At 41.6% G+C, this 71,855-nt stretch overlaps 2 protein-coding genes and 1 long non-coding RNA gene across 4 annotated transcripts; 1 reads left to right on the top strand and 2 right to left on the bottom strand.

The window, feature by feature from the left end:
* Positions 1-4,688: 4,688 nt before the first annotated feature.
* On the top strand, positions 4,689-5,988 carry LOC120245179. The gene is made up of 3 exons (XR_005531723.1): positions 4,689-4,869; positions 5,218-5,323; positions 5,610-5,988. It is a non-coding gene; the product is annotated as an uncharacterized LOC120245179 (long non-coding RNA).
* Positions 5,989-33,078: 27,090 nt separating this feature from the next.
* OTOR (otoraplin) lies at positions 33,079-35,812 on the bottom strand. The gene is made up of 4 exons (XM_039252108.1): positions 35,698-35,812; positions 35,200-35,339; positions 34,001-34,111; positions 33,079-33,102 (listed from the first exon to the last, which is right to left on the bottom strand). The coding sequence occupies exons 1-4, from the start codon at positions 35,810-35,812 to the stop codon at positions 33,079-33,081; spliced, it is 390 nt and encodes a 129-aa protein (XP_039108039.1).
* A 6,925-nt stretch (positions 35,813-42,737) lies between these two features.
* On the bottom strand, positions 42,738-54,252 carry LOC120245183 (U2 small nuclear ribonucleoprotein B''). 2 transcript variants are annotated; one of them, XM_039252111.1, is made up of 7 exons: positions 54,180-54,252; positions 52,547-52,636; positions 51,986-52,158; positions 47,377-47,517; positions 45,075-45,125; positions 43,568-43,656; positions 42,738-43,114 (listed from the first exon to the last, which is right to left on the bottom strand). In XM_039252111.1, exons 2-7 carry the CDS (start codon positions 52,608-52,610, stop codon positions 42,955-42,957), a joined length of 678 nt encoding a protein of 225 aa, XP_039108042.1. In that variant the 5' UTR covers positions 52,611-52,636; positions 54,180-54,252; the 3' UTR covers positions 42,738-42,954. The 2 variants fall into 2 exon arrangements, with proteins under 2 accessions (XP_039108042.1, XP_039108043.1); XM_039252112.1 differs by lacking the exon at positions 54,180-54,252 and adding an exon at positions 53,518-53,611.
* Between the last annotated feature and the right edge of the window lie 17,603 nt (positions 54,253-71,855).

Raw genomic sequence — 71,855 nt, 5'->3', positions numbered from 1 at the left:
GTGACCTGAGCCAAAGTCTGATGCTCAGCTTTGAGCCACCCAGGCACCCCTATTTTTAACGTTTTGAGGAGCCTCCATAATGGCTCTGCCATTGTACATTTCTGCCAACAGTGCATAGGGTGTTCAATTTCTCCCCATCCTTGTCAAAACTTGTTATTTTCTGGTTTTGTTTTGTTTTCAATAAGGATGATCTTAATGGGTGTGAGGTGATATCTCTGTGGTTTTATTTCACATTTCCTGACTTTTAGTGATATTGAGCACCTTTTTATATACCTGTTTGACACCTGTATGTCTTCTCTGGAGAAATGTCTATTCAATTCCTTTGTCCATTTTTAAATAGGGTAATTGTTTCCTTGTTGTTGAGCCGTAGGAGTTTCTCATACATTCTGGAGATCAACTCCTTACCAGATATATATTCCTATATATTTTCTCCTATTCTGCAGGTTGCCTTCTCACTATGCTGATGATTTCCTTTGCTGCACAGAAGCTTTTTGTTTGATGTAATTTCACTTGCTTATATTTTCTTTTTGTCTACATTTTTGGTGTCATATCCAAGAAATCATTGCTGAGACCAATGACATAAAGTCTAGGAGTTTTATTGTTTCAGACCTATGTTTAAGCCTTTCATCTATTTTGAGTTGGATTTTGTGTAGGGTGTAAGATAAGTGGCATATTCCATTCTTTTGCATGTGGCTATCCAGTTTTCCCAGCACCATTTGTTAAAGAAACCATCCTTTCCCCATTGTGCCATCTTGGAACCTTTGACAAAGATTGTTTAACCATATATGTGTGGTTTCATTTCTGAGCTCTCTGTTCTGTTCCATTGTTCTAGATTTCTGTCCTTATTCCAGCACCATATTGTTTTGATTACTGCTGCTTTGTAATATGCTTTAAAGTCAGAAAGTGTGGGGCCTCCAGCTTTCTCAAGATTGTTTTGACTACCTGGGATCCTCTGTGGTTCCCTGTGGATTTTAGGATGGATTTTTCTATTTCTGTGAAAAATCCCATTGGATTTTTGATAAGGAGTACACTGAATCTCTAAGTTGTTTTCAATAGCATGGACAGTGTAATGATATTAATTCTTCCAATCTATAAACACAGGATATCTTTCCATTTGTTTGTGTCTTCAACTTCTTTCATCAAAGACTTTTAGTTTTCAGCGTACAGAGCTTTCACCTTCTTGGTTAAACTTATTTCTAACTATTTTATTGTTTTTGATGCTATAATGAGTTGGATTTTTTTACTTTTTCAGATAGTTTGTTAGTGTATGGAAATGCAACTGATTTATGAATGTTAATTTTGTATCTTGCAACTTTACTGAATTTGTTACTTAGTTCTAGTCTGTTTTTGGTGAGGTCTTTAGGATTTTCTTCATATGCAATCATATCATCTGCCAACAAAGACAATTTTACTTCTTCCTTTCCAGTTTGGATGCCTTTTGCTTTTATTTTCTTGCGAGATGCCCTGCTAGGACTTCCAGTACTGTGTTGAATGGGGGTGATAAGAGTGGGCATGGGCTCACTGGTCTTGTTTCCTAGAAGAAAGGCCTTCAACCTTTCACCAATGAGTGAGATAGCTGTGGCCTTGTTTTATATGGCTTTCATTATGTTGCGTTCCTTTTATACCCAATTTGTTGAAAGTGTTACGACAGGATGCTGTACTTTATCAAATGCTTTTTCTATATCTTATTGAGATGATCATATGATTTTTATCTTTTATTCTATAATATGGTCTCTCACATTTATTGATTTGGTCTGTTGAACCATCCTTGCATATCAGGGATAAATCCTGCTCCATCACAGTATATGATCATTTTAATCTGCTGTTCATTTTGGTTGGTTAATATTTTGTTGAGAATTTTTCTATCTATTAATCTGTAGTTTTCTTTTTTTTCTGAAACAAGAAAAATCGGTTTTATTTTTTTCCATAGAACTTATTTTATTTATTTATTTATTTATTTTTTACAGATAGTTTATTGTCAAGTTGGTTTCCATATAACACCCAGTGCTCATCCCCACAAGTGCCCTCCTCCATGCCCATCTCCCCCCTCGCCCCCACACCCATGAGTCCTCAGTTTGTTCTCAGCATTCAAGAGTCTCTCATGGTTTGCCTCTCTCCCTCTCCCCCACCATTTCTCCCCTTCTTCTCCCCCATGGTCCTCCATTAAGTTCCTCCCAATCCTCCTATACGTGCAAACATATGATATTTGTCCTTTTCTGCCTGACTTATTTTGCTAAGCATAACACCCTCAAGGTCCATCCATGCTGCTACACATGGCCAGATTTCATTCTTTCTCATTGCCATGTAGTATTCCATGGTATAGATAAACCACATCTTCTTGATCCATTCGTCCATTGATGGACACTTAGGCTCTTTCCATGTTTTGGCTATTGTTGAGAGTGCTGCTATGAACATTGGGGTTCATGTGTTCCTATGCATCAGCATTTCTGTATCCCTTGGGTAAATTCCTAGCAGTGCTATTGCTGGGTCATAGGGGAGTTCTATTGTTAATTTTTTGAGGAACCTCCACAGTGTTTTCCAGAGGGGCTATACCAGTTTTCTTTTCCTGTAGTGTCCTATTGGGCTTTGGTATCAGCATAATGCTGGCCTCCTAAATGGGTTTGGAGAATTCTCTCCTCTTCAATTTTTGGATGAGTTTAAGAAGAACTAATACTAAGTCTTCTTTAAATGTTTGGTAGATTTCACCAGTGAAATTATCTGTCCCTGAAATTTTCTTTCTTAAGACTTTTTTGTTATTACTTCTTTTAGGTTGGTTAATATTTGCTTTATACACTTAGGTTCTCCTATGTTGGGTGCATAGGTATTTAGAAATGTGATATCCTCGGGGCGCCCGGGTGGCTTAGTCGGTTAAGCGTCCGACTTTCGCTCAGGTCATGATCTCGCGGTTCGTGGGTTCGAGCCCCGCGTCGGGCTCTGTGCTGACTGCCAGCTCGGAGCCTGGAGCCTATTTCAGAGTCTGTGTCTCCCTCTCTCTCTGACCCTCCCCTGCTCACGCTGTCTCTCTCTCTCTCTCTCCTAGAAATAAATAAAACATTTAAAAAAAAAAAAAAAGAAATGTGATATCCTCTTATTCACCCTTTTATCATTATATAATGACTTTATCTTTTGTTACATTCTGTCTTAATGTCTATCGCATCTGATATAAGTACGGCTACCTCATCTTTCTACCATTTTTAATGATATCACCAAGCTAACTCATTATTATTGATTAGGTTTAGATTATTGACTCATCATAAAGAGAGTCAGCCAATCAGAGAGGAATTACTTATCATATATATTTTTATAAAATAATTTGATTCATTTTTATCATATTGATTATTTTACATTTTGGTCTTTTAAAACCTTTATTTCTGAGAAAGAGAGTACAAGCAGGGGAGGGGCAGAGAGAAAGGGAGACAGAGGATCCAAAGCAGGCTTTGTGCTGACAGCAGAGAGCCTGATGCAAGGCTCAAAGTCACAAACCATAAGATCATAATGGAGCTGAAGTCGGGTGTTCAACCAACTGAGCCACTCAGGCGCTCCTCAAGTTTGTTTTTAAATTCAGTCGACTTACTGCCATTGTAAATAACTCTTATTCATGGCAAAAATAATGGTGTTTCCTATTGAACAGTGCTATTAAGATTGTATGTTTAAGTAAAAAATGACTGCAAATAAAAGAAAATTTAGGTAAATAATAATGCAGGTTGTTCAAGATTTACATTCTGTTTTTTACCCTAATTTCCATTCATTTTGCTTACTTTATTCTAAAAGTGTATAACTGCAAACATTTATATTATTACAATTATGCTTTGATTCCATCACAGAACCATGTAGCATACCATCTCTATTTCTCCTATTTTACAACTGTTTCAGGCAGAGGGGAATTCTACCTGATTTAGTGAACTATTCTATTACATTCTACTATTTTTTAAAATCATGCTAAATTTCGGCTTCCTGCATACTTGGACCATGACTTTCTTTTACAGTTTTTTGTATATGATTTTTCTTTTTCTTTTAAATGTTTGTTTTTATTTACTTATTTAAATTTTTTCAATGTTTATTGATTTTTGAGAGAGAGAGAGGCAGAGTGAGAGCAAGGGAGGGGTAGAGTGAGAGATGGAGACACAGAATCTGAAGCAGGCCCCAGGCTCTGAGCTGTCAGCACAGAACCCTACACAGGGCTCAAACTCATGAACCAGGAGATCATGACCTGACCTGAAATCAAACACTTAACTGACTGAGCCACCCAGGTGCCTCTAAATGTTTATTTTTATTTTTGAGAGAGAGAGAGCATGAGCAGGGGAGGGGCAAAGAGAGAGGGGGACGGAGGATCCAAAGCAGGATGCATGCTGACAGGCTGACAGGCTGACAACAGCCAGCCCAATGCGGGGCTCGAACTCACTAACAGTGGGATCATGATTTGAGCCAAAGTCAGATGCTCAACCGACTTAGCCACCCAGGTGCCCCCATATATGATTTTTCTAAAGTTTCTCCATGCTCTTCTGTTTTTAAATAGTTTACACATACATTTGTTATTTATTGAGTATATACCAAGTGTCAGGCAAGGAACCAGTAGTCAACGATCCCCAACCTCATGGAGCTTACATTTTCTAGGAGAAGAAGGCAATAAATAATGGACATAATCAATTGATGAACTAAACAATTGTTTCACATGCTAATAAAGCAGAGAAGGAGAGACTGGAAGAGTCAAAGTGAAAGATGATTTGCAATTTTAAATATGATTATCTGGATACACCTCACCTGAATGACATCTGCATAAAAACTTAAATGAGATGTGGGAGTTAAATGTATGGACATGTGGGGTAAATGCATTTATGGAAGAGGAACCACTGATGCAAAAGCCCTAAGGTGAGCATGTGTCCATTGTCCTTTGAGGAATGTTGAGGAAGCCAGCCAGCATGGTTGGAGCTGAGTGAATGAAGGAGAGGTGGGAGATAGGCAGCAATGGGCCAGAATAAGCAAAACTTGTAAGCCATCATAAGAATTGTCTTCTGCTGTGAATGAAATGGGGAGCGACTGGTAGCTTCTGAGCAGAGAAGGGACATGATGTCTCCAAAGCACTGAGACCAGACCGTAAGGGAGGAGGAGAGTAGAAATGTACATGTCAGGAGGCCATCCGAGTGATCCGGTGATGGGTGATGGTGACTCAGACCAGGGTGGAAGTAGTAGAGGTGATGGGAACTGTTGCAACTCTAGGTGCGTTTTGAGGAACAGCCCGTGAGATTTCTGGAAGATTGGATGTGGGGTGAGGAGGAGGACTCAAGGACAAGGCCAAGATGTTCAGTCGGAGAGATGGGCTGAGGTGCGGAAGGCTGGGAGTGGAGGGGGTTTCCGGCTGGGTGTGGCAGACATCACCCTTCAGTTTGGGACATATTGTATTTGAGAGACCTTATACTTCCTAAGGGAAGAATGATTACACATCCTGGGGAAAGACATTCCTACAACACTGTAGTATAAATATCAGAATCTCACTCATTATTGCTGGAGAAAGTTTTATTAGATCCTTCCACTTTCCTGTTCTAATTTGGACAATCTCATGCTGGAGCATATAACTATCACCCTGAGATATATTTCCTTTCGATTTTTAGGATGAGCCTCTGAGCAACACAGACCACATCCTCCTCTCTCTCGGTATTTACTGTCTCTTTGAAGTAAATACTCAGGTAACTTCCTCAGAAAAGATACACAACATTCTGAGACTATACATGTCTGAAACTGAGTTTAATCTGACCGACAGTCAGTAATTACTTGAGTATGAACAGAAGTCTACACCTCAGAGAACTTTAATGTTTCTGTATCCTGCTTTCCTGGAATCCATTGTTGTAGATGAGAAGTCCTATGTTTCCTACAGATTCTGTTCGTCTCCATAACTTTCATTTCTGACACCCAGAATGATGCCCAAATTAAAATTTTAAGATAAATTACACTGACAATTAAGGCAAAACTTTAAAAGCTACCCCATAAGAAAATGAGTTTATGGATTTCCTTGTGTTGTGTAATCAAAGAATTAAAAGCCAAACCAGCTGATACTAACTTGTCTACCAAGTTTTCACTATATGGGGACTTGGTTAGAAGAGAAGTTTTCTCCACCACCGTCCGAGCACTGCCTTTCATCTTCCCACTGCTCACCATCTCTCACCAGCTCCGTCTTCCTGCTCCAATCAGCCTAGGAAAGAGCAGCTGATCTGAAGTACATCCAAACATACAACTGAGGGGGAAAAAATCAATGAGGCAACAGAGTGGGGGAAATGGAGAGCATTCTCTACATAGGCTGAGAACCCCCTGCTAGCCATTTTTTCCCTCCAACTGTTCTAGATCAGTGCTGCCCAGCAGAACTTTATACAATGCTGGAAATAATTCTATGTGCTGTTCAATGAAATAGCACTAATATCATGTGGCTGTTAAGCACTCACAATGTAGTCAGTGCAACTAAAGAGCTGAACTTTCTAAATTGTATTTAACTGTTTTAGGTTTATTTATTTTTGAGAGAGAGAGAGAGAGAGAATGAGTGGGGAGGGGCAGAGAGAGAAGGAGAGAGAGAATCTCAAGCAGGCTCTGACCCACTAGTATGGAGCCCGACTTGGGCTCAAACCCAAAAACCATGAAATCATGACCTGAGCCGAAATGAAGAGTTGGGCGATTAACCAACTGAGCCCACCCAGGTGCCCCTAAATTGTATTTAATTATAATTAATTTCCACTTAATTAGCTGCATGTGGCTAGCAACTACTATATTGAACAGGACAGTCCCCAGGTAGGGATGAGATGATAGCCACCACAGAAAGCTGTTAGCCACCTGTTACAGAGGCTCTTGTTAAATTACCCTCAGGCTTAAGGGTGTTTCTGTTGTCTTAAATTCAGAGACAAGAAAGAAACTCCTTGTTAACATCCTGATAGCCAGCAGGTGAACTGCCCATTCTGCAACCTCAGGCAATTCTCAGCCTGCATGTTGACCTTCTGGCCTCTCCTCCACTCATGAACCTCCCCATTAAGTTACCTTCAGCACGCTAAATGCTGCACTATCTTTCATCTTTTACAAGGTTTTTTCTGTTGGCCTCATATTTTCCTCTAGCTAAAGTCCCATTTCTCTGCTCCTGAAGAGTGGCCTACTTCTTTCCATTTCATTAAGTTCCAGATGTCCTAGAACCCATTCTAATTGGGCTTTTACCCCCAGAATTCCACTAAATTCCATTAAAGCACCAAGCTCACGGATTCATTTTCAATCTTCATCATCCTCAGAGCAGCATTTGACACAGCTGATCACATATTTCTTCTCAAAATACATTTTCTTTGGTCTCTGCTTCACTATCCACTCATTGAATAAATATGTATTGATGTTACTTGATAAGTAATCCCTAGGAATGTCTATTAGCATTCCTTTCTTTTCTCCGATGCATTAATGACAAAATGGGATAAAATAATAATTATAAGAATGCTTTATTAAGTTTGTAGCATTTTATAGATGTGATAGTTGTAACAATAACAACACAAAGGAAAGCAAAAGATATAGAGCTATTTAGGAGATATACTTCTATATCTCACCAGACATAAGTTAGTATAAATCTAAAGTAGATTCTGATATGTTAAAATGTATATGGTAAGTGGTAGAACAATTAAGAAGAAAATGACCACATTATATAATAATGAAACATTATTCTATGAAATTTCTAATGAAATTTCTTAGAGAAATTAGAATGCTACACTAGAAAATATTTACTTAACGCAAAAGACAGCAGCAAAGGAGACATAGAAGAACAGAAATGACATGAGTAATACAGAAAACAAAAAGTAAAAGGGTAGGTGCCACTGGCTGGCTCAGTCAGAGGAGTGTGTGACTCTTGGTCTTTGGGGTCATGAGTTTGAGCCCCACGTTGGGTGTAGAGATTACTTCAATAAATAAACATTTTTTTAAAAAAGTAAAATGGAAGACATAAATCCAAGTATATCAATAATAATATTAATTGTGAATGGATTAAACAATCCAATTTTTAAAAAACCCAGGGACTAGCGAAATAGATTGAAAGACATAATCTAACCCTGTGTTGTTTACAGAAAACAAATTGTATTTCTTTAAACAAAGCATAATTAGCATATAGTATTATAGTAGTTTAGGTGTCAGGAAACATGCTTTCAACAAATAGGTTAAAAGTAAAAGGATGGAAAAATATATAAGAAGCCATAAGAGAGCTGGGATGGCTTTACTAATATAAGGTAAAATAGACATTAAAAGAAAAATACGTTACTATGTACATATAGGGACATTTTATAATTATAAAAGGGTCAATCCATAAAGAAGCTATAATAATTACAAACACACATGCACCTAACAACAGAGCTTCAAAATTTGTGAAGCCAAGGCTGACAAATTGAGGGGAGAAATAGGAAATTCAACAATAATAATTGGAAGCTTCATGCCCCATCTTCAATAATGGACAGAACAACCAGAGAGAAGATAAACAAAGGAAACAGAAGACTTAACCAGCACTATTAACCTATACCTAGCTTACAACCCTCTACCCAAAGACATAAGAATAATAACTTCTTCTCAAGGAATGAAACATTTTCCAGGAGAGGCCATGAGTTAAGCCATAAAACAAGCTCCAACAAATTTAAAAGAGTTGAAATCAGGGGTGCCTGAGTGGCTCAGGTGGTTGAGTGTCTAATTTGTGATTTCAATTCAGGTCATGATCTCAGGGTTGTGGGATCAAGCCTCACTTGGGGCTCTGCACTGAGCATAGAGCATGCTCAGGGAGCTCTCTCTCTCTCTCTCTCCCACTGTCCATCTCCCCTGCTTGTCCTCTCTCTCTCTTTCTAAAATAAAAAAAGTTGAAATTATGAAGATTATGTCCTTTGATCACAACAGAGTCATACTAAAAATTAATAAAATAAAGAAACCTGAGAAATTGACAACTACAGAGAAATTAAACAATACATTCCTAAAAAAATCAACAAGTCACAAAAAGAAATCACACGAGAAATTAGAAAATGCTTTCAGATGAATGAAAATGAAGGCATAATACAGCATATGGGACATAGTTAAGTAGTTTACTTTTTATTTCTTTTAATGTTTTTTTTTTTTTTTTTTTTTGAGAGAGAGATCTGGGGAGGGGCAGAGAGAGAGGGAGACACAGAATCCAAAACAGGCTCCAGGCTCTGAGCTGTCAGCGCAGAGCTTGATGCAGGGCTTGAACCCATGACTGTGAGATCGTGACCTGAGCTGAAGTTGGACGGTTAACGACCTGAGCCACCCAGGTGCCCCTAGTTTTTATTTTTAAGTTTTAAAAAAAGTTTTATTTATTTGGAGCACCTCAGTGGCTCAGTCAGTTAGTGGCCAACTCTTGATTTTGGCTCAGGTCATGATACTACTAAGTGTGGAGCCTGCTTAAGATTGTCTCTCTCTCTCTCTCTCTCCCTCTCTGCCCCTCTCCCCCCTACTCGAATATGTGCTGTCTGTCCCTCCCTCTCTTAAAAAAAATTTCATGGGGCTCAAACTCAACAACGCTGAGATCAAGAGTCAAATATTCTTCCAACTGAGCCAGCCAGGCACCCCTCAGTTAAGCAGTTTTTACATGAAAATTTATAGCTATAAAAGCCTATACCAAGAAAGAAGAAATATTGACATTTAATGTTCTACCTTAAAAAATAGAAAGGTAAGAGCAAACTAAACCCAAAGAAAGCAGAAGGAAGGAAATAATCAAGATTAAAGTAAAGGTAAATGAATCAACAATAAAAAAACAAAAACAAAAACACTAGAGTGAATCAATGAAACCAAAACTTGATTCTTTGAAAAAGGTCAAGAGAATTAACAAACCTTTGGCTATACTGACAGAGAGAGAGAGTGGAGATTCAAGCTACTAAAATGATTAAAGAAAGAGGGGTTATTAGAAAGAGGTATAAGAGAATACTATGAACAATTCTATCCTGAGAAATTAAATAACCTAAATGAAATGGATGAATTCCTAGAAACTAACACTACCAAAGAGAAGGCATATGAAATCCAAATAGACCTATAACTGGTATAGAGATTGAATCATTTAACAAAACAAAACTACCAACAAAGAAAAGCTTAGGACCAGATGGTTACATTGGTTAATGCTACTAAATATTTAAAGAAGAATAAACATCAATTCTTCCCACAGTCTTCTAAAATATAAGAGGAAGAAACACTTCCTAATTCAGTCTACAAGATTGGTATTAGTCTGATATCAAAGAAAGAGAAAGACACCATCAGAAAACCTTACACCAATATCCTTTATAAATATAGATGCAAAAATCCTCAACAAAATGCTAGCAAAATGAATGCAGCAGCATACGAAGATAATTATACACCACGACCGACTGAATTTACTGCAGGCATGCAAAAGTGATTCAACATAACAAAAGTCTATCAGTGGCATACTGTCATTTCACAGAATAAGGAAAACACCACATGATCACCCCAACTGTTGCAGAAAAAACATCTAACAGATACAATACCCTCTCATTATAAAAGTAGTCAACAAATTGGGAATAGAAAAAAACTTATTCAACTATAAAGAGCACCAGCGAGGGGTGCCTAGGTGGCTCAGTCAGTTCAGTGGCCAACTTCAGCTCAGGTCATGATCTCATGTTTGTGAGTTTGAGCTCTGTATCGGGCTCTGTACTGACGGCTCAGAGCCTGGAGCCTGCTTCAGATTCTGTGTCTCCCTCTCTCTCTGCCCCTCCCCCACTCATGCTCTGTCTGTCTCTCTTTCTCAAAAATGAATAAACATTAAAAAAATTTTAATAAAAATAAAAAAATAAAAAGAGCATCAGTGAAAAACTCCCAGCTAACATCATGCTAACAACATGGTGAGAAAAACAATGCTTTCCCTTAAGATAAGGAAAATGACAAAAATGTCTACTTTCCCCACTTGTATTCAATATGGACTGGAAGTTCTAGCCAGGGCAAGTGGGGGGGGGGGAGGGGGCGTGGCAGAACCAGTAAAAGGCATATCCATATTATGAAGAAAAAAATAAATAAAAGTATCTCTTTTCACATCATCTTACATATAGAAACCCCTTTTTTAAAAAAAATATGAAAAAAAATTGTGCAAATTAATAAATGAACTTGGGAAAGTTGCAGGATACAAGATCAGTTGTTTTTATGCTTGCAATGAACAAACCAAAATAAAATTATGAAATTAATTCCATTTATAATAGCATCAAAAAAGAACAAAATACATAGGAATAAAGTTAACTAAGGACTTATAATACCTTCACACTGAAAATACAAATTATCATTTAAAGAAATTAAAGAAGACCTACTAAACAGGAAAAAAACCCTCATGTTAATGTGTTAGAAGATTTAATATTCTTAAGGCAGCAGCTCTACCAAAACTGATCTACTGATTGGATTCCTATCAAAATTCCAACTTCATTTTGAACAGAAATAGACAAGCTGATCCTAAACTTTATGCAAAATGTTAGGGTAACCTAAATAGCTGAAATAGTCTTGAAAAAGAAGAACAAAACTGGAAGACCTATACTTTCTGATTTCAAAACTTACTAAAAAGATATGGTAATCAAAAGAGTGTTACTGTCATAAAGGCAGACATAGAGGTTAATGGAATATAATGGAAAGTCCAGAAATAAATTCATACATCTATAGCCAACTGATTTACAACAAGAGTGTCAAGGTCATTCAATGGGGAAGGAATCTTATTTTCAACAAATAGTCCTGGGACAACTGAATATCTCCATGCAAAAGAATGAATTTAGACCCCCCCCCCCACACACACACACCATATACACAAGTTTACTAAAATGGATCAGAGATCCAAATATAAGAGATAAAACTCTTAAAAAGAAACTGGGTGGGGAGGCCTGTAGCTGGTATATTAAATTTAAAAATAGGCAGATTATAACCTGCCAAATGGGGAGACACAGGCTATCAACACAGAGTTGATCAGTAGCTTCCTCAGTGTCTGAGTTTCCTCTTTGGGGAAGTGAAAACCCTGGCATCTTTTTGGTTGAAGGCAGTTTCAATTCACTCACACAAAGAAAGTCAAATCATAGTATTAATTCCTTACACGCCCAGAAACAGGGACAGGGATGTGCAATGAGCAGGGGGAAAGACAGTCCTCTGTCCTAGGTCACAAGGGAGCAGGGGATAGAGAACAGGGTACAAGCATCTATAACTTACAGGGTGGTTGGGGCAGAAGTCACTAACTTTTTGCAGGCTCAACTCTAAGTGGTTATTTTAAAAGGTGCCCCAGGGAAAGAAAGTAGGAACTTGGGGGTGCAAATCCTAAACTCAGGTCCTGATCCAAATGCCCAGACTCTGGATGTGAGCAAGGCTGTCATACTATAAAATACTTAGGCATCAACCCCAAAAAAAGCTGGTGGGTTTTTTTTTTTTTTTAATTAGAGACTCTGGTGCATTAAAGGACACTACTAAGAAATGTTAGTATATGTGCTGCTGAAGTGAGCACAACTCTAAGAAATTTTAAAGACAGGCTACCTAATGGGAGAAAATAATTGCAGATTATATATCTGAGAAGAGTCCAGAAACAAAAATATAGAAGAAGAAATGCTCCAAAAACACAAACAACTCAGCTGAAAAATGAGCATGGAACCTGAAGAGTTATTTCTCCAGAGAAGGTATACAAATGGCATATAAAATCATGGAAAGATGCTCAAAATTGTTAGTTTTAAGGGAAATGCAAACCCAATCACAATGAGGTATCATATACATTAGGATGGTTGTAATAATATATAAATACCATTAAAATAATATATAAATTATTCTTATTATAATTATTGGAAAGGATGTGGAGAAACTGGAATTCTAATACACTGCTGGTCAAAGAGTAAAATGGTACAGCCACTGTGAAAAACATTTTGGCTGTTGCACAAAAAGCTAAACATAGTATTACTGTAAGACCTAGCAATCCCACTCCTCTGTATATACCCAGGAGAAATGAAATCATATGTCCACACAAACACTTGTCCATGAATGTACATATAAGCATTATTCATAGTAGCTCCAAAGTGGAAACAACCTAAATGTCCATTAACTGATCAATAGGTAAATAAAATGTATGATCTCCATACTATAGAATACTACACAGCAGAAAGAGAAGAAATGAAATGCCAATATATGCGATGACCTGGACGAACCTTGAAAATCTTATGCTAAGTGGAGAATCTAGACAACAAAATGCCACATACTGTGTAATTCCACTTAGAGAAAATGTCCAGCATAGGCAATCCTGTAGAGACAGAAAGTAGGTCGTGTTTGCCAAAAGCTGGTGGGCAAGGTGGAATGGGCAGCTACCGCTTACTAGGTACCGGGTTTCTTTTGGGGGGACATGCTCCAGACTTAGATTGCAATCATGATCACGCAACACTGAGGATGTGCTAAACACCTCCGAACTGTCCACTTTAAAAACGGTTACAAGGGTGAATTTAGGTTGTAGGAAGTTTTATTTCAATTAAGATAGAAGAGAAGAAAAACAAACATGGCAGAGAGGAGAAAAGAATGAAGAAGCCCAGTGCAGGTCCGTGTCCACAGCTGTAGCAGGACTGGACAGACCACAGAGCAGTGGGCACATCACAAGCACCCACAGCAGGCATCCTTATCTTGAGTGGTCTGTGTGCTGCTACTAAAGGAAGAAGGAGAAAATGGATTTGAGGAATCAGTTGGTGGCCTCTGTCAAATATCCCTGGACTTTTATCTTTAATGTTTTCTCAATAAAGCCACCAGCAGGGAAAGTAAAACCAGTACCATTTAAAGGTCGGGGCCAGAACTACAGTCGGTATTTCTGCCGATCATTCCCACAAGGTCAGGCGTCATGCCAGACGGAGGGTTTGTGAAGATACACAGCCCTGCCCTCATGTATTCACTTGGATCAGCTAATGCATTGGCAGACTGTGTCCCTTTGGACATTCCTTGTCATGAGTGATACCTGAGCAACTCTTGTTAGGAGTACGCTCCAAGGCAGGGAAGAAGAGCTCTTGCTACATAGCAAACCACTCCTAAACTGTGTGTTTTAAAATAACATTTTTCAGGATGCCTGGGTGGCTCAGTCAGTTAAGCATCCAACTTCGGCTCAGGTCAAGATCTCATGGTTCATGAATTAAAGCCCCACATTGGACTCTGTGCTGAGAGCTCAGAGCCTGGAGTCTGCTTCAGATTCCGTGTCTCCCTCTCTCTCTCTGCCCTTCCCCCACTAACATTCTCTCTCTCTCTCTCTCTCTCAAAAATAAATAATAAACATTAATTAAAATTTTTTTTAAATAACATTTTTCTTGGGGCATCTGGGTGGCTCAGTTGGCTAAGCATCTGACTCTTGACTTCGGCTCAGGTCATGATCTCAGGTTCATGACTTCAAGCCCTGCATCAGACACTGTGCTGATGGGCTCCATCTTCCTCTCTCTCTGCCCCTCCTTAGCTTGTTCTCTCTCTCAAAATAAGTAAAAATAAACTTAAAAAAAACCTGCATTAGAATAGCGTTTTGTTGTTGTTGTTGTTGTTGTTGTTGTTGTTGTTGTTTGCTTGTGAACCTGCAGGTGGGGAAATTCTTGATGGGGACAGCATCTCCACGCTACATGGCTCTACCAAAGCAACTCAAAGGCTCAGGGTGGCATCTTCTGAAGCCTCGCTCACCCACACATCTGCTGCTGCTGATGTTGACAATGGGTGATCAGTGCTGACGATCTGCTAGGTTTGTGATCACAACATCTATAGTGGCCTTTCCATGTGGCTGGTTGCAGGATCCCCAGGTCAGGGATCCTGGGAGGGCCAGCAAAAGTTGCATTGCCCTTTATGATGTTTCCTTCCACCTGTCCAGGGCCCACCAGGCACCAAGGGAGGAAGAGAGACCCCCACCTCTTGATGGGAGAGAGTCTATGTCCGTTGTAAGAAGAACATGTTGACGGGACCATCCTGGAAAAATACAATTAGCTGTGACAGGCACAAGATTCAAAGTGTTCCTACCAACAACCCATAGTGTATTCATGTGTGTGCGTGTGTGTGTGTGTGTGTGTGTGTTGTGTTTCTTCTTTAACCAACTCATGTCCATGGCCTCCCTGCTGCCTAGAGTCTGACCTTGGCAAAAGCCCCTTATCTCTCCATGTCCCAGGCTATGGGACACCTTGGGAAGTGCCAGGCTTTATTTAGTACTTTGTAATGAAATCCACAGAGCCCTGAGGGTTATAAATCATGTTCCGAGTGCTGCGGCTTTGTGCTTAATGGCAAAGCTAAGACGAAATGCCTCCCTCTTGGGTTTCCAGCAAGTTATTAACTTGGGTTAGAAATATTACCACTCAGCAGTTTCCAAAGTTTTCTCTCTAATAACCCTTTCATCTTGTTAGTACACATTATAGGTCTCCTCTCTCCCTCCCTCCCTCCCTCCATCCTTCCCTCTCTCTCTCTCTCTCTCTCCAAAATGAAGAAATTCAAATTATTCTTCTTGTACTACCTTGAAGTCCTTCCTTTTTCTAAGATTCTGCTTTTTATGATTCTCTCCTCTAATCAAGCCAGGCTTCTCAGTCTCCTTCCTTTAGACCGCATGCCCAAGTTGTCACTCAGATAACAGAGTATGGGCCCCACACAGGGCATGATCCTGGCAAGAACAAGCTTAGGAATTCATTGAGCTGCAAGTAACCCAACTCTCAGCAGCTTAGATGGTGATTCATCCATCTCACATAAAGAGTCCATAGATGGCTTCCACTTCAAATAGTGATACACTAGCTTATTTTTTTATTATTTATTTATTTATTTATTTATTTATTTATTTTTTAATGTTTTATTTATTTCTAGGAGAGAGAGAGACAGCGTGAGCAGGGGAGGGTCAGAGAGAGAGGGAGACAAGGACTCTGAAACAGGCTCCAGGCTCTGAGCTGGCAGTCAGCACAGAGCCCGTCGCGGGGCTCGAACCCACGAACCGCGAGATCATGACCTAAGCGAAAGTCGGACGCTTAACCGACTAAGCCACCCAGGCGCCCCTTTTTTTTAAATTTTTTAAATGTTTATTTATTTATTTTTAATTTTTTTTTAATGTTTTTATTTATTTCTAGGAGAGAGAGAGACAGCGTGAGCAGGGGAGGGTCAGAGAGAGAGGGAGACACAGACTCTGAAACAGGCTCCAGGCTCTGAGCTGGCAGTCAGCACAGAGCCCGACGCGGGGCTCGAACCCACGAACCGCGAGATCATGACCTAAGCGAAAGTCGGACGCTTAACCGACTAAGCCACCCAGGCGCCCCATAATGTTTATTTATTTTTGATAGAGAGAGAGGGAGGGAGGGGCAGAAAGAAAGGGAGACACAGAATCCAAAGCAGGCTCCAGGCTCTGAGCTGTCAGCACAGAACCTGATGTGGGGCTCAAATCCATGAGCTGTGAGGTCATGGCCAGAGTTGGACGTTTAACCAACTCAGCCACCCAGGCACCCTGATAGACTAGCTGACTGAACAGCATGACCCTTTCCGAAAGCAACCAGAAGGGCTGGACAAAATGCATGAAATAAGCTTGAGCCATGAGAGCTTCCAAGGTAGTGAGGACTGGAAGGGGCAGATTTCAGGCAGAAGAGAAGGGCAGAGAGCCCGGTCCCACTGGATTGGTACATCTGAGATTGCGTGGGAAGCAGCCCATCAGAATAGAGCAGGCTCCTAAGGACAGAGGCTGTTCTGGGCATTAAACTTGTAGCTGTTGGAGGTCCTGGTGATCCCAGAGGAGGGGCTTGTGAAATAGGGTTGTCCGTGAAGGGACACTAGGAGGATTTCAGGGAAATGACTATTTACCAACCAATGAAGCAGTCTTTCCAAAAATTAACCAATAAATCTTGGAGAAGTTAACTAACCACCTACCATAAATCTGAACAGGCAAAACCATCATCCGAGCCAGGTATATCAGAGTATCATTTGTGTACCATGTAATGAGTCCAGTAAGTTTCCGAGAGGGTTTGATTAAGTCGGGGGATGAAACATGATACTGAGGTCACTGCAGCAAAGCACAGCCAAGGCTTGGGAAGGCACCATACGGCATCCCTACCTCTTTATTCATTCGGTTATGAAACAAGTATGCACTGCCTGCAGGCTGTTCCAAGTACTGGCAGTCTACATGTGGGGCTTTAGGAAAACAGGGGAGCCACCCAAACCTGAGTATTGTCACCAGAAACCTGCCAGCCTCTGTAACTGCTTCCTCTGGCAGAAGAGCCCACACTGGTTGTACCTGTACAATGTCAAGTGTCTGGTCAAGGTTCAAGAATAGCTACCCCTGTCCCCAGTGTGCCTGTCCCCTTGGGAAATGGGACCCTCGGCCTGGCAATCTGGCACATGGGAGTGCCTGGGGAGCAGGTGCCTTGAAGGAGCAGGGCACTTGGTTGGGTCGCGCTGGGAAGGGGGAGCTCAGCACCTCCAAGCACTTGGTCATTTTCCTCCTGTTTAAATTTGAAGCCACACTGTGGCCCAGGTTAGCTTCACTCTTTGTTTTGGGGAACAATCGTGCTTCTAAAACAGACTGTGAACTTTTGAAACTTTGAAAGCAGAAACAAATCTCCACTTAGAGTCAGTCTCCCTTTAAAAAAAAAAAAAGCATATTTCAAACTGTTTTTATCTCTACCATTATATTTCGGTTTGACCTTTAAGTAAAGACCTTTCTTAACCTGGCAGCCATTTTACTCAGCTTCCGACTTGAGAAAATGTTCCCTGCCTGTTGAGGACGGAAGCGTTAAGCAAATGTTTGCCTAACCTTTGCTTCGAGCATAATCTTACCTTTTAATAAAATACACCCAAAAGGCTGCACTACAAGGTTTTCATAGCTCTGAGTCGTGTTCATAGCAGGAAGTGGAAGAATTTAAGAACTGTTTTGTTTGAATAGTTAAGTCCTAGCATGATGAATCTGAAAGGGATGTGGCTCGGAATGGTGTAAGGAGCCCTGAAGGTGAGCTAGAGACAGATCCTATCCTGTCTTACCGCAGGGATGTGAGTTTGCCGGGAGGTCTGAGCACAGGCAGTTTGGACTGTTTGCCACACTCAAATGGGAATAGCCACAGATAGACCTGAGCTGCTGGGGAGAGAAATCTTTTTGTTTTGGCTTTTCTCTCTTTTTTTCTCAGGGATAGGTGGGGTGGGAACCTGAAGGAAATCTCAGACTTTGTACCACTCTGTCTTCTATCATCTCTTCCCCAATGAATAAAGAATTGCAAATCTTTAAAAAAATGTTTTTAATGTGTATTTATTTTTGAGAGAGAGACTGAGCATGAGGAGTGGAGGGACGGAGAGGAGGAGACACAGAATCTGAAGCAGGCTCCAGGCTCCAAGCTGTTAGCACAGAGCCTGATGTGGGGCTTGAACCCATGAACCGTGAGATCATGCCATAAGCCAAAATCAGAGACTCAAGCAACTGAGCCAGCCAGGTGCCCCAAATCTTTTTTTAAGTTTATTTATTTTGAGAGAAAGAGGAGAGAGTCAGGGAGGAGCGGAGGCAGAGGGAGGGAAGGAACACCAAGCAAGCGCTGCACGGTCAGCATGGAGCCCGACCCAGGGCTTGAACCTACAAACTGTGAGATCATAACCTGAGCCAAGATTAAGAGTCAGGTGCTTAAATGACTGAGCCACCCAGGCTTCCCAAGAATTGTAAATTTTTTGGGTCAGAATCCGACACCTTCGGTGAGCCAAGTTCTACTAGTGGATGGGGACCACTGGGCTTAGAAGACATACGGCCCTGCCTGGTCGCCTCCAGCACCTTTGCATGCCAGCCCTTCGTCCCACGTCCTGTCCTGCTTCCGCTTCCCTGAACGGGGCCTGCCCGCCAAGGACAGCACCAGTCACGTGTCTGCCTTGGTTTAGAAACGGGCCCTGAAACAAGGAAACTAGCAGAAGTAATTTCTTGGGGAGATGATGCCAGAGATCATCATGTGGGGTGGGAAAGGGAGGCGGGGGAAGAAAAGACGGGCACAGGGGGTGTTTTATCAAGAAAGTCCTCCCCGTGGGCACCTGGAGCTCAGTTTCACTTGGCACCTCTGGGAGATGGTGCAGTCCATGCCCTTCCAAGGATGGGGGTGCTGATACTTTATACACCAACCCCCATCAGTCATGAGTTAAGGGCTCCTCCCTGGAAGTGTTAATCCCCTGGTACCTCCAGGCCACCCTGAAAGGGGAGAGCAAATTCCAGGGACTATAAAGGCCACCAGGCTGAGATGGAGGTGTCTCGGGCCAGGGGTAAAGATCATCTCCTCTTCTTCCTCTCTATTGTTGCAATCTCTCCACCTATGCTGAAGGGGGATCAGCAATCTGTCACATGGCTAGTGACATCCTGTGCCACAGACTCAGGTGACCGAGACTCAAAGAAGCAGGAACCAGGAAACCTCATGCAGACCTGCCAACCCGAGCCACACTCTCAATGCAGCCTGTGCCTCAGAAGCTCTACATCAGGAAATGGGGGCATCTTCTGATGCTGGCCTAACAGCAACTAAGCTGCTATTTCACAGCTTACTTGGTTCTTTCACCTTGTGGGTGCCCTTTCCTTGCAGGAGACACCAGAGTGTAGGATCCGGAGCACCCAAACCCAAATCCCAACCCCTAGTGTGTATCTTAGCCATTGTATGCCTTCTTGTTGCTCAATGTCCATTCTGAAAAATGTAATACTAAAAATAAAAATACTATGTCACATGAGGGCAGGAGGTTTTGAAGAGAAGGGCAAGAATGTGTTTTTTTTTTTTCTCTTAAATTCATTAGCAACTTCATAAACACACACACACACACACACACACACACACACACACGCCCCATTCAAGCTCATGAACCTTAAGAAGCAGGGGTTGAGTTCAGGCTTCCTTCCAAAATCTACATTCTTTTATTAGGCTTCCGGTATGGGATAAAGTAACACATTTCAAATTAGGCTTAGTTCTCCAGTTACGGGTCTCTTTTCAACAAACCCACAAGAGTAAGAGGCAAGAGCTGCATGGTATCTTTCTCTCATTCTCAGAGCCACAGTGGGCGCTGAAAAGTATATCGCAACTGGAGTTATTAACGTCTAAGTAAATTCTTGCTCCAAGGAATGAGAAATGTCAACACCAGGCTAAACATACGGTGTTTAAATTTTAATTGTGTAAGGGAGGAAAACATGTCCCTTCTTAACCTTCTAGGTTCTTTGGATGGCCTAATAACTGAACTGACGTAATACAGATTAACAGGAAAAAAACGGATTTAATTTTGTCCACACAAGAACACTTAGAAGGGGGACACTTAGAGAAGTGACCAAAGCTGGCAGCTTTTTGCCTTGTAGACAAAGAAATAATTTGTGAAAATTTGACAGAACAGAGAGGGTTTGGGGTTTGGGGTGGCTGGTTAGTGAAGAGGGTACCTGTAGCTTATGCAGACTTCTCTCCCCTAAATTCCCTCTCTCCGGCAATCAGGGGGCCTCCTCCCCTCCAGGTGCAAGGAGGGTATCCTTCACATGGGGAATTTATTTCCTACTTTCAGGGGGACAAGGGAGGGTCAGAGTGTCCTTCTTGCCCTTGCCCTGGCTGTTTCTTAAGTAACTTTAATTCAAAATAATCAAGATGCCAAATGGTATATTTTGGGGTGATGTATTCTGCTTCCCCTCAATTATAGCCACAAATCTGCAGGTACTCCACAAATATATATCTGTGTGCTTAGGAAGCTCTCCCAAGAAAGGTTAAACAGGATGCCAAATAGCAAAGGAGGACGGGGGATATAAAGGGAAAAAGAGATTCATGTCGGGTAAAGACAGTTGATGCTATTGAAATTGACAGTGCATACATTACTGAGGGGTAAGGAAGCACTATTTTTGCTTGAAAAATAATGGACATTGTAATCATCTTCTGGAAGAAGCTGTAAAGCTAGGAGGACATGATAGCTGTTTGAAAAGCAATTAAGCAATCTCCTAGAGGAGACTGAAAGAGATGTAGGAAGAAATGCAAATAGCCTTCAGTCCCCATCATGGGTCAGCCCTTCACTAGCCCTGAACCTTCCTAGGGCTGATGAAGGGGGTTTTGTGAAATGTTACATCAGGAGCAAGGGCGTGCATGGCTAGAGCATGAAGCAAATTATGAAGAAAGGGAAATACTGATGTTCATTTGTAACCAGCTGGTTGCAAAAATGGGAGTTTTCTCTGTGCTGTCATAACTCCAGACGGTGTGGCGTGTGTGTCAGGATAATCCAACTCTATCTAGCGGTTCATTTAAAATTTAGAAAACAGAGTGCCGGGATGGCTCAATCTGGAAAACATGCAACTCTATCTCAGGGTCATGAATTCGGGCCCCACGTTGGGAGTAGAGACTACTTAAAAAAAAAAAAAAAAAAAAAAAAGATTAAAAAAGAAAGAAAACACACAGCCAGATAATTGCTTAGGACTTCCTAGCATCACTCACTCAAAATTCACCTACTGATAAACGTCACTCCTTAAAGTAGGCTTTCTCCACTTGGACGTGACTGGCTTTTGAGTCTGGCTCATTCCTGGTTGGGGGCACTCCTGTGCAGGATAGCGTGTTTAGAAGCAACACTGGCATCTACTCTCTAAATGCCAGCAGCGTCCTCTCCAGTTGGAACAAATCAGATGTGTCTCTAGACATTGCTAAAACGCCCCGAGTGGGGGGCGGGGGGAGGAGGGGTATGAGGTCAAAATCACTCTGGGTTGAGAATCGCCGTGTTAGACGGAAGTAGAAACACGGACTGTGTTTTCTTTACTCCTATTTCAGCATGGTGTCATGGACAGCTTGTGAGCTTGAAGCCTGGTGGTATAGCTGCAGACCCCGCTCTCAGGCTTTTAAGTCCATGATCTGGGACACTGAGTCCTATACCCTTTCAGGCACTCGGTGGCGCCCCTAGCGGGGGCTGGGAGTAATAGTAATTTTTTCCTAGAGGAGCTGCTTCTCTCCCAGCTCAAGGTGCTATTATTGCTGCTTTTCTATAAATGAATTAAATCAACCAAAACAATCTCTAAGTCCTGCAAGGCTCTATATCCAGAGCAAACATACAAAATGTATCTGAAAGTGAAATGTCAGCTTTCCCCTAATGTGTGAATTTTCGATTCAGTTGAATTTATAAGGTCAGCAGTAAAGGCGTATTACTACCCCTATATCTATGCCATGTGACAAGCGGATTTTAAGATTGTCCATATTGGGAGGAAAGGGTGAGATTGGAGAGTCCACCCAAGGAGGTGGCCCTGACATTGATGATCCTGAATGCTACGAAGGACACTCACACACTGGGCTGCTGACTCCTTTGGAAGGGTCTCTCTGTGTGCCATATCCCAGGCTCACCACTAGGTGTCACCCTGGTCCCGCCAAAGCTCCTCACTACAGCTAGTGGGCATCAAAGTTTCAGGGCCCATGGAAGCTGATCAAGGGAGGAATCAGACTGGATTAGCCCCCACTACGACCTTTCATCAGTGATGGGCCAGAGGAAAGTTCCGCTTTCCTGACGGGTCCAGACAGTCTCAGAGGCGACCGCGTGCTGGGACTCGGAGGCCTGGGTAGGATCAGGCAAGGGCTGGCCACTGCGGGGGCCTTGTAGAGATTTCACTCATGTTGAGCTGGTTCCCTGTCCTGCTGGCCGGTCTTCCTGACCTGTCTTCCTGGGAGTCACGCTGCCATAAATGACTGGACACAAACCCTCATCTCAGGGTCAGCTTTGGGGGAGTCTGATGCAATATTGGTTGCAATATTGGTTCTTTTCTCCTGTGGCCATCGATCTGCCTGCTTCAGTGGGATTCAGGGACACATCTCACCGAGAGCAGCCCTTGCCTGCAGGGCAGACCAGCGTTGCAGGTCAATCCAGCTGCCCATTCTCCCTTCTTGACCTACCGTCCCTCCCAGCTGAGGCGAGGCTGATGCCAGAGCCAGCGTGTCTACATATGGCCCCTGGGAGTCAGGACCCAAGTTTTGTCTGCTATCCCTGTGCGGCAGCGGCATTAATCATTAGTGGTAACATAAGGCTCAGGGAAAGATCTAGGAGCAAATAAGAAAGGCCTTAAATCATTTTGTCTCCAAGGGCAGGGGAGAGAAGAGAGAACCGGGAAACCCTAAGTGACTAAGGGCCCAGTGCGGTGGGTACATGGACAACCGGGGACTACACCTCGGGTTTTGTGCCCTTAGTTCATAGAAATCTGTAAGGGGGGCGCCTGGGGACCTCAGTTTGTTAAGCGTAGGACTCTTGGTTTCGGGTCAGGCATGATCTCATGGTTCTTGGGTCTGAGCCCCTAGTCAGGCTCTGTGCTGCTAGTGTGGGGCCTGCTTGTGATTCTCTCTCCCTCTCTCTCTGCCTCTCCCGTTCATGCTTACTCTCTCTCTCTCTTTCTCTCTCTCTCAAAATAAAACTTAAAAAAAAAAGTTAAAAAAAAAAAAAGAAATCTAAAAGCTGGCCTGGGTTTCCCCCACACGCAGCTTGACAAAGAATTGCTCAAACGGATTAACATTCTCATCTCTACTATAGCATTTGGCCAGGATAAATTCACCTGTTGAAGCAAACAGGGAAAAAGGGAGGGAGAGTAAGAAGGGACGTCAGGCAGGGAAAGCGGGTGAGATATGAGTAGCATCGCCCGATCCTTACCTCCCAAATACACGCACTTAGCGCAGCCTATACTTGCAAAGAAATGATTAAAACAATTGCTCACGTGTGACAGCAAAGTCATTTCCATTTAGAAAAATATTTAAATCACAGCTTGGGGAGCACTTCTCTGTCTTTCTTAATGATGGGTTAGAGAGTGGATGCTCTAAAGTGTGCGGATCGATATGGCATTTTCCTGATTAAATTACTGGCATACGGTGGTATTTGCAGGTGATGCAGCTAAAACACCGTAACATGGGAAGGCCTTCAAAGTCCCCCAAAATTGTATTTCAAGGAAAGAGCATGGAATACTATTAGCCTGTGTCATGTCTTTCTTACTTTTCTTCCTCACCATTTCAGATAGATGAGACTGATTGTTGAAGAAATGAGATTTTCTTCCTGGTGCTTGCTCTTATTTCTTCTCTCCACTCAGAGCCGAAATACCCACTCTCTCCAGAGATTTGCTTAAATACTACATGAGGGCGCTTAATATTTCCCTGTATTAAATCGGATCCAGGAAGGCACAAGCGTCTCCTCAGCCAATAAACACAAGAAGCAATAAATGCCCCCATTTATCCAGGGTCAGGAGTGGGGGTGCCAAAGGCACTGCCATCTTGACTTATCTGTCTTCTAAGCTTATGAAATACGCTAGGGTTTTCTAAAATTTAACTGCACAAAACCTGCTGAATTTAGTCACGCTGCCAACAATGAGCTAAGTCAGCTGTGACTCAAATATTTTTCACACAGACTGTCTTCACAAAAGCAGTTGGGGCAGGGGCTAAGGGTGGGGGCAAGGGCCCCAATAACTTGGATGTTTCTGGTAAAGTCAACTTGAGGCCCGACGTTCCAGTAATCGCCCCAGTAACCCCATTTCCCCGAGCATCTCTGAAAAACAACACTAGGCCTGGTTGGGAAAGGGTCTTACAAGTTCATGGTCAGGAATGGAAAGGATGGGTTTCCAATCTTATTATCTGCGGGGGATTCTGATTTACGTCTTACAGGTTTGCATTCCCAGTCACTTTCCCCTTGAGCAAGGGGTAGGACTTTTAACAAAAAGATTTGCTATTAGCAGGAATACCCTGACTTATCTGCAGGAATGAGCCCGTGGTGCTTTCCCAGGATAATCAAAACTCTGCTTTACATTGTCCTTTCTTGCCATTGCTGACTCTGAAAATGAGGTGTCCTACATGTCTATAGATTTGTTAATTGGGTCAGCATCCCCAGTTTCTGTAGGACTGCAAAGGCTTCCCTCAAAAGGACCCCCAGCCACTTATGTATTAGTCAGCCCAAGCATATGTCACAATTACAAGCACAATTACGAGACGGAGAATCTGACATCAAGTCAAGTCACTGTTGGCTGGGCATCAGATAGCAGAGAGAATCCGATGGCTTGCTGCCATTTGCAACATTCTCTGAGGATAATGGAGGATGTGCAAGAGACAGGCTGGAAGTTGGGGAGCATCGGGCCTTATTTCAAGGGAACGGTATCTCCCTGGTTTGCTCTGTTTGCCAAGTGTATTTTCAATGTCTCTTTGACAGACCAGAGACTTTCCCTTGATAATGAAGGCAGGGAAGAGGTGCCTGCCATCCCAGACAGGGATCAAATCCCAGATCAAGCATTTGCCAAGCTCTGCATGGGCGTGTGTGGGCGTGTGTGTGTCTGTTTCTTCGTGTTAAGTATTTGCAGTATACCTTGCATACGACTTCAAAAAAGCCATGGAGAAACACACAAAAGCTTTCTAGAAAGAAAAGACGCTCAAGATATATTTTTAATTCACTTAAAAAATAAAAAGAACCATAGCTCCTCAAAAGTTTCAAAAACGTGTTAAAAGCCTCCCATTTTGAAGTGAATTTGACTAGACACCCACTGTATGGTATGTACTGTGCTGGGTGATTTTATACACTGTACCTCATTGAACCTGATCCTCAGACTCACCCCCCAAAATTAGTTATTACTATCCTCAGAGGCATTATTATTCCCATGTGTAGGTGAGTAAAGTGGGAGACAAAGAGGTTCAGTGACACGAACTGGGCCATACAAACAACAGAAGTCTGAGTCATCATGTCACATGACGTGCAAGAGCCTCAAGGGGTCTCAGGTCCACAACAATTCACATTACAGGGATTTCACTGGCTTTGACATAATATGGGGAACCTATTCAAATTACTTGTATTTGGTTTAAAAATTATTTGTATTTATTCTAGGATCATTTAACACAACAAAGGCGTACCCCATAAGAAATCAGGTACTCTAGTAATCTAGTCAGAATAAACTCCTCGGGAAACCTGGATGGCTCAGTCAGTTAAGCATCTGACTTGGTTTCAGCTCAGGTCATGATCTCACAGTCCATGAATTCAAGCTCTGCTTGGGATCCTCTCTTCCCCCTCTCTCTGCCCCTTCCCTGCTTGTGCGCACACTTGCTTTCTCTGTCTCTCAAAATAAATAAATTTTAAAAAATAAATAAACTTCTCATTAGTATGCATTCCACACACATGCATACCTTTTTAGAGAAGTAGAAGCCATAGTACCTCAGTCTCAGGTGGGTGCCTATTGAGGTCCCTGGAGGCCTTCTCTCTCCCTGGTGTCATGTGCTTTGGATCCTGTATAAGGCTCTTTTCAGAGTAAGGTCAAAATGTCTGGCTGGAGGGGCGCCTGGGTGGCTCAGTCGGTTAAGCGTCCGACTTCGGCTCAGGTCATGATCTCACGGTTCCTGGGTTTGAGCCCCGCGTTGGGCTCTGTGCTGACAGCTAGTTCAGAGCCTGGAGCCTGTTTCAGATTCTGTGTCTCCCTCTCTCTCTGACCCTCCCCTGCTCATGCTCTCTCTCCCTCAGAAATAAATAAAACATTAAAAAATTTTTTAAAAACAAACAAAATGTCTGGCCGGAGACATGAACTTGCAGCATCAGGCAATGGAGGAACAGTATTCACCCCTGCATCAGATGGAGTTCATCAAGCCTTGGAAACACAAGGTGCTTTTGGTCCGGTGGGACCTACGCCTTCCAAGGCTGATTGCCCAAGAGGTGTTTTAATTTACGCCCTCGCTAGGATAACTATATGCAAATGAGACAACCCAACTTCATTGAGCCTAAATAGGATTAATTTACATACTAACATCCATATGGCTGTAGGTCTCAAAGATAAACAAATATATATTTGATTCCTGTAAGAATAATATATTGATTCTTACATTGTGGCCCTCAGTGGGACGTAAACGACCCTCACTTGTTGGTGTTAATGAGCGGCTGCAGCCAGAACGGAGACTTCAAATCAAAATAATACACTCCGTGTCAGGTCACGAAATTGCGAGTGGAATGACTTGGGACTATTTCAGGTAATTTCAGGTGTTTTTTCTTAAAGAGATGCAACTACCAAAAAAAAAAAAAAAAGTATGCAGTCTGGAAATATCTTTGATTTAGAAATTCCAGATGGTCTGAATGGGAAATTGCAATTTCTTATCAGTGAAGCATCTGGCAGATTACAGCACCTTGAGGGAAGGCCACTCTCCCTCCAGGCCTCTTGGGTCAGATAACACTTCTGCCACGTAGGGGCCCCACTCCTATGGCCCCCGGATTCTGTTCCACACCGCCATGATGCTTATGCCTCGCAACAGCCCAGCAAGGAAGATGCTGTTAACTCTACTGATAGCCAAGAAAACTGAGGTCCAGCAAGGTCGAAACCTGATTCAAGCACGCATATGACAACAGCACTGTAAGAGCTACACAGCCTATCTTGTTCCAGGGTGTCCTGGGCTCTCTTCTCATCCAACTTCTCTGAGCTACCGATTACACAGTTCCCTTAAACCAGATTTCATCTCATTTTATTCCCCACCAGTGTGTATCATGCCCTGACTGTTCTCACCGCTGATGGCTTTCAGTACTTCGCTTCTGCTGTGAAGCTAACTCCTTTGAATAATTCTGCTGTAGACAAAGTCTCACCATTTGCTCCTGAAATCTACTTGCCAGTGCTATCCCTATCCATTCATTGTTTCCCACGTTCTGTGAGGTCAGGGAGGATGAAATTGTTTTTTTTCTTCATTAGTTTCAGGTGATTCAACAATTCTATACGTTACTCAGTGCTCATTATAATAAGTGTTCTCTTAATCCCCTTTCCCTATTTCACCCATCCCCCCACTCACCTGTCCTCTGGCAACCCCCGATTTGTTATCAGTAGTTAAGAGTCTGTTTTTGGCGGGTGCCTGGGTGGCTCAGTTGATTAAGTGCCAGACTCCTGGTTTTGGCTCAGGTCATGATCTCACAGTTCATGAGTTCAAGCCCTTCATCTGACAGTGCAGAGCCTGACTGGTATTCTCTCCCTCCTCTTTTACTGCCCCTCTCCCATTAGTGCTCTTGCTCTCTTGCTCTCTCTCTCTCTCAAAATAAATAAATAAACTTTAACCAAAAAAAAAAAGAGTCTATTTTTCAGTTTGTCTCTTGTTTTTTTGATTTCATAAATTCCACCTGAATGAAATCATATGGTATTTGTCTTTCTTTGACTGATTTATTTCACTTAGCATTATACGCCATCCATGTTGTTGCAAATATCAAGGTTTCATTCTTTTATATGGCTGAGTAATATCCCATTGTGTATACATAAGAGACAGTGAAATTCTCATTTCTCTCCCAAGAGGAGACAGTACAAGCTACATGAAAAAATGTAAACACCACACACACACACACACACACACACACACTCCCTCGCTTGGAAATATCAAGGAAACCTACAAGTTGGAATTCCCTCAGGGATCCCTAGGCCTAGTTGTTTGAGGTTGTTTTCTTTAATGTCTATTGGGAGAGGTCATAGAAAGGACATGACTGCCAATTGACCCTCGAGCTGCACCAGAACAGTCAGTAGAGGTTCTTCACCTGTCCTGCAGCCACCCAAGACAAGCCTCCTATGTATGTCCCTTGCTTAAGGAGACTGCCACCTGTCAATATGGAGTGTCTTTCCCTGTCTCCCCTTTCCCTCCCAGGGCCCAGTTTCAGATCTCATGAGAGCTCCTGAGGCTGCAAAGCAAAAATGTCAGTGATTGAGAACATCTTCGAGGTATAAGATATCCTTGCTCATGGGGCTCCTGGGGCTCAGTCCGTGGAATGTCCGACTTCCGCTCAGGTCATGATCTCATGCTTCGTGTGTTGGAGCCCCGCATTGGCTCTGTCAGAGCCTGGACCCTGCTTCGGATTCTGTTTTGTGCCTCTCTGCTCCTCTCCCCCTCAAAAAGTAAATAAACAATACTATATATATATATATATCTATCTCCTGGCTCATTGTGGGAAAGAAGGAAGATTCCTCAAGTGGGGGTGGATCCTGGAAGGTCTCACTGCACCCCAGACTCTCACTCCACCCCATGGCCCCGTTTTCTCTAAGGTGGAGATCGGCAGACTACCAAGCTTGTGCCTGCAGTATGGGGGGTGGGTACTGGGGGGGCTACTGGTTTAGGAAAGTTTAAATTCTGCCATTTAACCTTGGGAGAGCTGCTTCAACTCTCAGGTGCTCTAGCTTTTTTCCTTTATTTCTTTATGTGTAAGATGAGAGGAGGGAACAAAAATCAGTGCTTCTCATAACCTTTAATGTCGAAGGGATTCAGAACATGCTACCCCAAAAGATGCCCCTTTGGCATATTGTTTTGAGCTGAAGGCAGTTGAGAAACTGCAGATGCAAGAAGAGCTTGCTGACCTCCCCCTTTCTACCTAAAAACAGGTCATAAAATTTCCCATGAGAAAGGTGCCCTCCCTGCACTGGGAAGAGAACACTCTTAACATCAGGCACTGGAAGGCGCTGAAATGGATCTGTACAAACAACCTACTGAAACAACCCTTATCTTCCACTGGTTCCCTTGTATATTTCCTTGTCACTATCCCATGATTTACTGCCCTGAGCCTAAGCCGCTTTGTCTTGTCATGTCTCACAATTTATTGTTCATTGTCTAAGAAGGTATAGAAGTATGTGGATCTAATGGCTTCTTTGGGTCTTTATATTCCCCTCTACACGTAAAAATATTAAATTAAACACATACGGTTTTCTCCTGGTAATCTATGTCAGTTTAATTCTTAGGCCCAGCCAGAGACCCCAGCAGGAGAGAAGGAGGTTTCTCTTTCCCTACAATGCATACACTAATCTTAAATCTGGGGTCTTATTAATATGTTGATTCCGATTGAGAAAGCCAGCAGCAGGGGCACTTCACCTTCTGAAGGGCTAGGTGATGTTTAAAGTCCCTGTGGTGCTTTCATTCTGTGTAATGGGGTTTTGGAGTGGTGATGCAGGTCTGGAGCTGACGGCCAAGAAAGAATTCTTGAGACATCTTTGGTGCAAAAAGGTGACTTTTATTAAATAAAGCACAGGGCCAGGACCCGTGGGCAGAAAGAGCTGCACTGGGTTGTGAGGAGTGACTGGTTATATGCTATGGAGCTGGGGGAGGTAAAGGTAAAGGGGAGGCCTCCAGAAGGAGTTTCATATGCTAGAGAGGACAAAGAAGACACCAGAGGCATAGCTATTGTCAAGCTAACGTTGCTTTTTCTCTAGTAAGGCATTAATGCTAACACAGTTGGGAGTTCCTGGAGAAATGTTATATTTTCTATTTGCCTCAAGTATTTGTCAACAGGCTGCAGGTTATAAGGAGATGTAATTTCACCTGCCCTTTCCTTCCTGCCTTCATTCCCCACATCGCCATGGACAGATGATGCTGGGGCTCCGGGAAACTGAGTCTATAGGTTTCTGGAGATGAGACTATTGTAAGGTCGCCTTTTTCTTATAATTTACTAAGACATATGGAACCTGATGGAGACTCTGTCCTGCATGACTGTGATCTCTATCAGTTAACTATTGGTTTTTCCCTTTTTCTTTGTTCTTGGGCACCCAGGGGTGGGTGCTTTTGGGGTGTTAACTTGTCTTTTGCTCCCTCATCATGTTGATACAGATAGGCCCCCACTAAACTGAAACCAATCAGTGACCTCAAAACTCCTGGATGAGGGACGCTGGGTAGCTCAGTCAGTTGAGAGTCTGCCTTCAGTTCAGGTCATGATCTCATGGTCTGTGAGTTCGAGCCCTGTGTCAGGCTCTGTGCTGATAGCTCAGAGCCTGGAGCCTGCTTTGGATTCTGTGTCTCCCTCTCTCTCTGCCCCTCCCCTGCACATACTCTGTCTGTCTGTCTCTCTCTCAAAAATAAATAAACATTAAAAAAAAAAGAACTCCCGGAGGAGATCGGTTCTGGGGAGTGGGAGCCAGGTGTGGCCAGGAGGGCCTGAAGCTGGGAGCCCCATGCTTGGGGAGTGAGGATGGATGCCTGAGGCCAGACAGATGGGGGCTTTGGCAGACTGAGGGTGTCATGGGGGTGCTTGGTGTCTCAAGGGATAATGGGGTATCTGTAAAGGGAGAGCCAGCAAGTGTGATACACATAGAAACAGAGGTAGGATAAATGTCTCTCCCTTTCAAATTGTGTTGACTTCCCTGGATACTGCCTGAAACTTCGTGGGATACAGTAATGATGAGGAAGTGTAAGGCAAGCGGATACCCAGTAAGCCCTTCCCCCCACCACCCATGGGATATGTGTAACATTCCTCAGGCACTCCTGGCTGCCCAAGAACAAAGAAATAGGAAAAAATTTAATTAAGCTTAATCTTATCAATAGTATCAATAACCTAGCCTCCAGACACCCATAGACTCCCTCTACCATCACCCTCCCCTCCATAGTAATGCTGGTAACAAAGGCAGGAAAGAAATGGTAAGTAAAATTAAATTTCCTTACAAGCTGCAGCTCATTGACAAATACTTGAGACAGGTAGAGTATAACATTCCTTAAGGAATGAGAAGATTCCCTACTGTGTTAACCTTAATGCTTTGCTAGAGGGAAAAAGAACCTTAGCTTGACTATTGCCAAGCTAGGCCTCCAGTATTTTAGTAGTCCCTTGAGCATATGAAAATCCTTCTGGAAACCCTTTTGTCTTTACTTCCCCCAATTGAATAATATATAATCAGCCACTCCTCACAACCCCCAAGGCATCTTTTTCTGTGCTTTATTGAAAAATATCACCTTTGTGCACCAAAGACATCTCAAGAATTCTTTCTTGGCTGTCAGCTCCGGACCCCCACCACCATTCCAAAACCACATCAGTAAGACAAACACATAGACTGGTGGGTTTGAGTTTGGGAGCTTTTGGAAGGTACCATTTTGCTTGATGGAACCCCATAGGAATTTGGCAAAAACATATTCACCCTGAGTCACAGTGGATGCACAGTGGAAAAACGACCCGGGGGTCCCAGTCTCCAGCTTGTCATTAATACCCTCCTCCTCATGCTTTTGGGTTGAACAGACCATAGAAAACTGAAGAACTAACCCCATTTCCAGGCCCCTCCCAGACTTTTGATACCCCAAGGTGAACAATGTCTTCAAAGAATGTTGAAGCCAGAAACTGAATTTTTTTGAGCACAGGCATTTTAATTACATGTAAACAAAGACTCATGACTACATAAAAAGAATCATACCAGGAATATACAATTAAAGCAAATTTCCAATTAAATGTAGAAAAACTTGGGGGTCCATTGGCATCACCAATCCCTCACCAGATTTCTTCACCCATCACTCTTGACTGGGGGAATTTACACAGAAAGAGTAAATTCAAAGTTGAGATAGAAGTAGAGAAACATCCCACAGGCTTTTCTTTCCCTCTGTCTTTTGACTTGACAGCACATATGAAGGGTAAACTATTCTACCACAAATATTTCATAAGCTGTCCCACCCTTATTATATACACACATACTTATTTGGAATTTGGGGAGAGGTAAATCAATCATTCAGAAGATAAAATTAAAATTATTCAGTGGAAATAATTCACGAAATTTTTTCAAGTTTATTTATTTAAGTAATCTCTATACCTAAGTGGTGCTTGAGCTCACGACCCTGGGATCAAGAGTCACATGCTCTTCCAACTGAGCCAGCCAGATTCCCCATGGACTTTTTTTTTTTTAAGAGAAAGAGGCATAGTCCAAACATCTATGAGTCCAAAGAGCTCCCTTCTCTCCTACCAGCTTTATATCCCAAACACATTGAATATTAAAAGTGACAACAATCCTAGATGACAATCAGCAAGAATACTCCTTGATGATAGAGCCCCTTTGGGTATATTATAACACTCCAAATGGCCAGTGAGACAAATAATTAGAAAACAGGATGTCCAAAGGAAGATTTATGACCTATCACGTTTATATAAGGGGCCAAAGAGCTGACAAGAATTACTAGTTAGAAATAATACAAGTGAACCGTCTTCTATACACATCCCTGGATATGAAAAGATTCTCTAGGCCGCAAAATAAGTTCTGCTTTCAGTTCTCCCACTTGAGTCAAACATCGCCCCGGCCCAGGTGGTGAGAAGACCAGGCCCGCAGAAAACTGTAACCCCTTCCTTCATCTCCGACCACTGGCCCCGAAGGCCCAGTCCTCCTGTAAGGTAACAAAGCCTTGAAACAAAAGTTATTTTGCTTTTCTGTCCTTATTTTGGTGTTTTCTTTCTATTTGCAGGTTGTCTACTTTCTTACTCACAGAAGAAGTCAATATCCTGAAATAAAAAGCAAAAACAAACAAACAAAACACACAAAAAACAAAAACAAACAAACAAAAATCAAACAAAGATTGAACTGAGCAGACAGGACCAAAAAACAGATGTAGTTTATTTTAAAATCATAGGTTATCAAAGGAAAATTTAGATTTAGAATAAGGTTGAGCCCCAAAGAGTGTAACATAATTATCACTTTAAGTCAAAAACTACTTAAAATGAAGGTTCTTAAATACACTTTAAATTTGTGGTTAGTTGACACTTTCAAGCTCAACGTTAGAAGGGATGACAGGCCAGCCTTGCCGGGTGTGTGGGTTTAGCAATGTTTTGAAGTTATTTCACATAGCAATTAGCTCCAGGAGAATCTCTTCACAACAACCATCCTGCAAAGTAGCTCAAAAGGGATCTTTTATTTCTGTTCTGGGGTTTGCAAGACCCCAAGGCATGGGAAAGAGTATAATTTCTTTTTCAAGTCTAAGTAGAATCTATTTACCACAGAAATAAGCCATCCAAAGATTTTTTTTTCCCAGAATGTTTTGATTCAAGTAAATACAGGTGCTCATTTTTTCCTAGCCCAAGTGTTTTAGCAAATAAATGTAACCATCAGTTAAGAGTGCATTAATACTATTTTATTTTCTTTCTTTGTGACAGGGACTCCTTTCTAGGACCATTTGTATCTAAAAACAAAAGGGGGTGGGTGGGTGGAGAAAGTTCACTATTCTTTCACCACTGAGAATGGGGGAAAGGCTCTCCCAAACCTCCCTATTTCAAGGAAGCCCTCGTTGAAAGGAGGGGCATCGTTCCACACATCTAGTAAGGGACATGATGTGTTTACCACCTGGCTGCATGACCCCAAGATCTGAGTCCTTCTCTGGCCCGCCCTGAGCCCTAAGACACTTACCGTGGTGGGTACTTCCTTGGTGGCTTCTTGGTAAACATGTTCCTCCTCCACCAAGCTGCTGGGGAAATACCCTACGGTTCCCATCTCATCATCCTGGTCACCTCCATACACCTGAGTGCCCAGAAAAGTAACAGTGCAGAGCTAATGTGAGTGTCCTTCTAGAAACCCGCTGGCATCACATTTGTTACATAAATGCCTCACTTCTCACTCTCGGGTCCTGTGGGGCCTCAGACCCAAATTTGAAGTTCACTCACAACAACTAAGTCAACCCCCAGAAAGCGTTTATCTGTTTTTCTGTGGCCTGGTCTTACCACTTTTATTTTATGCAATCTTGTGAGCTGCCCATAAACAAAGTCAGTAAATTTTGCAAAAAATAAATAGACATTTTTATTTTAAAGGACTACCATTGCTCGGTTGTTAAAGATTCAAATGTACAGATACTTGAGTGAGTTGAAGATGTAATCGTTCATGACTTGAGAATCTATCTGTGAGGCTGCAGACGAGGAACAGGAAGTCAGCCCTGCCTCGTCTCTCCCTGGGGCTCACCCCTGCATATTTTCACTGAAGAAAGCTGATTCTCTGGAATGGAAGCGGGTGTTAAGGTTTCCTTTAAAATATTGAAGCATAAGGGAGCCTGGATGGCTTAGTCGGTTGAGCGTCCGACTTTCGCTTAGGTCATGATCTCGCGGTTCGTGGGTTCGAGCCCCGCGTCGGGCTCTGTGCTGACTGCCAGCTCTGAGCCTGGAGCCTGTTTCAGAGTCTGTGTCTCCCTCTCTCTCTGACCCTCCCCTGCTCAAGCTGTCTCTCTCTCTCTCCTAGAAATAAATAAAAAAATAAAATAAAATAAAATAAAATATTGAAGCATAGACTGACTGCCAACACGCATGCGTTTTACTTAGCAAATACGCTCAAACATTTTGAGTAAGTTTCAAACTCTTTGAGATGTTCAAGGCCCTGTGTGGTTAGCTAGACCTTCTTGCCAAAACATCACATAAACCTACACTTGGTTTTGTTACAAAATTGTCTTTGTTTCTTTGAAATGCAATAAAAGCAAATATCGGTGAATTTTTGCACTTGCCTTTGCCACCTCTCCATTGTTCTAAAGAGCTAGTTACAGTGCATTGAAGGTAAGTCCTAGACAAAAAATTAAGAGCCACGTATGTCAGGATGTATGTGTATTTATAAGAATTTCATCTTACACTGCCAGCCCAAAATTCTCCAGCTCCACTTTCTTTCACCAGCTTTGAGTAAATATAAATCTGCTGCCCTTCTTTAACATTAATGAACCTGCAGTCCGGGGCATTGAAATCTTCTTGAGCTCTGGCCAGAGAAATAGTATCTGGAAGAAACAAAACAAAACAAAACATTGCAATGACTAGGTTTCAGTCTCCTGGGTTTTATAACAGTAAAAAGGCCAAGCTTATCAGAAAACTTGGAAATCAGAGTGACTAATAACTCCCAGCTCATAGCTCCTGTTTAGTTTAAGAAGAGTGATCTATCCAAGGTATTAAAGCCACAGCCAACAGAATCTTAACCAAGTAAATTCACCAAAGGTACAGATCAGGAGAAACAACGCTAACAACATACACGTCCGAGAAGATTCATTTACAGCCCTATTATATTTTTATGCTGTTAGTGGATTTTTTTTTCCAATTATATAATGGAAAGATAATGAAAGGCATAAGAAAAGTCCTTACACACACACTCGTCATCTGCACAGAGCTTCTTGGAAGCAAGTCTGTCCATAAATATTCCGTCCACAGCACATATGGCCACAAGACCTGGGAGAGAAAGTAATAATAGTCTTGCCATCTTCCCTTTCTGCTGTTTTTCCTATCTGTTCTTTAACTGGACGTGGAAACTGACTGCGGTGGTTCCTGTCTTTTATGTGGAAGCCAGACATCTGGGTAAGTCCCCCTGGCCAATGGGAAGGTGTCCACTGTTCTTCCTCTGCTTTCATAACATCTCCCGGTCTCCAGGGGCTATTTCACATCTGGTTTTCCAAAGAGACTCAAAAGCTGTGTCCTTTTTAACACACAAATGATATCCAAAACTGGTCCACCATTGGTAAAGCCACTTTAGCTGTGGCATATCCCACCAGCAGGGCATTGTGGAAAGAACTATGAGAATTTTAAATCATTTAAAACAATTTTTTAGCTCAAGTATCCTATTCTCTCAACTTACAAGCAAAGATGGATTGACTCTAGGAAATCTGCCAAAAGTGTGAGATCTATATCCTTAGTACACATAATTTTCATTGAAACAAATCCAACTAATAAATACCTTTATGGGGCACCTGGGTGGCTCAGTTGGTTAAGCATCTGCCTTTGGCTCAGGTTATGATCTTGCATTTTTGTGGGTTTGAGCCCCTTGTTGGGCTCTGACAGCTCAGAGTCTGGAGCCTGCTTTTGGATTCTGTGTGTGTGTGTCTCTCTGTCCTTCCCTTGCTTACTCTCTTTCTCAAAAATGAATAAAAATTAAAAAAATAAAAATAAGGTAAACACCTGGGATCATATAATAGATAAATTGAGGATGCTTGAGTTTATAAATCATTCATGATAGGATTCTTGGAAGTCTCGTCAGTCCTGGGGCAGACATGGTTTGTAACACATGAGCTGTTATCACATCTAGGCCCTATGATAGGGGAAAGGAAGGGATAGGCGGGATGGAATGAAAGAAACAGTCTTTTTTTTCTTCTCTGAGGTCTCTGAAATTCGGTCTCAAAATGCTCCTGGATAGAGAAAGGAGAGAGCAAGAGGTTTCCCTTAGGGTCCTTCTCCCTGCTTCCGGGAATCTTTCCCACAGAAAGAGGGGCGCTACAGAGCTGAAGTGCCAGTACACAGCTCCATCTACCCAACAACCATTTCCTGAGCACCTACTGTGTGCCAGGCACTGTTGGCACTAGAGACATAGCAGCGAATAAAAAAGGCACTGGGCCCAAGGATTTACTGTCTATTAGGAGAGACAGACTTTAGGTAGCTGCTTTTTATAGTGTTTGGGGCTGGTATCTCTTTCATAAGGTGCACCCCCCCCATTGTTTCTAGAATAGAGGTCCCCATCAGGATGCCCTGTCCAATTGGCTGATGATGAGATCTCAGAGCAGAACATCCTCCTCCCTCCCCCAAAGATGAGGGACAAGCATTCAACTTGCAAAATAATTTTGTACAAATCGGGGAATAAACCGGGAAAGCAAAAATACTCATCGTATAATAAGAGTTTTATTCGGGGGTGGGTGTGAGTGTGTGTGTGTTATTTTCAGGGGGCTCTCTTTTCTCCAGCTGGCCCAGATTTGGAAACTCGTTTAATTCAGTATCTTCATTGCGGGTGAAGCAACCATGGCCCAGTGAAGTCCGGAGTCCCCTGTCTTCACCACCCTCTCTAATGCTTTCCCAGCAGGACTGTGTCCAGAGCTGTCTCCATTCGTCCATGGTCAAATCAGAATTGAGATTTTTATGGTCTTCATTTCCTGTTTCGCTTCAAGGACAGAATGAATTAGAAATCATTTCCGAAAGCAGATTGCCTGGGCACTTTTCCTTCCTATAATCTGGGGACCTAATCGGGGCTCTGGGAAAACGAAAGCTTTGATTAAATCTTCCTAATCCTGATCGGGCAGCTGTTTTCCAGACTGTTACAGTCTCAAGCCAGCCCTCAACAGGAGAGTTAAAAGACAATTACCATTTAAGAAGCACTTAACAGAAATGGGGACTGTGCAAACTCAGATTGCAGCACTGTGTACAAACCCCACCCGCCACCCCCAAAGCAGAGGGAAACGAATAAAGACACAACCAAGCCATCTCAACAATTTAGCAAGCTAAGGCTGATGCTAACACAAAGCAGTATTGACTATTTGAAGGTTAGAGAAGTGAAGAAAAGACCCTTCTGAGCGCATCCTGGGCGTGCCTCAGATGTCCCAGCATTCTGTTAGCAGGTGGAGATGGGATGGAAATTAAAGTTTTGCCCGCAGACCGGAAGTTAAACTTACAGTAACTCAGCAATCAGTTGTACCTGGAGGCATGCTCAAGCACTGCGGACACCGGCGTCCAGAGACGTGCTCTGTCCTGAGCATGCTCACCTTCCCCCTCTGGATTTTCAGATGTATTCTCTGAGCATTTCGTTCCCAGATGACATTCTTCTGATTTAGTTCCTAAATTCGTTTTCGATCTGGAGTTCTTCAAATGGAGGTGCTGGCTCCGTTAAGGTCTACAAAAATATGCTTGGACAGAGGAGAGGGTGGAGGCAGCCTCTTCGCTGTGACCTACAAGGCCCTGGAGGATCTGGGCCCTCTGCTCCCCTGAAGTCACCTCCTGTCACTCTCTCCCTTGCTCGCTCTGTTCCTGACATACCTGCTGCTCTGTCTTTTGAAAGTGCTGAGCTCGTTTCTACTTCAGGCTCTCCTGAGCTTATTGCCGGAGGGTTTCCTCCACATACTGGCATGCAGGTCTCTGGACAGGATGTGTCCTCAGACAGACCCGTTTCACAAAGCCATTCTTGCCTTCCTCCAACCCAGTCAGTCCATCAGGTGACCGTGGTACACCCTCATCACTTACGGCTACCTGACATGCCTTTTCTATTTACGTGATGGTGCTTTGTCCCCAGACCCTGCAATGAAAGCTCCAGGAGGTAGAGACCTTGTCTATCTTGCCCATTGCTCTATCATTAGCACCCAGAAAAATCCTTAGTACTCAAAAATAGGTATTCATTGAATAAATGCATGGACCCCCTGAAACTGTATGCTTTTATTTTCGTTTTTCCTGGGGAAAGCCCTTAGGTTTCATCAGATTTCAAAAGAGGTTCAGGAGGCCCCTGGGTGTCTCAGTCAGATAATCGTCTGACTCTTGGTTTCTGCTAGGTCATGACCTCAGTTTTGTGGGTTTGAGCCCCGTGTCGGGCTCTGCACTGGCAGTGTGGAACCTGCTTGCGATTCTCACTCTGGCCCTCTCTCTGCCCCTCCCCCACTCGCATTCTGTCTCTCTCTAAAGAAAGAAAAAAAGAAAAAACCCAAGAGGTTAACACCCCAAAATTAAGACTCACTGACTAAATTAGTAGTACAACTCCAGGGTTTTGCCACCAAAGCATGGTCCCCAGGCTGGCACCATCGGCATCATGTTATAAGGCCCCTCGGACCTCACCCCAGTCCTGCCAGATCAATGTACAGTTTAACAAGCCTCACGAGTGATTTGGAAGAACATGAAAGTTTGAGAAGTACTGCTCAAGGGCAAATCAATTACAGCACAGATTTTAAGCTAGGGCTTTACATTCCTCATTAGCTCTTTGCTGGCTACAATATTTCCAAGGGATAAAATGTTTGCTTGATAACCAAAAACTACTTTAAGACTTAACGTTCAGAATGGAGATGTGTGCATCTTACAACACTTTCCATTTTTCACCCTATCTTCCTCTTATCAATAGGCTGCCTTTGAAAAATACAATTTGAACTAATGATCTATTCATTACAACCTACTTCATAAAGGTAGAAATCTGCTTTGTTCGTTCTTAGCTCACAACGGAATCACTCAGGGCGCTTCAAAATATTGATGACTGGGTTTCATGCCTAGAGATTGGGATTTAATTGATATGCAGTGTAGATTAGGCATTGGCGTTTGGAAATGTTTCCCAGATGATTCGGATATGCAGTCAAAGTTGAAAGTTAAATTGAAATTGAGAAAAACCACATTAGCTGGGCACATCATCTACTTTCTCCAAAGCTCCCGGCAACTCCCACAGATGGCAAGGGAAGGAGGGTCAGAAGATCCCAGCTTGATCAAATCGTCTTCAAAGTATAGTTGGCTCCCTTTTTTTCTCCTCCTTCTTTCTTCTTGAAGCCTTGCTTCCCAGAGTTTGGCTACATTCAGGGAGATTTAAGCAAATAAGTAACTGCACTGAGGTTAATTGGAGCAGAGAAAGAGGTACAAATAAGGAAAAAGGGAAGCCCAGAATAAACTTGGAGTTGCTGGACTGCGATTAGAAGTACTACTGTAAATTTGTTTTTACTTTATTTTTTTAATGTTTATTCGTTATTGAGACAGAGAGAGACAGAGCATGAATGGGGGAGGGGCAGAGAGAGGGGGAGACACAGAATCCGAAGCAGGCTCCAGTCTCCAAGCTGTCAGCACAGAACTTGATGTGGGGCTTGAACTCACAGACTGCGAGATCATAACCTGAGCCCAAGTTGGATGCTTAACTGACTGAGCCTCTCAGGCGCCCCCCATAAATCCACTTTTTAATATCGTATAGATCTAGCCACAGACACAGACATATAGGTATTTCTATCTACAATTAAGATCATAAAAAGATAACGATAGGCTGAGGAACGGACACGAGACTGAAGAAACACAACTACCTACCACATGATCCTGGATCGGAATGTTGGGTCATTTTGGGGACATCAGCAAAATGTGAATCAGATGGGATACTGGATTAATGGGATATCCTGATTTTGCTGGTCATACAGTAGTTACGTAGCAGAGTGTCTTGTACTTATGAAATACACACCATCGTGTTAAGGGGCGACAAGGAGTCAAGGCAGCACACTCCTAATGTTTACGGGAGCTGTGTACTATTTCTGTAATTTTTATATAAATTGGAAATTGTCAAAATAAAAAGCTTTTGAAAATAGTCAGAGGTCACTCCTCCGCTCTAAATCTCCTGACAGAAATGTCCACACAGACTTCCATGTGAATGTTCTAAGCTCTTTATTTCTAACAGCGAACCCAAATGCCTATCCACTGGTATAACTGCTGATGCATGCAATACAGATGAATTTCAAAAGCATTGGAGACAGAGCACAATTACAGTGATACAGCGCAGATCAGTTGCCTAGGGTCACGGATGGGGTTGGGGGCTGGGGAACAGGTGGACTGCCAAGGGGTAAAGGGAGCCTTTGTTTAGTAGGGATGACAGAATGTTCTAGATCTTAATTAGGATTATTACACAACTGTATACAATTGTCAAAACTCATCAAACTGGGTCACTCACCGAAACTCACTAGAAACGGGTGAACTTTAGTGTATGTAAATAAATTAATTTAAAAAAATCTTGGGGCGCCTGGGTGACTCAGTCGGTTAAGTGTCCGACTTTGACTTAGGTCATGATATCACGGTTTCTGGGTTTGAGCCCCGTGTCGGGCTCTGTGCTGACAGCTAGCTCAGAGCCCAGAGCCTGTTTCAGATTCTGTATCTCCTCTCTTTGAACCTCCCCTGCTCATGCTGTCTCTCTCCCAGAAATAAAACATTAAAAAAACTTTTTTTTAAATCTCTAGGAGTTCCCCATTTCACAGTGTAAGCAAGTCCTTCAAAAGTCCTACATATTTCCCTTGCTCTCACCTCACTCTTCACACTGACCTACTTCCTCTCATACACTCAAAGCAGGGGCCACCTGTGAAACCTTTTCTGAGACAAGATAAGGAGTAAGAGAACTTGGTAGCAACTGGCATTGTTCTAATATCCAGAAGCATGGTCTTTCCTAGTAATTGTTCGTACATTCTATAAAAGTACATGAACTTGACAACTAAGTTAAAGTTATTCAAATAAGAGTCGGACTAAACGTAGCAGCTTTAGGAATAAGAACGATTTCCTTTTTTCCTCCTTATGTATGCATAAGAGTGATGGGATAAAAATCTACAGGAGTCCCGTAAGTAGACAATTTCTAACTTTTGTTCAAGGAAATAGTGAAAGAGAACACACACAAAAAAGTCAATAGTGTCACTGTAAAGTGTGCTTTATGTGCAAAAAATTGTTCATTTTCAAAGATGTCCATGGTTTTAGTAGCAGGGGACTGAATCATCCCTGCTGCTAAAGCATCCTTGGCGGCTCCAGCCCTAGGTATGAATCAAAAGCTAAAGAAAAACGAGCTTTGATGTTAAAGAATCAAACACTGGTGTTTGAGAATTAAAAGAGGTATCAATATTAGAATTGATAACCCTTTACAAGTCAGCCCATTTGTCTTAAAAAAGTATTACAGACTGCAAATTCTTTCTCTTGGAGGTCTTTGAATGAAGACTTTAGATTTAGCCAAGCAGATATTTGTTCGGAACAATTCCACATCAAGACGATGAGAACATAACATGAAAAGTTTGGAGACAGCATTCCCCTTCCGTTTTCCTGGAAAACATTAAGTACAGTTACTCTGAAATGGCCTTTATTCAATTAAATGCTGAATGAGCAGCTTTGTGGAATGCCTACTCACAGCAAAAAAACAATGCTCATTTATTTAAGGTGCACTAAGCTCAAATTTAGATCCTGCCTGGGTCTCATTTTCTTCTAACACCCAGGGCAATTTTCTTTTTTAAGGTGTGTGTGTGTGAGAGAGAGAGAACAGAGAGAGAGAGAATCCCAAGCAGGTTCTGTTCTCAGCTGCAGAGACTGATGCAAGGTTCAAGCTCATGAACCGTGAGATCATGACCTGAGCTGAGATCACGAGTCAGATGCTTAGCTGACCAAGCCACCCAGGTGCTCCTATTTTTACCATTAATGCAACTCAATTAAAAAACCAACCAACCAACCAACCAACCAACCAACCAACATAGCCTCCAACAGGATGGCAACTCTAAAAAACCCAATTCAAGGGCTTGACCTAATTCTCCTTTACTTTTATTAAAATGATTCAATGTTTCTCTGCCATTAGCTGCTCCAAAATACTACTAGGAAAGCATCCTCTGACAGGTTTATACACTTTAAGATGTGTTCTAAACTAGCGTAAGCATTTGCTGATAGGACAGTGAAATGAATGAAGCATGAGGTAGTTGAGTACAAATCATAGTTTATTGTACAAAATTAAGGCCTTCATATTTCATAGTTCACTAAGGCTAAACAAAGACCAGCTATTTTTTTAAATTGTTCACGAAAATTTCACTTTCACTCCCCCTCACTCCCAACTATTAAAATGGGATGACCAAATGTTATCAAAACAAACACTATAAATAACACCAAGTCCTTGAAAGACCACTATCCCGTATGTTATTTCTTGGCATAGGTGATCTTCATGGCATGGGAAGGTGTGATCTTAAATCCCTGTAAAGCATCCCTGGCGGCTCCAGCCTGTCCGTCATTCTCAAATTCAACAAAAGCAATGTCATGCCTCCCAGGCACCAATCGTACTTCCTTGAAACCAGGAAACCTGTAAAAGGAGAAACAATTTATATAAATGCTATCAAATACATAGATGTCTAGTCTGTGTTTAAATTTGCTAAGCAACTTCCTGATATTGGCTGAGGAAAAGTATCACAACCTACCAAAAATCCCGAGTAGGCGGAGAGTCTAAGATGTAATTAGTAACATTGTGAAAGAAGTGTCAGTATAATGTAAGCTACTTCTACTTTTGCCATTCTATCAAGGCTTGGGTTCCTGTTTTACTCATCAATTAGAATTAATAATTCAAACATCAGAAGTACTTCAGCTTTTCATTTGCTAAAGCTGCAGACTGGCTTCAATGCAGGATTAATCCCAGACCAAATCCACGACCCTGGAAGGAAGTACTGCTGTGTGATACACAAATGGATTCAGCCAAGCAAGCGCTCCACGTCCTGGTGGGAGGATTTCAGAACACACACTGGTTTATGAAAAGACTTACTGATTAAACAGCATGGATAACATCATCTCATTCGTTTCTTCTGGTAAATTATTAAGGAATAAAATATAATTTGGAGGGTAATCAGGGACCTATTACAAAGAAAAAAGCAAAATTAGTTCTTAATATGAAAAGTATAGTAAACAATTTAGCTCTTACATTAAAATCTAAACTGCAGAGAGCTACATTCCAGTTTATTAAGGATTATGAAATGGTAGCACTACATCAAACACTAAAGCTGAAAAACAAAGACACCATACATAGACATAAACCTGACAGCAATTAAAGAGACATTCAAGCCACTTTATTAAAAAATTTGGATGATTACAAATCTCAGGAAGTTTTAAGAACTAAATAGTGTTTAAAACAATGTTTAAGTTGTAATGGGATGGCTCTGTCAGCTGGATTACACAGTTGAAAGACCCTAACTAGAGAAGGCAGCAGTGTCGCCCATCCTCAGCTAGTGACCCATGCAATAACACTCAGATACTCAACCCTCTGCATTTTGTTTACAACCTCCCAGCACTTAAGAAAATTTGGAACTACCACTTAAAGCCACTACTGGGTGACTCATGTGTTTTGCAAGTAAATGAGATATACAGAACACCTACTTACATCCAAGTAAGTAAAAACAAACACCGTTGTTAGATATTAAGCCAGTCTTTTGACACCTCGACCTGGGATTATAAGAACCGATAGAGACAGGGTCACCTTGTACATGAGAGCCTCTCTGTCTTCAGGCTACTTTCATGAGGAGAAAAGATGATGAGTATAGAACTTAAGGCTTAGAGAATGAAGTACTGGCATTTGTAAACTGTACTATAATTGGCAAAAGACTTCAAAGAAGGGGAATAGATAATATATAAAGATGTACACAATTTATAATCAGAGAAGGAAAGCTCAGAAGTGCAAGGATTTCTCTGGATTTAAGGATCCTGTCAGACTTGAGCATCCAAGGAACCAAAGAGGAGACCGTTAGGACATGATTGAGGCTTGCTCCTTGAGGTCTCCAGCAGGGAGATTTGCTAAAAGGTTTCTAAAACATCTACACAAAGAGACATAGATTTGTTCTCAGAAGAAAGAGCAAAGGTGACCATAAACAACTTTGCTCTATTAGAAAAGACGGTTTAGCGCTTCAAGCAACTGGTATGGAAAGTGAGCCCATCACCTGGCCAATTTCCCCAAGCTGTGTGTTTGTAAAGCCCTATGGGCTTCAGACATACTGCAGGGAAAACAAAAGTGTTTGCTTCCAGCCTTCGCAGAGTTTAACATTTGTCATTGTGATTCCATCACTCAAACATTACAGAAAGCAAAAAATAAAGTCAGGTTTCATGTTCTCCCCTTTAAAAAAAATGTTTCGAAGAATGAGTTTCTATATTAAAGTGCTATATAATTCAATGTCTTGTAGAGGAATTATTTTCAATTTTTGGAGACATGCAAGTTGTATAGTATTGCTATTGGTTTATAATTTTATTTTAAAGAGCAAGCACCACATGGAAAAAAATATTACCTGAGGATTTGGTGTTGAATTTCCTTGGGTATTTGCTGCATTTGGGGTTCCCTAAACAAAAGGAAGAGAAAATAGTTAAAACTTCCAATCACAGATGTCTAGGTGGCTCAGTCGGTTAAGAGTCCTGACACTTTATTTTGGCTCAGGTCAGGATCTCATGGTCATGGGATCGAGTCCAGTATCCAGTTCCATGTGGACAGTGCAGAGCCTGCTTGGGATTCTCCTTCTCTCTCCCTTTCTCTCTGCCCCTTCCCCACTCGCATATGCTATGTCTCAAAATAAACTTAAAAAAATTTCTAATTGCTCTAAAAAGGCCAAGAGTTTATAATTTTAATTACCGCATAAAATTAACATTAATTTTTAAAAGACCACCTACTAAATGGGAGAAGACATTTGCAAGGGACATATCCAATAACAGGTTAAGTATTCAAAATATATTAAGAACTGATAAAACTCAACACCCAAAAAAAACCATCCAACCAAAAAATGAGCAGAAGACATGAACAGACATTTCTTGAAAGACATACAGAAGGCCAACAGATAAATGAAAAGATGCTCAACATCACTCATGTCCAGGGAAATGCAAATCAAAACTGCGATGAACTAACACACTTCACACCTGTCAGAATGGCTAAAATGAGAAACACAAGAAACTACAAGTGTTGGTGAGAATGCGGAGAAAAAGGAACCCTCGTGCACTGTTGGTGGGAATCCAAACTATGGAGGTTCCTCAAAAAATTAAATCCAGTAATTGCACGACGGGATATTTATCCAAAGAATACAAAAACACTAATTCCAAAGGATATGTGCACCCCGATGTTTATAGCAGCATTATTTACAAAAGCCGGATTATGGAAGCAGCCCAAGTGTCCACTGATAGATGAATGGAGAAGATGTGGTGTGTGTACATATATATGTGTATATGTGTATGTATATGTATACATATATACACACAATGGAACATTATTAGGCTATAAAAAGAATGAAATCTTGCCACTTGCAACAACAGGGATGGAGTGTCTAATGCTAAGTGAAGTAATTCAGAGAAAGACAAATACCATACAATTTCACTCTTGTGAAATTTCAGAAACAAATGAACAAAGAAAAAAGAAAAACAACACAAAGAAACCAGCCAAGAAACAGACCCTTAATTACAAACAACAAACTGGTGGTTGCAGAGGGGAGGTGGGGGGGGGTGAAATAGGGGAAGGGGATTAAGAGTACTCTTCTACTTCTCGTGACGAGCACTGAGTAACGTAGGGAATTGTTAGATCACTATGCCGTACACCTAAAACTAAAAACACTTGTGTTAACTATACTGGAATTAAAATTTTGAAAAATTAAAAAAAAAAAACATTAAAAAGATTTCTTACCCCATTTTAAGAATTTACATTTCAAATGACTCAAACTTAAATTCGTCAGTTAATTTTGAAAGATCTAGTCCTAAATTTTAAGGACTATATCATTAACCGTAACCTCTAACCTTTAAGATTATGAAGAAATACATTAAAATTACATATTTATGATACGTAGATATAAAATTACGTAGAAATATATATGGAAAAATCAAGAACCCGTCTTAATATTTTTTTTTAACTTTGAGAAAGAAAGTGCAAGTGGGGTAGGGGCAGAAAGATGAAGAGAGAATCCCAAGAAGGCTCCACGCAGTCAGTGCAGAGCCTGATGTGGGGCTCCATTCCACACACTGACACCATAAACTGAGTCAAAATCAACTGATTTTGAACTGACTGAGCCAGCCAACTACCCCCCTTAAATTTTTTTTTTTTAACAATTATACAAAAGTCAAGCATTATACTTCGTGAAACTGATTTCTAATCACTTTCAATCCAAGAAGAACTACTTTTATCTGGTATTTTAAATTAGATTTTGAATTTCCAAATTGTTTAAAGAAAGCAGTTTTGTGTGGCACACTCAAGTTAAAGATAGTATCCACAGCATCATTTGGATACTATCCAAATTATTATTTGGATGATCTGGATGCAGAGGTTGAGAAATAACCCAACAGATAATGAACATATTTTGAAGAACAATGTAACTGAATGGCAAATTCAAACAAAATAATACAAATCTGCAAATGCAAAGGTTTATGTTTTAATCTGGTGCTTAAACACAAATCTTGGAATCTTGTAAGATTCAACCACTCCAGCTTCTTAAAAGTCCCCCTGAAACACACACAGGCACAAACATGCGCACACGCCTCAGAGATCCTCCCGGAAGTGAAAAACGGACGCCCCGGTCAAGTCTGCACCACCACCAGAGCCAGGGCTTTGGCGCTGCTTACCTGGCCAGGCTTTTTGTTGGCAGTTGTCGCAGTCTGTTCCACCGTTTTTGCTTTTTTCTTTTCCTTCTTCTTTTCTTTGTCGGCAAAAGTGCCACGCATTTTAGATATTATATCAGAATCTGTTTTTGCATATTGGATTCGCTGTTTTAATTATGCGGAAACAGGTTACTATTTATTATGCTGAAGGCTGTTTATGCTACTCATTAATATTTCAAATTTCATTACACAAATACACTACATGCTAGTTTGAAACACATCCCTAAGGAAATATGTCAAACACACACCCGATGAAAATAAATTGTGGTCTATGATTCACAACTTTTAGACAAAGTCAGACTCAACTATGTTTACCAGAAGAAAAACCACAGATTTTCATTTGGGAAAAACAGAACTTTGCAGTATCTGCACCACTGCTTCTCTACATTTCATAAAACAGAGAGAAGTACATTGGAAAGTTGTCTGCTGCTTAGCAGGGAGTCGCAATGAAAGGGTTGAGATGTGGATTGTGTCATACGGGATTTGTGATTTCCAAAGTTAAGTAATAAAGACTGTGAAGAATTTCCCTTTGAATCCAATCTATTATTTTTTTTTTTTTAAGTTTATTTAATTATTTTGAGAAAGACAGGAAGAGTGCAAGCACAGGTCGGGCAGAGAGAGGGAGAGAGAATCCCAAGCAGGCTGCACAGTCAGCAGAGCCCGATGTAGGGCTCGAACCCAGGAAACCATGAGATCATGACCTGAGCTAAAATTAAGAGTTGGATGCTTAACCTACTGAGCCACCCAGGTGCTCTGCTCTATTATTTTTAAATGAAATGACCAACAGTGGCATCAACTTAAACTTTAAAATGCTTTGAAAAAAAAAAAACAAAGGACGGCATCGCACGAGTGCACCCAGGTCACCTGTTGTTTCTTCCTATGCCCAAGGCAGCAGGGACAGCATGCTAGCGAGACAGCAGGCGGGCATTTAAAAACACTGATCTAGGAGAGCATTTTGTCAACTTTAATGTGCTTTCCAACTACCTGGAGAGCTTGTTAAGTCTGCAGATTCTGATGCAGTAGGTCTGAGAGAAGCCTGAGATTCCGTACTTGTACGAAGCACAGGGTGGACGGTGGGCATGGCCCCGGCCTAGAGCATTACCCCACTGCTAGATTTGATCACCCATTCCAAAATTTTTGCTAGGAGTTACAACTATTTCTAGGGTGCATCTATTTGCAAAGTACAACTTCCCATTTCAAGGAAACATTTCTTTTCTGGAGTTGAATGAGATGAAACGAGTTCTCTGACCATTATCAAAACACAAGAGTCCTACAAATTACTATCTAAACTTGCCTTATAGAGCCAAGAATTTCATCTCAGTCAGCAGGGAAACCAGAGAACTTCCAAAGTATCGTGGGTCTAAAGCAGGAAATGGATCAAAATCAAAAGGAAGTCTGCCTTTTCTTTACCTCAGCGAGAGATGAACGCACGGGGGCAACAAGGAGTGCATGCCTACCTTCACCTTAGTACCTAGCACCTTCTCTGGCTGCTCCCGGCTGTTGCAGCAGAAGGTCTCCAAGTGGTCTTATCCCTGCAAACTGTGGTTTTGCACAGCATCATCTAACCGGAAGGAACAGACTTGGTCCTAAGGATTCCCTCTCATCTCCCCAGTTCTCACCTTCTCTCTGACCTGAACAGATCTCGGGTGACCTTGTGTCTGTTCTCATGACACAGTCACCTGTGAAGAAAACAGCTGACCTTAAGTCATCATTCTTAGCTGGCTGGTCTACACTACTGATTCTCATTCCAAGGTGATTTTGCCCACAGGGGAAAGGTGGTGCTGTCATGCTACTGGCGTGTAGTAGATAGGACCAGGGATGCTGTTAAACACTCTGCCAACGAACAGGACAGCCCACCACGACAAGAATTATTCAGTTCATAACATCAACCTCTGGTCTAGACTAAGTACCCATTACCGACAGAAGTAGTACACCCACAGCTTAGAGCAGGGGCAAGGTTTACATTTATGCTAAAGGTTTCACAACAGAAGCCATTCAGGAAGATGGTTCTATTTTTGGCATCAAATAATCAAATATCCTTGAATTCGGGTAATTTTGGTATGAGTTCCATGTTATAGCGAATTTTATTCATTTCTGATCTGGTCTGTTGGGAGTTAAAACAGAAGAGCCACCAAAACCACCTAAGTAAGACAAGACAAGACAGCTCAAAGAATGTTCTTCTCCTTCTTCCAGGATGCTGGAGATTTGGCAGTATCTGCTGCCTTCTTGAAGGCAGAGAATGGAACTCATAAAATACTTTCAATGCAATATCAGTCTACTGGGCTTTTTCCATGGATTTAAAGTAATTAGTTGGCAAAGTGAAGCCAGTGCCAAACAGCCATTTCTAGCTCTTCTGTAACTGAGTAATAGGCACAGGCAAACTTGCCATCTCAACAGAACAGCCTTAAAATCCTCTACAGGAAGAAATTATTCCTCCACATTAATGTGATTTTAGATTTAAACTAAAACCCAGTCTTAAGCTCCTGCCAAGTGAGATCTCCATTAGGCTATTTCTTCATAGGTACTAAGAAAAACAACCTGGTTTCAGGAAATACCAATTTATCAAAAAGCAGGAGTGCAGGCACAATCCCAGTTTTCTGAGGTGGGCTTGGTCACACAGATGGTGCCCATCAGATGGGAAGTGATGGGAGAAGGGGAACTTGATAGAAAAGGAAAACTGGCTCCAGTGATAGACAAAAAGTGCCCACTCCTGAATTAAACAGTGTGCTACATAAAAGGCCCTCGAACGACCAACCACAGCCGACCCTGCCCATTTTTGTAAATTAAGTCTTTTGGAACAGAGCCACCTTCATTCATTAGCACACCATCTATGGCTGCTTTTCCTGCTATAAATGCAGAGTTAAATGCTGCTGGGGAGGCCAGTGTCTCAGCTGGTTAAGTGTCTGACTTTGGCTCAGGTCATGATCTCGCGGTTTGGGAGTTCAAGCTCTGAATCGGGCTCTGTGCTGACAGCCTGGAGCCTGCTTCAGACTCTATGTCTCCCTCTCTTTCTCCTCCTCCTCTACTCATGCTCATGCTCTTTCTCAAAAATAAACATTAAAAAAAAAATTTTTTTTTTAAAGCTGCTGGAGAGATCATCTGGCCCACCAGGCCTAAAATATTTACTACCGGGCCCTTCAGGACAGTGTGTGGACCCCTAGTTTAAAGAAAAACAAAATCACAATAGTGGGTGTTAGATTAGCTTTCAAGTCACCTCACTGTCACTGGTTATATTAATGTAACCTAGATAGGCAACTTCTGTGCCTCATTCTCCATTTCTAAAATAAAGGGATTAGGCCAGTATCTGCACTACAAACTATGAGCCAAATCTAGCCCATGGCCTATTTTTGTAGGGGCCTATGAAGCCTTTTTTTTCTTTTCTTTTCAACCAGTGTTAAAGGGTTGTTAAAAGCACTCACACACATACACAAGAATATGCAACAGAAACTGTATGTGGTCCACAAAGCCTCAAATATTATTCACTCCTTGATGAGGTGTTTGCTAATCTCTGAATTGGCCCAAAGGACAGCCATTCCACAGGTACTGAAAATGAACACACCGGGTACAGAGACACTTAATGGCAGAATGAGGACCCAGGGCCTCCAGTCCCAGAGGAAAGCACTCAGAAATCCACACCCAAGGTACCCTGTATTCATTCACACATTTGGAAATCCCCGCTTTACACCCTGTCTGTGTTCTAATCCAATCCTCCACCATCTCTGCCTTACACCACTGGCCGCCTTATTGAGTTCCCTACATCTCTCCTGGTCCTCCCACAATCCAATTTTCTTCCAGCAGCTAAAGGTGAATCTCACTAGGTCATTCCTGAGTTTAAACTTTCTATGCATAACTATTTCACTTCTGGTCATTGTTATTCAGCAACAAAACCTAACAATTTAAACTGATGAATTTTTCTTAGGTCCCTTCTTTTCCTAGACTGTATAGCTTCTGATATGGGCTATTTCACTATACTATTTTCTGAAATGTCAAAGTGTATTTCCTTTGACCCATGATTTTATTTTGTATTATTTTACAAGTTTACAAAGATTTCTCTTTAATCCTCCGAGTTATTAACTTCTAGTTCTTTCAAGATAAGAATACTGCCAATGCTACTACAGTTTTTTCTAAGCACTCTATATCTTGGGGCACCTGAGTGGCTCAGTAGGTTAAGCCTCTGACTCTAGATTTCAGCTCAGGTCATTCTCTCAGGTTCATGGGTTCCTGAGTTTGAGCCCCACATCGGCACTGTGCTGACAATGTGACATCTGCTTAGGATTCGCCTCCCTTTCTCTCTGCTCCTTCCCCACAAATAAATAAAAGTAAACTTAAAAAAAAAAAATTAACACTCTACATCTTAATGTATTTTGTTATTGCCTATCTGAACTATCATAAACTAAGTGAATTATAAACTCTACTACTATTGTGTTTCTATAAACATAAACGTGTAAATAAACCAAACTTGCTCTAACATATAATTCAAGGCAGAAAGAAATACCCATAGTTTCATGCATATGTGTACAAACTTAACATATCACCAGTAGGGATTATACCCAAGAGAATCGTCTTGCCTTACCATTGGTTTACCATAAAATGGAAATCCTTGTAACTGTCTCAAGGCATTTGTGGACGAGCCCAATTCCTTAAATATAACAAAGGCTTGACCCCTCATCTTCATGGTCTTTAAAGCTACAATATCTACCACGTGGCCAAACTGAGAAAACAGGGCATACAGGGATCTCTTCAATTCTGAGTAAAATTAGAGGGGAAACAAGTTATTTGTGAAAGGAACAATGACAAAATTCTTCATTAAATGACACTGCACGGAGTACCCCCCATCATACACTTATTTATACAAAGTTACATATTTTTAATAAAATCACATTATTCTTTTGGCTATCTAATTTTAAAAGTTGTTTCACACCATTTTAGCTATGAGTAAAAACACATTCCACTTATTTTCAGCCCCTATTCTTGTTTTAAAAAGCCTTAAAATCCTCACACAAAAAGAAACAAGACACGGTTTTAGGCACTGACAAAAAGGACTGCATGAGAAGTTCTGAAGCAGAACAATTTTGAACATGTTGGTAATTAAACATGCTTTGGTTGTGAATAAATGTTTTCTAAAAGTACTCACCTTCTTTTTTAATTTTGTCATTCATATTGTTGATATAAATTGTATGATTTGGTCTTATATCCATGTTTGGCGTTAAACTGTTCAAATAGCCTAAGGAGACAGTAAATATTCGGTTACAAATGGAGAGCGTTAACTCACAATGCCGTACGTACATCTCAATTTTTTTTCAATCCCAAGTGTCAGAAAATACTAGTTTGTTAGCAGTTTTTAAAACCTCTCCAACACTTGCTAGCCCTACTTTTTAAACAAACAAACAAACAAAAACAGTTCTCAGGCTCAAAACTTGGTGGAGCACCAGGACCCCGGCAGATTTTAATAAGATTATTTCATCCAATACGTTTATTTTTATACTTCAATTTCACTTGTGACAAGCAATACTCTTTTTTCACCTGCCTCATAAAATAATTTTAATTTTTAATGAAACTATTTTACAATTGAGATTTCAAGAAAAATGAAGAAGAAACTAACAAATGTATGCCTAGTAAAAATTATTAAGACACAACATTAACAAAGCTTACCCCGCAATACTTCATGGGTACACTTCAAAGCACTTCCTACCTATTACTTAATTTACATACACCATCACCAGCTGTCCTGACTCTACCTGAACTGAAGTTAGGGAGCTCAGCGTAGTGCTGGGCGATGGTTAAGAGTTCAGATTCTAGCACAGACCACATCTGAATTCAAATTCTATCTGTGGTTAGCATTAGCTACTCCACAGAGAGCAAGTTCCTTAATCTCTGGGTCCAGAGCGGTAAAATGGGGCTGGTGTAACAGCATTTACCGAGTAGAACTCAAAAGACTGAACGAGATATAAAGTTCAAGCACAGTTCTTGCACGGGCAGGAAGCACTTCAAGTAGCTGTTACTAACGGCGATTACAGATTAAAGGACTTGCCTAAAGTCAGATAGCTAATGAACAGCCGGCCGGGCAATTCCGCGGGTCTCCTCGCACTTCTCTTTCACACTCACCTCGCTACTTTACTTTTTACATTGATTTCAGTTGCAGGGTGTGGCTTTGCTTTATTTCCTTGGGTGCCCCATGTTTTCCTTCATTTCACAAATTTCAGGTCCACTGTTTGTGAACAGTATAGGACCACTGACAAAGGAAGAGCCTACAGATGGGGACCGCACTTAACAGGTGAAGGTAATGCTTGTCAGGCGTGCGACCCCCAACCCCGACCCTTTACCTGAAAAAGAGCTGGGGTCGCGAAAACGACGAGAAGGAAGTGATCGGTCAAACTTAAAGCAGAACCCTTAGAGGGAAGACTCTGGCAACATTTCATACGGGGTTTGATGGTGCTCTGGATTAGAGCAAGGGTACCGGAAGTCCAAAAGGAGCTCGCCACCTCTTCGGCCACAGGCACGTTCGACCCAAACCCCAGGAAGCGGCCACGCGATCCCCGACCCCAACCCTTACCACCTGAGACAACGCTCCTAAATTAGGGGTCCTAGCGGGGCCAGCGCGTCAGTTTCAAACTCTACCCGCCTCCTGTGCGAACCCCGAAGCGAACGCGTGCCGTCCCCCCGACTGCGCCGCTTCCCCTCTAGGTTCCCACAAGCCTGCGTAGGTACCAGCGGCGGCCGGTAGCGAGAAGAAAGGAAACAAGCTATGAAAACACGTTCCAACTAACCTGAGGCCTGCTTTGCTCCCTCAAAATCCGAAAGCCGGAAAGCGAGCCGCCACCGGAAGTTACGCTACCACGCGTCTCAATCAAGTGCCGACAAACTCGAACAGTCGAGCACGGAGTCGATCGATGCCCCGCCGGCACTTGGGGCGACCGCTGGGAATCTCTCTGCGCATGCGCAAACCTAGGAGCCGGAAGGACGGCTAGGGAAGGGGAAGAAATTTGTAGAATCCCCATGGATTAAACTCTAATATTGGGATAATGCAATGAAGGAACGGCGGTGATTCCTTACCTAGCTACTGCTTTGTGCTGTTTTACCCCACACAACGGTGCTTTCATCTTTTAAGATCCTATATGGTTTTACAGGCAGCCCCTCATACCAACTAGGGCAAGGTGCCCTGGTTTGCCCTTCTGGGATCACTGGTGGCCTCTGGTTTAATCTCTTCTTTAAGGCGGCTGATACCTCCTCCCTAGTGCTCTCAGAGTCCTGAGACTGCTGAGGGAACTCTCCTCAAACATTCTGCTGGTGAGCATGAATCACAGAAGCAACTCGGTTTGAGGATACAAAGCAGAGGGAATTGATGTCTCCCTTCCGTGCTCTCACTTGATAAGGCAACCACCTCCAGTAATAGCCAAGCAAACACCCCTAAGACCATCTGCCTGAACTCAGCTGAAACAAAACAACAAAACAAAACACTTCCCTACCACTTACCATCTTTTCTCTCCACAAAAATGCCCAGATTGTTCTGGGATAACGCAAGTTGTTGTTGATGCCTAGCTGAATGGGAACCCAAAAACGTACATGCAGTCATTCTCTTATTCATTAAATGTATGTGAATATTGAGGTTTTGTAATGGTGAGGGTTCAGAGCTGATGTACAAGAAGGAAATCTTGAAGGTATCTTTGGTGCAAAAAAGGTGATTTTAATTAAAACAAGGGGATAAGACCCAAGGGCAGGAAGAGCTGCACTGGCATTGTGAATAGTGACTGGTTATATACTATGGAGTTGGGGAAGTAAAATCAAAGGCGAAGCCTCCAAAAGGACTTTGATGTGCTGAAGAAGACTTCTAAGATACCTGAGGCCTTGCTATTGTCAAGCTAAGGTTGTTTTCCCTCTAGTAAGGCATTAACATTAGGACAGCATGGGGTTCCTGGAGAAATGTTACACTCTGTATTTGCCTTAAGTATTTGTCAATGGGCTGCAGATTATAAAGAAATTTAATTTTACCTGCCATTTCCTTCTTGAATTGTTCCCCACATCACTATGGAGGGGAAGGTGATATTAGGGGCTCCAGGAAACTGAGTCTATAAGTGTCCAGAGATTAGACTACTGATAAGATTGCCTTTTTCTTGTAATTTACTAAGACATTTGGAGACTGATGGAGACTCATGTCCTGTAGGATTATGATCCCTTATTGGTTAACCATTTCATTTCTTCCCTTTCTTTGTTCTTGGGCAACCAGGAGTGCCTGAAGAATATCACACATATTCCACCTGTGGGAGGTGGGGAGAGGTTGTGATAACTTGTGCTTGGCCCTCAGCTTGCCTTATGGCCCCTCATCAGTATCATCTGAAATATGAAATGGTTGTTATGAGCCACAGGAAATCTAATCTAGTATCTTCTGTTAACGTTAAAAATAAAACTGTTATTTTACCAGCAAAAAAATGTGTTTATTTGGGAGTGGCATGGAATTATAAAATTCAAGACAAGCAAGTTACAGGAAAACCATTGGCTAATCCCACAAATACAGCAGAGGAATGTTATTTTTATGCAGAAGAAGGAGGAAATGGGGAGGGGTCGTTTTGAAGGAAAAATCCATTGGGGGAGATTAAAATCCCCCCCACAAGATCTCAGGGTGATGAGGGTTTCTCATTGGATGAGTTATAGGGAGAGTGAATTTCTTGTAGGAAATGCAATGTACATCTTTTTTCTGTTGGGACCTGTAATTGATTATTCTTTCCTATGGAGGTTTCTTTTGTTGGATGGTAAGTGACACTAATTTTGGAGCTTGTAATTGACAATGCTTCCTGTAATTGATGTGATACTTTCCTTTCTAGCCTCCCCAATCCACTTTAGTGAGGTCTCCCTTTATTAATTTTCTCAATTCCCCTTAACTAATCTCTCAGAGCCTGCTTTCCTCATCTGTAAACTAAGGATCATAATAGTACTTCCTTCTGGAGCTATTGTGAGGATTAAGTGAGCTTTTAAATGTAAGGTGGTTAACACACTGTCAGACACAAAATAAATGATTTATAAAAGTTGTTTCTAAATGCTGGCTATGATTTGTGCATATGGATTAAGGAGCCAAATAGGTTGTTTTTACAAGATGGAGATTTTTATTTTGTTAAAAGATCATCTGAAGTTGCAACTACTTGAAAATAATGTAAGCTTCTTGAGGGTGGGGATTGATTTGTTCACTCAAGTGCCCTCAGTAACTAGAAAAGTACCTGATACTCATAAATATGTATTGAATGAATGAATGAATGAATGTTCATGGAAAATTAGGTAGCACTAAACAAATGCTATATTTTATAAAGACACACATGTGTAGGAAATAATGATAATCACAGGGGTACCTGGGTGGCTCATAAGGTTTACATAACTGTCTGGTTGTCGTCTCAGGTCATGACCTTAGGGTTTGTGAGTTTGAGCCTCACTGTCAGTGCAGAGCCTGCTGGGGATTCTCTTTTTCTCTGTGCCCCTCCACTGCTCTTTCTTTCTCTCTTTCTCAAAAAAAACATAATTAAACTTTGAAAAAAAAATAATGATAATCACAGATAAGTATTATTTTCATGTATATATTAGAAGAAATGTAACTAGTCTTGTCTCAGTTAAGGAATTATGAGCGAATTAAAAAGGGAATATCCTTAACACCTTGAAAGAGAATATAAACTAAAACATAATTTCTGGATAACAAAGGACAAGCTGCCCATTAATATGGTTATCTGAGCAATTAATTAATTCTGTTTGATGCTGCCGTGGACAGCTAAACTTATCTCTCTGAAAATAAGCTATAACATGATAGTATTATGCGAGTGCATCTGGCCAAGAACTCATCATAACTATTAAAAGAGGATGAGGTAGGACTTTGCCAAGATGAGAAGGAAATACCACAGGAAACACAAAGACCTAAAGTCACATCGTGTTTCATTAACAACTAAATAAAGGCTACTATACATTACTACCGCTGTGAGAAAGAAATCCTCTAATGCCAACTCAGTGACAATAATCAGAAAGCTATTTCTCAGGTTCTTTTTAAAAGAGCCCGAGCATTTCCTGTCCTTGGGCAATTGCTCTGGGCTTTCCGATAGCCTGTTAATGATCTTCTATAGTTTCCTGAATGATTTTGAGAAATTGGTAATTGAAAGCAGGAGTGAGAAAGGAATGAGGGGGACAGAGGGGCTTTTCTGGTCTTGTGAGAAGCCTTGCATGGCCTAGTTCTAGAACTACATGAAGAGCATTATAATATCTGAACTTTGGTCACACATACTGTAAAGCAGTTGAGGCCAGACCCCTGGTTCCCAGACCTACTTTGAAAGCATAAGGAGAGCTATAGTTGAGTTCCTTGTATTAACTTACCTTCACTTCCATTTTGTCCCCTACTTATTTATATTTTATGCACCTCTTTTCAACCAGCAACTTTGCCTTTTCCACTCTTACTCCCTGTTTACTGACTGATTGTAGTAAACTAATGGGGACCGGACGCTAACACTTGTACTGAAATTACCTGAGTACTAGATCGCCAGTTCCCAAAGAGTCTTTCATAGTCTGAAAGAAAGCATATCTCCAAATCATTTCAAGGCACCTCACCTCAAGTTTTCAAGAAATCTCTTCCACTCCTCGGGTCACATATTCACCTCTTTCCCCAAACACATATAAGCTGTTCGTAGGCTCAACAGAACAGGGCAAGGCGGCTTTGGGAATGATCCCTTTTCTTCTCTCCTTGGGCTGCCCTTCTGATGACAAAGTTTTATTTGCCTCAAAACCGGTGTGTCACACTTTGGCCCCCTGCGCATCGGGTGCACGAACAAGTTAGAGTTTGGGAACACAACTATCATTCCTTTATAACCAAATTCACCTCTTGAGGGTCAGATCAAGAATCTGTGTCAAAAGCTTACGTGTTTTAAAAAATAATAGAAGAGCAAATGGGTTTCCTTGGAGTTCTGCTCAGTCCAGGCTCTCATATTTCAGTTAAACAACATGATTTACTTTCCTGTGGAACAGGTTTTTTATTAAACTAAACCCAGAGGCAGCGCTGTAACACCTTAGCCACGGTTTCTGTGTCGACTGATGATGGAACTCGCTTATTTTAGAGGTAGCAGAAAAATGACTATAAACAATAGGGAATAAAACTGTGTCAAGACACCTAAATTACAAGGATGATAACTGAGGTGTCTCTTAGTGACTCTGCATATACAAATATTTACTTACCTTATCTGCACATGTTTTATGTTTCTCATTAAATATTTTCGGTATCTTGCTGCAGTAGCTCTGAGACAGAGCCATGTTTAAAGAAAAATGCATCATCAAACTGGTGGATATGTTTTAGCTTATTTATGTTAGACAGAGCCACAAAATGTATGGCAATTTGTTTGTAGCTTCTTTCTCCCCACAGGTGGCGATTACATTACGAAATTTATGTAGAGTGAAATTATTTTCACAACAAGCATTAAACAAACCCAAGTATTATTGCTGAGCACTAAATTAGCTTTACCTTTTCCTAGCTGGGTGGGATTATGTTTGCTGAAACTTCCTAAAAAGCACTGCCACCCTCCCAATTCAGGGAGCAAATCATTTTGTGCAATTATTTCAGCTCACTTCAGTCCTTCCCTTTACTCCTTTTGGGCGTATTCTTGTTTTCAAGGAAGAAAAAAAAAATGGAAGTGACTACCACCTCTGATATGTACAACTGTATTTATGTTAATAATGAGGTGTCATTCACATCCAGATAGGTGGAATCTGAGATAGGCTCTAATAATATATGCATTCCTTAAAGTTTGGTAGCAGTAGCTTGCCTCTGAAGGCCTGATAACTAATCCAAAGAAATGTGTATTTTGAGGGGTGGGTGCGGGACTCTGAACTTCTTACTGTTCAATATTAAGATACGGGCAAGTTGTGCTCTCCCTGGTGTCATATGATCTCCCCTGAGGTCTGCTAAAGTAACATTGTAGCAGGATTCTCACACAGAGAGTGGTGACACTGAGGCTTTTCTTTCTAGGAAGCACAGCCTCAGTTGGGTTCGTACCGCAAGAACTGAGCCCCCAGTGCCCCGTGCCGTAGTTTTTTAAATATATTTTTTACTTCCTTGTCTCCCATATATGGTAACACACAAACAGGCAGTCTGATTAAGGGGTCAAGGTCGTGTGACAAGGTCGTGAGGGATGTTGTCATGTACATAGCCAGGTTGCCTTGAAGATTTTTTTCTTTCCTTAGGGAGGGGACCCTACCACAACATCACACAACTTCCATTCCCTTCAGGACTAGAAAAATAAGATGGCAGTCCCATTAGGCCCACCAAACAAGCAAAATATCATGCAGATAACAAGTTTTTTAATGTTTTTTTTTTTTTTTAAATTTTTGAGAGAGAGAGAGCACCAGCAGGGGAGGGGCAGAGAGAGAGAGAGGGAGACAGAGGATCCAAAGCCAGCTCAGTGCTGACAGCAGAGAGCTCTATGTGGAGCTCGAACTCATGACCTAAACTGAAGTTGGACTTTGAAACAATTGAGCCACCCAGGTACCCTGGAAAGTTTTTTTTTTTTTTAATTATTTATTTTGAGAGAGCACTCACACACTCCAGCAGGGAGAGGGGGAGAGAGAGAGAGAAAGTGAGGGAGAGAGAGAATCCCAAGCAGTCCCCAATGCAATGCAGGACTTGATCCCAAGAATCATGAGATCATGATCCGAGCAAAAATCAACTCAGTCAGTTAAGCAAAAATCTTAACTGACTGAGCCACCCAGGTGCCCAGGAAAGATTTATTTTTAAATGTTGTACCTCAATTATGGAATTTCAAGCATGATACATCATTGATTTCACGGGCATACTCCAGATATCCTAACCTAGCGCTGCTCAAACATGAATGTCTACATGGGTCACCTAGGGATTTTGTTAAAATCAAAGTTTGATTGAGTAGCTATGGGATGGAGCCCAAGCATCTGCCATTATAGCAAGCTTCCAGGTGATGCTGATGCTGCTGGTCCCCCATGATATTTTGGGTAGCAAAATCCAAAGCGTTTCCTCTTCAAGAAAAGTTAATTGGCAGATGAGACAGCATAGCAGAGCAGTTAGCTCTGAAGCCACAGAACTAGTATCAGACACAGAATAGCGCCCTCTTGTGCAAACGCAAATCAACTATTTCTTTCAAAGGAGGTACTATTTATCTGAAACTTCATTTTAACTGCCTTCTACTGGGCATTTGGAAATAACCCTTCAATGAGAGTGAGAAAGTCTAGAATTTTTACTCCTTATTGAAAAGGGATTGCTTCATTGTTCATGAGGCCCAGGGTCACCGTCTAGTTCGTGGTAAGTCATTATATCTGTGCACAAGCGTTCCGGTTCTTATCTCTTTCCAGGCTCACATAGGGCTTGCACTTCTCCACACCCTTTGAAATGTGTCAGAGTGGTGTGACTTATCTTGGCTGCTTAAGTCGGAGGACATGAGATTCACATTACCTCCAAGCAGGAACGTCAAGAGCTCGTGTACAATGTGCCAGGTGCCCTTTTCCTGCTTTGTGGTCTTGGAAACATATCCCGAGATGGAATCTCTTTCAAGCTTAGGTCCCTGAGTGACTTCGATGATTGGACACCTCCCCTCCACACACGTGTGCCACTTCAACTCGGTTGTGTAACATAAGCAAAAAATAATTAACTGAGTTTTAGGGGGTATTTGTGAAGGTGGGCTAACCTATCCTGAATCACATAGGAATTGAAATTATTTCTGAGAAATAATTCTTAGAAAGTTCAAGAGTTTGGGGCTCCTAGCTGGCTCAACTCTTGATCTTGGGTTTGAGCCCTATGTTGGCTGTAGAGATTACTTATATATAATAAAATCTTTAATAAAGGGGAGGCACCTGGGTAGCTTAATCAGTTAGGTATCCAACTTTGGCTCAGGTCATGATCTCACGGTTCGTGAGTTTGAGTCACCCATAGGGCTCTATGCTGCCAGCTCAGAGCCTGGAGCCTGCTTCAAATTCTGTGTCTCCCTCTCTCTCTCTGCCTCTCCCATGCTCACACTCTGTCTCTCTTTCAGAAATAAATAAAACATTAAAAAATTATTTTTTTAAAGTTCGGGAGTTTTACAGAAGTACTTTCACAATCATGGACTGGTTTTGAGTGCCTATGAGGTTATGTAGCTGAGGTAGCTCACTTCTTTTGAAGGGAAAATCAAAGTAATCAGTTTATAACTGCAACTGGCCCTTAAACAATTTGAACTGTGTGGGTCCACATATATGCCGATTGTTTTTGATAAATTCAGTACAGTGCTGTAAATGTATTTTCCCTTCCTTATGATTTTCTTTTTATTCTTTCTTTTTTTTTTTAAGTTTATTTCTTTATTTTGAGAGAGGCAGAGGGCGCAAGCAGAGAAGGGCAGAGAGAGGGAGAATCCCAAGGAGGCTCCACATTGTCAGTGCAGAGCCAGATGCAGGATTCGAACTCATGAAACCATGAAATATGACCTGAACCCATATCAAAGAGTCAGGAGCTCAGCCGGCTGAGCCACCCAGGCAACCCCCCTTATGATTATCTTAATAACATTCTCTTTTATTGAGCTTACTTTATTGTAATACAGTATATAATATATATAACATATAAAATATGTGTTAATCAACTATTTATGTTATCAGGAAGGCTTCTGATCAACAGTAGGTACTTAAAGGTGGGGTAAGTTGAAAGTTATAACTGCATTTTCAACTGCATGGGGATTCAGCACCCCTAACCTCCCCCCAGTGGGGTCAACTGCATATGATCCATGTTTTGAGTGACCTTTGCATAATAACTTAATCCTAGATTTATTGGACATATATGTTAGGTAACTATATAAGAAAGTATCCTGCAGCCTAGCTGAGAGAAGAATTTGTGGTTGGTAGAATTTTCACATACCTTCAGAGAAGGGCTCTGAAATAAAGAGATGTCATGCTCACACTATTTTAGAGTGCTCAGAATATCACCTTGTGACAAGAGACCAAGATATTATAATACATTTCAGGCAAGATTTAACATGATGAGACAGTTTGGATTCCTATCACAAAGAAATTGAAGGAAAAAAAATGAAGCCTCTAGTTTGAATTGCAGATTATTTTTGGACACGACAACCCTGGAAATTATTTCTGTCAAGGGAATCCAAAAACAATTATGTAAATGAGGCTGGTGCTTCCTATTCTATTTTGTTTAAGGTGGATGGGGATCAGTTCAACTATAGTAAATTTCCCTAATATCCACTGGCAGAAACATCATCATATAGGTTAATGAGTTTATTAAAATGGATGGTGAAATAATATTTATCTCTTACTGATATGGGATAGTCTCTCCTTAATCAGTGTTTCTTTTCTTCAGTCTTAATATGAAGCTACTTTCTGACATTTAATGTTACCAAATTATCTCAGCTCCTGAAAGATATTAATATAACATAATACATTTTGCCATTTCAGTAGAAGGTTCTGAGTAAGACCGGTCAGTTTAAGAGCCTGAAAAAAATTAGTTCTAAGTTATTTCCTCATGACTGAAATTGCAAACGTCAGATTTCATTACAGGTAGCTAAGAGGGGAAGAGCTCCTCCCTTCATTCAACATAGGGCATCTCAGAAGTCTTTATGCAGTGTTAAGCTTTAAATATCTTGAAACAGGACTAAGACTTTGGGACATTCTTATCTTAACTGAACACCTACAGAGTGAATGCTGTGCTAGCTGCTGAAGACATGATTGTGAGCAGTACAGACATGTCACCTGTCTCATGGAACTCCCAATGTCTCAGAGGTGTCAGATCAATAAGTAAATGCTTGTGAACAGCTACTGTGGTGATGTTCCCATTACTATTGCTGTGTAACAAACTACATGAGTCTAGGCCTCATGGACTCTCTGGTCAAAATTAGAGTGTCTACGTGACTCTTCTATTCCTCCTGGAGTGACTGACTAAGCTGGTGGATGGATGGGCTGATCAAGAGGATCCAAACAGGTTCACTCATGTGTTTGGTGGTAGAAGTGGCTAAAAGACTGAGCTCACAGGGGACTTTCAGCTACTCGCTCATCTGAGTGGTTAAAAATCTGAGGCAGCATCCATGCATGATGTTTCCATCATCATGTAAGAGCGGGCAGTTAGAAAGGTAGTAAGTAGGAGGAAGGCAATGGAGACGTCTGTAAGCAGGGTAAATACTCCTTGCAAAAGCAATGTGGTGAAGAGGAATTTGCCAAATTTGATTAACTAAAAAAACAACAACCAAAACCAAAATCAAAACAGTTGTAGTTGGAGCATGGAGAGTGAGGGAGAGGGCGAGGTTCAAAGATCAGGCAGCCTCTCGCAAGACCTCTGAATGCTATGCTAAGAGCCATGGAAATCAGATGTTTAAGCAGAATGTAACATGATCTGAGGCTTTGCATGGATCTTCCTCAGTGAATTGAAGGGGTCAAGTCTGGGTCAGTGTGGAAATATTTGCAGTGCCCACACTGATGGTAAGGGTGACATGAATCAATATGGCAGCAGAGAAGTAGACAGATTTGAATTCTATTTAGAGATGCAATTGACAGATCTTGCTGGCAGATTGAATGTGGATAGGGTAGGGATTGTTAGACGTATTGGTTTCCAAGGTCTGCTGTAGCAAATGTGAAAGGTGAAATACAATGGAGTAGCTTATGTCAAGGGGTTTTAAAATGGAGAAGGGAGGCCATTAAGGAAATGGGCCCTTCTGCATGTCCTCACTAAATAGAACCGTGAACCTTTGAACTGGGCCAAACCCCAAATTTAATCCACAATGTAAAGAAAAGAGAAGATGCCCTTCAGGTTCCAGCACGAATCCTTGGGGAGTTGTAGTGAGTGGTGTGGAGGCACAAGCAGGCCGGGGAAGGCACCTGAGGAATCCAGTGTTTACGTTGAATAGGTTAAAGGTCATTTGACAGTGAGATGCCCAAGTGTGAATGTCAAGCCGGTAGTTAGATAGACAATCCTCAAGATCTCTTAGGGGAAATCTGAACAAGAAGCCTGATGATGAGGGAAATGAATCCAGCTGAGTGACAAGCAAGGGAGTGTAGGATAACTGTGAGAACAGAGAGAAAAACCTAGAGCCCAGGGAGCCTCCATTCCATATCTCAATACATAGAAGAGAAAATCAAAGCTAGTGGTCTTCTAGTAAATGTTTAACAACTTGCACTCACTTCAGTAGCACATTTACTTACTACGAGCTCTCCAGGGGGAGGAGAGGTGAGAAAAGCTCTGATTTGCAAAGTTTGCCAACTCCTGTGGTGTAAATATTCCTGCTGCGGTCACTGGCTTGAAAAATTCCTGAAAACTTAAAAATTGATTTCTTTTTTTAAAAAAAATTTTAATGCTTATTTTTGAGAGAGAGAGACAGTGTGTAAATGGGGGAGGGGCAGAGAGAGGGAGACACAGAATTTGAAGTAGGCCTCAGGCTCTGAGCTGTCATCAAAGAGCCCGATGTGGGGCTTGAACTCATGGACTTTGAGATCATGACCGGAGCCAAATTTGAATGCTTAACTGACTAAGCCACCCAGGCGCCCCCTAAAAATTGAGTTCTTACAAGCTGGTACAAACTGGCTCAAACACATCTCTGAACCAGCCTTGGCCCTGGTTTAAGCTAAACAATCAGCCTATCCTTCATGGGCCTTAGTATCTTTATCTATGAAATGAATGGCTACTCCAAATGTTTCTTCAAAGTCCTTTCCTGCTCTCACATAGTGTAAATCCCAACACCAAAACTTTGGGTCTGTCCTAATGGTTGGGAGCCCTTTGAACAGGGCATTTTCCAATTAAACAGTTGAATGGATAAAGTATAAGTAGCGACATTCCTGTTCAGTAACTGTCAGCTCCTGGTTTTCAGATTTATAGGCAATCACATAGAGTAGGAAGACTGGAAACTTCTCTCTCACTCTCCAGAGTTCCGTTGGCAAGTCTAAGTTCTTCATCTCTCCTCAGTTTGCCCCTGCCCTTGCCCCAACAAGTCATCTACAGGCTACCCCTTGGACAAGGTGTGCCCTTGGGTGTGAAGAGGTCTATAGAAGCCCTGAAAGAGGACTCAGGCCATAGACAGAGGATTCTGAGGTCCCTGGACCCAGAGCATAATCTATTAAAGCAAGAGATATAGGTTCTGGTGTTATATCTACTTGGCCCCATGGACTGGGAGGGGCTTCTCTTACCCCTCTTGCCTACCAGAGATGCTGTCAAGAAACACATGGATTATATGAAATCAAGTACAGTTAAACCTTGGTTTGTGAGCACAATTTATTCCAGAAACATGCTTGTAATCCAAAGTGCTTCTATATCAAAGAGAATTTCCCCATTAGAACTAATAAAAACTCAGATGATTTGTTCTACAACCCAAAAATATTCATATAAAAATGATTATAATGCTGTAATATAACACAAAATAACAAAAGAAATACAAAATATAAAGAAAATTAAACAAATTAACATGCACTTACCTTTGAAAACCTTCATGGCTGGTGTGAGGGAGACCAGAGGGGAAGCTTTTACACAGGATGACTTTCACTATCACTAACAGAATCACTGCAATCTATTGGCTCAATAGAATCTTTCTGCATGGTGGCCATTGTATACACTTGAACGGATGTTGACTACAGTACAGTATTAATATACTCTTGTCATATACTGTATTTGATATAACTGGCAATAAAGCAGCAGAATAAAGGGTCTATATCTGCAGGCAGCCTGACCTAGAATGAAACAAAGCATTCCTAAGCATATTCTTGTATGGAAAGCAAAGGGCTGTCTATAGGTGCTATGAAATGACGACAAATACACTAGTGCCAGTTGTGGGCACCTTCCAATGCTCTGAAAAATCACTGATATCTGCCAAACACGGATTTTGGTCTTCATGGCCTAAGATGGAGCATCTGAGCATGGGAGACAATCACCCACAACCCCACAGTGCACGAGAACCAATGGCTCAGTTGTGATCATGTGACTTTCAGTGTCCTGTACCACTCAATTTGCAAGACACTGCCCATTTATCAAGTTAAAATTTATTAGAAATACTTGCTTGTCTTATAGAACACTTGCAGAACAAGGTACTCACAATCCAAGGTTTTACTGTAATAGGAAAGAACCTACTACATGTGTGACACATAGTAGGTGCCAAACATGGTGAACTCCATTTCTTCTCATGGTTGTATTTGACTAAAAGGGGTTCTTTCTATAGGAATTAAATATATATGTATAAAGTGCATGCTTTACGCTGTGGGAGACACCAGGCATGTGTAATACACTATCTCTGGTCTCACAGGCATTAAAATCTTGTTGAAGAAAGAAGACACGTCAAATGTGTAACTGATCCAAATGGCACTTTATGAAATGTACAAAATGGTACATGACCCGGCTCTGTGGAATACAGACAAGTGGGAGAATTGCACTTGAAAGTTCAGAGAAAGCCACACAGAAGCAGCTCTGGGAATAGGCAGACAAATAAGGCATTCATAGATTGTATTCAGGGACAATAAGTGGACTATAGCAGAATGTTAGAGTTGGAAAGCAAAGTTAAATAAACTGGAATAAATAATGCTGATCAGCTTCTTTCTATCTTTGATGCTAGAAAATGAAGAGCTATTGAAGAATTGCTTTCTTTTAATGCTAAAAAATGTCAAAATAGTTACTCAGGGGTTTTTAGTTTTTTTTGCATGCAAATTGACCCTTTGCAAGGGAGATGATCCAAAGGCTGTTAATGAACCAAGACAAAAAGAGGATTTATGAAAGAAAGGAGAAAGGAAAGAGAAAAACTATGGATGTTCTGGGAAAAGTGAACCTTGGTTTACTTGTTTTGGGTAAACTGATTTGCTGGCAGCCAGATAAAAAGTCAGCTGGTCCTTCTGACCTTGAGCAGGCCTTGAATCATGTATTTGATGATTGCATTGAACACAATAATTTTATTTCTTTGCAGATGTGGGGAAAGCTTACCTTTTCAGTGTGGCACACACATGTGGTGGGTCATCTGTTTGGAGCCCCTGCATATCTCCTTTGTTAGCATCTCTACCTTCCTTGGGCCACAATACACCAAGTCCTTCTTCAGAGGTAATTTAATGATGGTATAGGAAATTTTGAAAATCGGGCAGAAAATCCCCCTTTTAATACGCTTTTTCTATCAGGGGGTATTACATCATGGTCAATTTTATCTACTTATTTTGCATAATTATAATTCTGGTGAATACATAATATTCATATAAAATCTTGATTTTTTTAATCTTCTATTACATCATTGCCCTCTGCAGATTACTCTGCAGAAGAGTTTTTGCCTCACATCACCTTTTCTCACTCCTAGCTCCTCAGGGGCTTTTTGGGAAGTGATTAAAGACACACCAAAAAGAAAAAAGAAAAAAAGAGCAATATTTAGAGAAACAAAAATTCGTAAGTAGCAAGAAAGAGGTCTTCCTATAGTTGAAAGTTTGCTTGTGGAGGAGGAGCCTGGCTTGCTCTGAATGGTTCCAGAGCTCTTGAGTTAAAGCCAAGACCTGGAAGTCACAGTGAGACACATTGTACCTCATAGAGCACGCCGAAAACCATGCCTGCAGTCTCAGGGTGGTAAGTCCCCATCACCGTCATTCAGGTGAAACAGGAAGGATCACCTACCAGGGACACTTCTGCAGCTGCCTAAGCATGGAATGTGGGGCAGGAATGAATGGCATCTCGAACCTAACAGTTAGCCTGTTGGGCTGCTCTGGTCTTCTATAGTTGTGAACTAATCTTCTTAAAAAAATAGTGTCCTAAGGGGTGCCTGGGTGACTCAATTGAGCTGGTTGAGTGTCTGACTTTTCATTTCAGCTTGGGTCATGATCTCACACTTGGTGAGATCATGCACTGTCAACACAGAGCCTGCTTGGGACACTCTCTCTTCCTCTCTGTTTCTCCCCTGCTTGCACTCTCTCTCTCAAAATAAATAAACATTAAAAAAATAGTGGCTTGAGACTATAATAATCATTTGATTTTTCTCTCTCACAGCTTCGGGGGGGGTCAACTATGCTCAGCTACGCAGCTCTTGCTACGGTATCTCACATCAGACAGTGGTTGAGGTTGGGGTCTTCTCAAACACTCCCCCTCTCCCACATCTGCTACGTGGGTTGGCAAGACTCAAACAGCTGCAGGACTGGCATGGCTGGCACCCTTGGGCATCTCTCTCTCCTGTGTGGTCTGTTCAGTACTGAGCCTTCAGGGGAGTGGACCGCTTACATGGTGGCTCAAAACTAGAAATGCATATGTCAGGAGAGCAATTGAGAGAGAGAGAAAGAGAGCATGTGCGTGGGGCAGAAGTCATTTTGCCTTGATGATTCAGCCCTCGAAGTCCCATAGAACCTTTTCCGCTGTCCTCTGTTAACTGAGATAGTCACAAAGACCTGCCCAATTTCAAAGGAAGAGGACATAGACTCTACTCTTGATGAATGACATGGAAAACTTCTTTAAGTTCATGTGGGACCAGAGATATTCTTATATTCACTTTGGAAAACACTACAGCCACATGAGCTATCTAGTGGAAGGATTCTCACATTTCTGGGTGGGTTGTCAAGGCAACATAATCATAACTCTTTTAAGGTGCCTCAAGCTCCTGGGGCCATGGGTGTATCTAATATGAATATCATAACAGGATCTGCAGTCTTTTATGTGAGGAGAGATCCTTCTTCTTTTCCCCGGTTCTTGAGATCAACCCAGAACTAAAGAAAAGGGAATAAACAGGAGTGACCCTATAGTGACATTCATGAATAGTGCAGGGAGCCAAACACGGGGCTAGGTGCATGGGTATGCATCCCTCCGTGCTGGGATTCCAGTGGAGAAGGAAGCACTGTCAGGACCCACTGATTAGCCTTAATCTACAGGTTGGGAAAGATGGATTCTATGTTTCTATCCATTTGCATCAATGGGGAATCATGTTCAACGGCTAACCACAGAGATTCATTTGAAGTAACTTGAACTCCCAAAGGTTTATTATATAAAGCACAGGTGAAAATCAGCAGGCTAGGGCAGTTCTGCAAAGCCTTCACAGGTCAGTCTTCCCCCCTATTTTTTTGCTCTGTTTTGCTGCTCTATTTTTCCATTCCCGTTCAAAAGATCACCTCGTGGTTCAAGGTGGTTGCTGGAGTTCCAGCTATTGTATCCACATTCTAGGAAGCAGGAAGGAGGGAAGAAGCTTATCTCATCGTCTTTTTTCTTTCTAAGACAGAGAGAGAGAGAGCAGGAACAGGACAGATGGGCAGAGGGAGAGAGAGGGAGTCTCAAGCAGGCTCCATACTTGATCCCATGACACCGGGATCATGACCTGAGCTAAAATCAAGAGTCAGAAGCTTAGTAGACTGAACCATCCAGGCACCCCTCACTGTTTCTTATGTAGGCTTCTCAGAAGTATCAAACTATATCATTTTGAACAGAACTTAATTTTATGGGGTCACCTAGTTACAGGCAAGGCTGGGAAATGTAGTTTCTTAGCAGGAGATGTCAGACGTTTTGTTTTCTAAAGACAAGAAGTGAAAATTAATATTTGCCTTATCTGCCAAATTTCTACTTAAGAGATACAAAAAGATACCTACTCAGTTAAATGAATCATAGAGACCTTTCTAGTGACATGTAATTGTGGTAACATTTCTTCTTTTTGAGTGCCTTCAAGAAACGAGAGATTTAATTCAATATTTCAAAATCTGAGATGGGAAATAGATTTTGTGGAATTTATTTCCTCTCTGAACAGTTGATAACAGCATACAAATCATGTTTTCTACACCCTCCCCCCACTTCCCCAATTTGCCCTTTTGGTCTAAATGACTTAAGTCACAGCTAATGCAAGATATAAGAGGACAATTTAAACCTTAAAGAATGGCACTCACTCTCTGAAGCATTCAATGAGCTGATCCCTGAGACTCTCCTTGAGGAGCAGGCAATTTAGGTAATTGTCACTATTAAGACATTTGCTTGTGTTACATACACACAAATGTGTGTGCCCATCCACCCAGAAAATGTCAGGAAGACTTTTCTAGCTTTCTCTACTTGCAAACATCTCACACTTAAATGGCCAGTTCCATTTCATTCCTGAATATTCTCCTAGCACCTGTGCTCTGTCATGTCTCCCCTCTCTGTACTCAGAGACTAATTCTACCATTTGCATTTAACAATTAGTACCCAACACTTAACAAAAATTAAGAGAATGTATGGGGCACCCAGGTGGCTCAGTTGGTTGAGCATCTGACTCTTTACTGGGGCTTGGGTCGTGATCCCAACGTTGTGGGATCTGGTTCTGTGCTAAGCATGGAATCTGCTTGAGATTCTCTCCCTCTGTCTGTCTCCCTCACTTGTGCTCTCAATAAATAAATAAATAAATAAAATAAAATAAAATAAAATAAAATAAAATAAAATAAAATAAAATAAAAAAGAGAATGTCTAACAGGAGTCCCAAATACTTTAGAACTTCAGTGTGGTCTATTAGTGTCATATGTAGGATGCTTTTCTCTCCAGGTTGAGTGTGAGCTCTTTGAGGGCCTCATACTTGTTTTGTGTCATTCCATTTTAGGCATTAAATATTTCCTGGTTGACAGATTGCTCTGGTACTAGGCATCAGAAACCAGAGGAGTATATACTAACTGGGTCACTGAATGTTTCCACTAAAGAAAAGAAAAAAACTTATTCCAAATCTTTTTTTTTTTTTTAATTAAACTCTATGCCCAATGTGGGGCTCAAACTCACAATCCTGAGATCAAGAGGCACATGTTGTACCGACTGAGCCAGCCAGGCACCGCCTTACTCTAAATCTTTGAGTGTCAAAAGAAACTGTAAGACACATTCCTGAATTATGTGAAAATGGAAAAGACAGACAATGACAAGTGTGGAACCATTGACATGCTTATTGTTGGAAGGAGTGCAAATTAGTACAGCCACTTTGGAAAGCTATTTAACCGTATCAACTAAAGTTGAACATAGGCACATTTTATGACCCAGCAACACCACGTTGAGTTAACTACATGATAGAAACGCCTGTCTACATGCAAAATCAACAGCAAATAGCAACACAACAAACATGCACTAGAATGTTCAGAGCACTATTCGTAATAACCCCAAACTGGAAACTACCCGTGTGTCTTTCAACAGTATAATGGGAAAAGAGATAGAATAAAATGTAAGTTCAGACAATGGAATATTATATGAAGACAAAAATGGACAAACTCTCACTGCATGCAACATGGGAAATCTTACACATACAATGTTGAATGAGAGAAGCCAGGCATAAAATAGGTTTTGCTGTTTGGTTTCATTTATATAAATTTTAAAAACAGGCACACGAATCCCTCCTATTAGAAATCAGGATAGAGGTTACCTGGGGAAGGGGTCTCCCATGGAAAGAGGTTCAGTGAGGGTTTTGGGGGGTACTGTGAATGTTGTATTTCCCAATCTGGGTGCTGGTGACATGAGTATGATGAAACACAAGCTGACTGTACACATGATTTGTGCATTTTTATCTGAGTGTGTTACATCT

The sequence above is a fragment of the Hyaena hyaena genome, unplaced genomic scaffold (genome assembly GCF_003009895.1).
Source record: "Hyaena hyaena isolate Hyena2069 unplaced genomic scaffold, ASM300989v1 scaffold_411, whole genome shotgun sequence".
In the NCBI taxonomy this organism is placed as follows: Eukaryota; Metazoa; Chordata; class Mammalia; order Carnivora; family Hyaenidae; genus Hyaena; species Hyaena hyaena.
This window is presented reverse-complemented; position numbering and strand designations above follow the sequence as displayed.

Bases quoted from the DNA above. Each gene is read 5' to 3' on its own strand.
- LOC120245183 (XM_039252111.1), bottom strand. From the start codon at position 52,610: ATGGATATAAGACCAAATCATACAATTTATATCAACAATATGAATGAC. The intron at 47,518-51,985 runs GTAAGGCAAGAC...TAATTAAAACAG, and splicing joins CATTTTATGGTAAACCAATG to CGAATCCAATATGCAAAAAC. The intron at 43,115-43,567 runs GTAAGTCTTTTC...CTCCTTTTACAG, and splicing joins TTATCCATGCTGTTTAATCA to GTTTCCTGGTTTCAAGGAAG.
- OTOR (XM_039252108.1), bottom strand. From the start codon at position 35,812: ATGGCAAGACTATTATTACTTTCTCTCCCAGGTCTTGTGGCCATATGT. The intron at 34,112-35,199 runs GTAAGATGAAAT...CTGGGCACTCAG, and splicing joins GAGAATTTTGGGCTGGCAGT to GTGTATGGAGGTGACCAGGA. The intron at 33,103-34,000 runs GTAAGTGTCTTA...TTTTTATTTCAG, and splicing joins CCAAGGAAGTACCCACCACG to GATATTGACTTCTTCTGTGA.